A 72,089-nucleotide genomic window follows, 5' to 3' on the forward strand; every position below is an offset into this window, starting at 1 on the left:
TTCTAACAGGATTTCAAGTGTTTTTTGAACACTAATGTATAAGCAATCACATTGTATGGGGGGAATGCATGTTCCCATTATTTTCTGTAAAACCGGCCTATAGCTGTTTCTGCAATCTGCTTCTAATACTCAAGGTATGATGACAAGTTCTCAGTGTGAAATTCAAGGATTACACAAAGGGTGGTTGCACTTAAGTCAGCCCTAAGCCCCACGTAGAGAACATTTTTCGTACAGTCTGAACTGCTGCAGAACACTCCCTGGCCATGCAGGGTGGCAGCATGGTGTTTGCCAGGTGCCATGCTGTCCATGTCTCCATACTACGAGTGCACCAGTGTGCTGATCTGATCAACAGAGAGTCTGGGCCTTCTCTTAGGCAGCCTCTTCTTCACTCACTATTGGGCCTTGGAGAGTCCCCACATGTGTGGTTCCGGCAATGCCAGCACACCAGCAACTCTGACATAAGTTTTGTGCGGCAGCGGGATCAATGTCAAACAAGGCCGATCTGTGGATTGCTTAAGTGCACTTACTTATTCTAGAGGTTCAAGTCCTGTGGTGGGTGGACAACGTAGCATGTAACAGTATTATATCTATGCTGAGAACACTTCCAGGATGTTACGTCATTGTGGACAGGGCTAGAGCAATTGCATTATTAATTTACAACATCCTGGAGAAGGTGTAATGAGCCAATCACCCATTGTCAACTGTAGAAATAAAAGTCAAACTGCCCTGCAGAGCATGGAGAGAGATAACATGCTCAGCTTCTCTATTCTGCGTGGAGAGTGAGCCTAAAAAGCGTTAATTGAACACAAAATACATGGCACTTGGCAGAGCTGGGATCTGGGCACATCATGAAAAAAAGGCTGGAGCACTACAGCAGTTAAGGGCGCCAGGGTATGCTTCGCTGCCTGAGAGCCAAGCTTGACTTGTTGGCCCGTCCAACTGCTCTGATAATCCTGAGAGTCTGTGTGTGCCCAGTAATTTCCAGGCGACAAAAACAATGGTACGGTAACACTGATGTGTCATTTTCATGCTAGAGAGATCAATGTTTTCTCTAGTCAGTTTTATCTGCCATAAAGTAGTATGGAGGGTTAACATGGCTGCCACAAAACACAACTTGTAGGGTTGCCACTGTTCCCATGGAAACATTTTCACTTTTTAAGATTCTGCAGAGGGCCATGTGTGACAGCTACATTGAGCTCTGCATAAAATCCTATGGCTTTTTTGTCCTTTGACATACTAATTATCTGCCATGGATCATTAAGGCACTTTTACAACACATGTTAAAGTCCTTCCTAGTAATATTTACTGGTTAAAGTATGTACTGATGAGGGGAACATTTTCTGTCTTATATGTGACCATCACTTTGTGCGCTCTGCAAAGAGGCCTAAGAATGCATGTGCATTTAGTCTGAACAACTTAAAGACCCACTGGCAGGCACAGTGAGAAACTTGTACTGCTTTCAGCCTTAGGGCTTTCATTCATGCCCATCATAAATGACGACCCATCATGAGAAGTCACCCAGACACCAAGAGGCGAATATTCACAATTTGTTCTATACAAGTCGCATGTTGCATGTAAATAAAAATACAGAAACACAACATCGGGAAAAAACAAATATTCATATGAGTGAAGAAAAGCATTTGAAATGTAAACAGGGAATGCTTTGCTGACATAGATTCTCTTAGAGGTTTTCCAGTCTTCGTTGAGAAGTCAATCAATGCTTTTCCTCTTTAAAGTTAAGAACATGAATATAGGGGTCTATTTAAAATGCAAGTTACGGCCTGTCACACTTAAAGTCCAAAAAGGGGCTGCACAGACTCATGAGATTGCCCAAGCCAGTGATGGTATGATAGCAGGACAGTGCTAATGATGAAGTGGGATGGAACAAGAGGAGTGATGACAGTGTCAGCAGAGTTGAGGGAGAGTCACAATTGAAATGTTGGGAAGAGGGTTTTGACGTAAGTCCTGGGACGATGCATCTTTTTCCTTTCTGCTACACAAGCTGTATGTTGGAAATGGCCCTTTTTGCAGGGTTATCCCCAAACTTTTTCCTTCTTCCTCCTATTTTTTCCTAACCTGTTTGTGTTGGTTTTAGGATTCTGGGCACTTTACCACTACTGATCAGTGCTAAAGTGCATATGCTCTCCGTGTAGATTGTGTTATGGATTGGTGTTTCCATGATTGGCCTGGTTGATTTATGTGTCAGTCCCTAGTAAAGTGCACTGCGTGTTCCAGGGCCTGTAAATCAAATGCTGTTGGTGGGCTGCAGCACTGGATTGTGCCACCCACACACACAGCCCGTAAAAATTAACTCTGGCCTGCCATTGCAGAGCATCTGTGCAGTCTGGTACTGCCATGTCGACTTGGCAAGGGCACCCACTTGCCAGGCCCTAACCTGCCCTTTTCTTACATGTCAGTCACCCCTAAGGTAGGCCCAAGGTACCCCTGAGGGTAGGGTGCAGTGTATGTGAAAGGTAGGACATGCCCTGGTGTGTGTGGCATGTCCTGATAGTGAATTACTCCCAATTTAATTTTTCACTATTGCAAGGCTACCTGTTCCCCATCGGACAGAATGGGGAGTTTGTTTATAACATCTTATAAACATAACTGGCCCTCGGAACTAGGTAGGAAAATGAAGTTTAGTTTGCCTGAACTCAGAATCTAAAGATGCATCTTTTAGTGAAGGTGATTTTTACTTTCTGTGTTTGAAAATACTGCTTTTAGAAAGTAGGTATTTTCTTGCCTAACCATCCAGTGTGCCTCTGCTGGGTTTGTGGATTGACTGCCTGGGTTTTGGATGATAAGGGCTGGGGAGCAGGAGTGGCACCAGATAGTCTAGGTGGGTCAGGAAAGAGCTGATTAGACCTGGGTTGCCTTTAGAGTAGGGGGAGGAGATTTCTGTGCACCTGAATGGGCCTGGTCTGCTTCTGACAAAGCCGTCTCCACCTCCTGCCAGGAAGCCACACCAGAGAAGGCAGAACTGGTTTTGTCTGGGCACAGGCACTCTCTGCCTAAGAGATCAAATTATTTGGGGATATAAATATTGGGGCCCAGACCCCTGAATTTTAAAACTCTTTTGGACCAAGAAGACTACCAAGAAGAAGAGCTGGAGAAGCTGTGAGGAGGAACTACCACTTTGCTGTGTGCTTTGCTCTGCTGACCTGCAGTAGCTGCTTCTGTCTTGGGCAGTGAAAGGACTGGACTGAACTTTCTGCAAATTACTTTTGTGACTTTCTCCAAGGGCTTGAAGTAGAGCTTGCCCCCTGTTCCAGAAGTCTCAGGAACAGCAAAGACTTTAAGCTCTTCTGCCCGCAGCACTGGGGACTGTGTGTTTTGTGCTGCAACAGAAGAAAATGCAACTCAACGAAGTCGACAACGTCGCTGCCGACTCCGTGTCCTGAAGGCACTGCAGAGGGCACTGCCACAACACTGCACTGCGACCCTGGTCTCACTGATGACACCTGCTGAGGCCGCCACCGAGCCGCTGCTCGCACCGTGACCTGTGAGACCCGCACTTTGCACCGCCTCGCTTCACGACGACGCCTTGGTATCCCCGATGATGACGCTCCATGCCGAAATAGACGCCGCTGCTTGCACCATGGTTCGAGGGCACCGCTCGTGAAGTTACACGACGCACTGCTCTCATCCCACACCGCAACCGTGGCCTGCCGGCGCCATCAACTCCAGTTTGTCAGCTGACGACAGCGCTTCAGCAACACCGCTGCTGCTTGCACCGCGACCTGCCAGCACCAGGACGAGCACCGCATTCCCTTTGCACCGCAACCCTGGGCTCACTGACAATGCCATCTGATGCCGCTATCTTGCCGCTGCTCGCACTTCGACCTGAGGGCTCCGCATCGCTGCACATCGCACTGCAGCACCCGACGCCTGCTGACGCCAGCTCTCCTGACTTCAACAGAGAGTAGTTCTATCTGCAATGTGCGTGACTTCGAGGGCCTCGACGACTCCTGCACCAACCTCCGGAACCGACGCCTGCGGACGCTGTGCTTTCAGATGCTCAATGAGAGGTCGCCGGCGCCCTGCATTTCTAAAAGGTACTGTATTGTGGATTTTTATCGTTTTTGGTCTTGTCTGATGTATATAAAAATATTGGATATTTTTCTAAACTGGTGTGGTGTCCTTTTGTAGTGCTTTCACTGTATTACTGTTGGTTATGTGCAAATGCTTTCCACACTGCCTCTAAGATAAGCCTGACTGCTCATGCCAAGCTACCAAGGGGGTGAGTAGGGGTTATTTTAGGAGTGTAACTACCTTATCCTGACTAGAGTGGTGGTTTCTGCTTGGCTCCGGCGCATGACCTAGCCTACCAAAAATCCCATTTCTAACACCGTACCTTTATTTAGATTCAAAACAAACCCATCTGCTTCTTGCCAAGCCTGGAAACTTTAGTATAGTTTTTGCTGCAACTACAAAGGTTCTGTATAACTTTTATTGCTAGATTATGTGCTCATATTGATTATTGAAGGACTTCGGAGTGGAGGAGAGAAAAGGAAATTGATAACTTTCTTTTCTGGTCTCTTCATTATGTTTTAACTTTTACATGTGACCACGATTCTGTGTGTTCTGCAGAGAGGGCAAGGACTGGATGTACATGGCCTGGCGGCCCGTATTACTTTTTAGGTCTCACCTGAGCCAGCGCATGCGCTGCTCTGCGAGACATTTAGTTAGTGGATTTTTAAAGTGCTACCATAGGCTTTTCCTGGCCTCAAGCTTGCGTTCACGAGCGCGTGCACGCACGCAGCCACCATGTGGCTTTCATGGCTCATTAAGCCTTGCTCTCCCAAGCGCCTCGCTCTGACCCTCCCCCACCACAGAGCGCATCCCTGCCATCACTTTCACTTTCACAGCCAATGCTTGTTTTGTTTTGACTCAGCTTGCGGTACCGTCCCTCCACCACCTCCAGCCCGTAGCTGTGTTTCCTGCTCATGTTGGCGTCCGTTGATACTCATAATTTGCTTAATCCCTCAAAGAGCAGGCAGCGTGTGTGGCATGTTTGAATTGCACAAACTTTGTTTGTATGATTTGGGAGGCCACACGACTTTTATTTTAACAGCACGGTGCCCGTTTAAGGGACGCTGCGCTTCAGTTCGTCGTCTTCTTTCCTCACCGGCATGGCTATGTGCGTGCCTTTATCTTGTTTGGGATTCAGGGGTGTTTAGGACTCTACTAGCTTTCAGCAGGTTTTAGGCTTTTCTTCAAAGGGGTGCATGTTTGTGATACTCTTAGAATGCTAAACATATTATTGTTTAACTTTCCATTCCAGCCCGGTAATCCAAATGGCCAATGACAGCCTAGACTGCAGAATCGTTCATGTTTTGCTCATAACTTTTAATTACTATACTCCAGATCACTACTGAGCCGAGTTTGCTCTCTGTCCCCCCGGGGGCCTTTAAAGAGAACCTTTACGAAACCCGTGTCTGAACCCATTCATCTTTAAAGGACGTGGTGTACGTTCTGCTGAATTTACAGTGTTTTTATACATCTAGCATGGCTGTCCATTGAGGTGTGTGAATCATCTTGGAGGGCTGCTACACGCACACTTTTACCGGTGACACCTTAGTGATACTGGAAAACAAGGGCTCCGGGCGGAAGTGGACTATTGAAGGCAGAAGTTGCTGACATTTTTTCTCGATCTTCTTTATGATCACCATGAGGATGTCTCCTCATCTTATGTCTCCGTCCGTCCTCCTCATTGTTATTTTTTGTTTTGTTTATATTTGCAGTTTTTTAGGTAGTGTGAACTAGACCCATGGGCGCTAAGTCACTTTAAAAGAGCACCAAATTACAGTAAGACTCTTTTTGGCAGGATGTAGGGGCATTCAAGTGCCAGCACAGCCCTGGACATTACCAGGTGTTGTACCCACTCCAAACTCCCAGTAGTGTTTAGGCCTCTTGTTTGTCACAGCTGTACAAAGCTGCCATCTATACCAATGCAGTTCTGTCTCACAAAACAATGAGGATCTTTTTGAAGTGCAGAATCTATCCTTATCTGTCTTATGATGCTTTCCTCTTTTGGCTCGCCCCTCTACTCCCACTCAATTCTCACACCTCCTCACAGTCCCCGATTCTTATTTCCTTTGCCATTTACTCTCACCTCCCATTCTCCGCCATTCCATTTGTCTCATTTTCACTTCACTGTATGACATACCCATTGTCGCGCCATCCTGCACCTTCAATTCTTCCTCTCTTTCTCACCCTACTTTATTATGTCTCGCACCACCACATCCCCGGCCTCCACTCTCTTCCATTGACCAGCTGTTCCCCGTCCTTTCCCCTCCTCCTTTCACTCAGTCATTCCATTCTTACCCCACCTTCATTCACCTCTGCCTCTCACCCTTCTCTGTTATTTTCTTTCCTACTCTCGCCTTTCTCAGTTCTCTTCTTCTCCAGACCTTCTCCAGACCTTTCACTCTCTGCTACTCTCCTGCCATCTCCTCCATTCTCTTCAACCGTTCTTCCTCCGATGTCCCCTCTCAGTGCCAGGAGGTGCTATTTGCAGCTTTGTCGTTTATGTCCTGTGCTCAGATAAGATAGTTTTTGTATTCTATGCAAGATATGCACTGCACAGCCTCTTACAAAATTAGCTTTTTTCCCCTCCTGACATTCAGTTAGGGTTTCAGTACCATCCTTCCCAAAGGTGAAATATATCAAACAATGTAAGAACAGTAGATGTTGTAGCACCCAGGATAACGTGCTTCATGGCTAAATACTTATAAGGTACCAAATGCGAGAACTATTGGCTATGCCAATGCTTGTTGTATAGGGTCGAGGGGGCGGGGAGGTGACGAGGCGGGCTGTGGCTAAATGCCAGCAGGCCCTGGAGACTCGAGGAAAGCGTCTGACATTTGGCGGGCCCCGGAGGAAGCTAATGATGCAGCCGGGCGTGAGCAAGCCGCGGGGGAGGTAGCTTCAGCAGAGGAGAGTGGGTGGGCCATGGGGAACGACCACATGATAAGAAGGTGCCCTCAGGGCCAAGGGGATGCAGGAGGGGTGAGTTAGACAGCTGACCCAGTCCACGCTCTGACGACATCGAGAGCCATGAGTGAGGATGTTGGTGAGGCCAGGTAGAGGGGCACATGGAGGACACTGCATTCGTGGCCCCAGGGAATGATTTGACACAGGGCAGGGCTTTGGGTGCAGCCTTTGGACTCAAGGAGGTTTGGGGGAGGCTCTCACCGGCGGGTGAAGGGCTGGATCTCAAGGGGTGCACAATCGCGTGGCAGAATCGCAGACAGTGGGGTGGGGAGGGATGTCACACCCAGGATGGCAGGGGCTGAGATTCACCAGTTTTGTAATGAGGGGCCTGCACGCCCTGTCAGGAGAGGGCTGGGGGTCAGGGCCCGTGAGGGAGGTGAAGCACAGGGGGCCATTGGGATGAGGGGTTCCACTTTGAAGGACAGGGTTATGGCAAAGAGGGGGGCCCTTTGGGAGGGCTTAGCCGGGGGCGACAGGTGGCAAAAGAGTCAGGTGTTGGGCACTGAGGAGGGTGAAGACAGGCCGGTGGGGGATGCTATCATATGGAGATGGCTGGTGGTTTCGCTGGACAAGGATGGGTGGTTTGAAAGAGCACCTGCGGGACTACACTCAAGGTGATCGGTGAAGGGTGGGTAAGGGGGTGGGTCAGGGTAGTGCACTCGCGTGCCTGGAACCTTTGGCGAGGGCAGAAGCAAGCTGGACTGTGACGCAGGGCCCTCAAGGGGGATCGGAAAAGGGGCCGGCTTCAGTTCTGATGGCTGCATGCTTGGAGTGGAGTGATGGGGAAGAGGGGATGGGCAAAGGCTCCTAAATCTGTGATGGGTGGGAAGAGGGCTTGGGTCTCCTGCAGGAGGGGTTCAGCCAGCCACAGCAAAATGCCTACATCTGCAGAGAGGGACATAGTGGCGCGGCCCCTTCTAGAAGCGGTGGACATTCTGTGGTGGATGTACTGTATGGTTGGGTTTCAAAACAAAGTGATAGAATGCACACCTTTCTTTCTTTATGGTACTTAAACTTTTATGATCGCTCGTAGCAGATGAGGCATGCAGACTAGGTGTCGCGCTCTGTCCCAAAAGGCATGAGAGTATTATGTCCAGAAATATCTGGCACATCCTTGCGCCCCACCTACAACATCACACAGCCTTAGAACAAGAACTTTTTCTTAAATAAAAATCCAATGTTACTTCCAGTACTCCGATATGTCGTGGGGGTAGTCAGACCATAGGGCCACAACGCACAGAGGTGTCAGTGCAGGCAGAACAGTAACGCACACGGCAATAGCTTGTGTCAGCCGGAAGTCACGAGTGACCCCGGCCCCTATATTTATGCTCTCTGGCCAGGCCTGGCCAGAGAGTGATACAATGTGTGGAGGTGCTTCCGGGGCCTAGCCTACGCTAAGGCCCATGGAAATAGACTAGACCGCTACATCCCATCCCAAATCAGTTCTTCAACCAGAAAGACTTTATAACAGTTAGCACACAAAATCAGCAAGTCTTCGATTGGGTCTAGGATTTCGTCTGAGTTCGTATCGCTGGTTGCGACTGGATTGAGCTCTCTCAATACTGACCAGTTCCATGTTGTTAGCTAGGGTTCTGGAGCTGGACAAGGTGGGAGACATCAACGCCGCCGGGCTCTGAGCTACCTCCTCCCTGAAACTATATTCCATCGTTCCAGTCCCGGCTCCTTCACTCATGGGTTGCACTGACTCTTGCATTTCAACACTTGCATCAAGGACCCTTTTGAACCATGAAATGTTTCGCGTTATTATTTCTCCCTCTCGTTCAGCAGTGACAGCTGTTCCTCGAGCTGACCTTACAGTCCAGATCCCTGGCTCGTAGGGGGTGCAGAACTTCCCTCCGCTCAGACGGTTTCTTATTAAAACCGAGCATCCCGACGTCAGCACTCGGGCCCGTGCCCGCCTTCGGTGACTAGCCTTTTCGTTGGTCAGCCGCCTTCTCTCCTGGGTGTTCGCTGGATCATATGGCTCTTGCCTCCAATTGTCGGCCATGGGAAAGATGTCAAGTTGGGGCCCTGTCAGCATGAGTGAACACGGGATCTCTGTGTTGTGCAGTGGGGTGTACTGCGGTATTACTTCAGGAATTGCTCTAGAATGGCTTCCGGGTCTGCTTGCTCAGCCACTGCTATACGTAGAATTTTGTTCACTGTTCGCATGAAGCGTTCAACCTCCCCATTTGCCTGAGGCCACTGGGGAGTGATGCAGTGGTGCTTAACTCCCAGTCGTGATAAAAAGTCTTTGAAATCACTGCCCTGGAATGGGGGACCATTATCTGTCTTGATGACGTGTGGCAGCCCAAATAGCGCAAAAGTCTTTTCTAGGACTGGCTGTAGGTTGTTAAACGCAGTGGATTGTAGAACTTCCACGATGGGATACTTGGTGTAGCTGTCAATCAGAACAGCTGTGACTCTCCCGTCCGGGAAACTCCCAAAGTCAAGGCTTATCCATGACCAGGGTGACGGCGCTGGATCTTTGGTTATCACTGGAGCGGGAGCATCCTGATTTCCGGTGAGTTGAAAGGCTCTGCAGTTGCGCACAACGGTGTCCACCAATTCTTCTAATCCCGGGAACCACACATTCTCTGTCATTCTGGACTTCATCCTTACTGTGCCTTGATGGCCTTCATGTGCCAGCACGGTTGCTCGTTCTTGGAGGTTTTGTGGAATGACGATGCATGACCCTCTCAGTATTACCCCATTCTCAGCGGCACTAAGTTCATCTCAGACTTTCCAGACTTTTCCCAATCGGGTCCTGTCGGGTTCACTCCATCCGTGGACGTCTCGGAGAAATCCTTCCCAAGATCCTTTTCGTAGGGCTTCAGTCACTCGTTTGAGAATCACATCCGTGCTCATGTGGGCCTTGATCTCTTCAATGGAGAGCGCTCGTGGGCACGACCACTGGGAGACCATGTTGACAAATTCTTCTGTCTTCATTTCTTGGTCAGAGTTCCCCTCTGCTGGATGCGCGGGATGACGCGACAGAAAGTCGGCAGGGTTCTTCGCACCCGGCCTGTATATTAGTTCCATCTGGTAATGTTGAATTTGGATCGGCCACTGCTCGATCCTGAGTGGGGGGTGAGGTGCAGTCCCCTTGAATAGTGGGAGCAGGGGCTGATGGTCTGTTACTACCTTGAACGGATGTCCACTGACATACAGGTGGAAGTTGTTGTACACCCACTTGATAGCCAGAGCTTCTCATTCTATCTGGGAGTAGCGAGTTTCGGTTGCAGTGAGTGCTTTGCTTGCAAAGGCCAGCAGGACCCAGGTTCCTGGTTCTGTCTCTTGGGTGAGCAGGGCCCCTAGGCCTACCGGACTGGCGTCCACTATTAGCTCTGTTGGCCGGGTGGTGTTGAAGTACGCCATGGTCGTGCTCTCAAGTAGTGCCGATTTTACTTTGTCGAATGCTTCTTCTTCTTCCTGAGTCCATCGCCAGGTGGTTTCCTTCTTGATCAGGTTTCTTAGTGGCTCTGCGATGGTGGCAAGGTTCAGAATGAACCTTCCACAATATGTTGCCATGCCCAAGAAGCTTCTCACCTCTGATGCATTTGTGGGTGCGGGAGCGAGTTGGGATTTCCTGGGGTCTACCTTGACTCTGTCCTGACTGAACACGTAACCAAAGAACTCAATAGTCTTCTTGAAGAATTGGCATTTTTCTCTGTGGAGGGTCACCCCATGTTCTGCGAGGCGTTGGAGGGTTGCTTTGAGTTGTCAGTGGTGGTCTTCTATTGTTGCTGAGTGAATTTAGATGTCATCACTGATGTTGATGACACCTTGAAGCCCCGACAGGACTTCTCTTACGGCATTCTGGAATATTTCTGCTGCTGATGATATTCCGAAGTTTAGCCTCTTGTATCGACGAAGCCCTAGGTGTGTCGAAAATGTGGTGATGAACCTGCTTTCCTTTGCTAGTTTCAACTGGTGATATCCTGCATTTAGGTCCAGTTTCGAAAACCATTGGGAACCATTGAGGTCGGCTAGGATATCGTCAACTGTCTGTGTGAGATGTCGTTCTCTCCTTATTGCCTGGTTGGGCATCCTCATGTCAATGCAGATCCGTATCTTCCCTGGTTGTTTTGGTTTTTCTGCGATGACCATGGGCAACACCCAGGGAGTCGGTCCTGTCACTTTCTCGATCACACCTTGTTGTTCTAGTTTCAGGAGTTCCTGTTCTACTAGCGGTCTGAGGTGGAATAGAATGCGTCGATGTCGGAGGGCGACGGGTGCTCTCTTCATGCTTCCTAGACACTCAAATAGTTGTAGGAACATCTCCAGTATGTCGTCAATTTGAAGCGATTTCACCGCATTTGCAAATGCGACCAGATTCAGATCTTCAGCGGTGTGACTTCCAACCAATATGTCCGCTTCTCTGTCGACCACGTGGAACGTGGTCGCAACTTCGTGATCTTTGGACTTGACGTGGACGGACATTTTTCCTTTCAGGGGGAATTCTGACTTTCGATGGTGTGAGCGCTGGTCTGGGATTCAATTTCTTGTAGTGTTGGCACCCCATGACGTTCACTGATGCTCCAGTGTCAATGAGGGCTGTGACGGGTGAACCAGCGATCTCAATGGCGCATTTTGGTTGTGGTCGGCGTCTTTGCTTGAGGTCATTTGCGAACGATATGAGGTAGCACTCTTCCTCATCGTCTGTGGAGGAATCTTCCACACACTGTTTGCTGTGTGCTGCGATCACTGAAGACTTGGAGGTGGTGGGTTCTTCTTGCGTGAGGTGTCTCACTGTTCTTGATGGTGGTCTCCGCCCGAGAGACCCTCTGTTTCGCGTGCCTCCTCTGCACACGCTCGCAAAGTGATTGGGAATGCCGCACTTTGAACAAGTTTTTTCTCTTGCTGGGCATTCTTCCTGGGGGTGCTTTTCCTTCCCGCAGTATCCGCACTGCGATCACCACGCACCTCTAGTTGGCCATCTTCCTCGCCCACCACGGGTTGACGTGCGAATGGCATCTGCCCGCTCCGTTTTTACCGTGACTGCTTGTCCTGTCGATTGGTTGAGCGCAGCTTCCATGGCCATTGCTCTGACATCTGATAGGTCGTTTGAGCGGGCCAGGATCAGTATGTCTTTAAAAGAGATACGAGGCTGTCGAACAATGAGGGTCCGCAGGGTCTTATTGCAGCATCCTTGGATGGCTTATGTTCTTGCTTCTTTAGCTTGGTCGTCCTCGGTACACGTGCTGGCCAGCTCTCTTAGGCGCACATGAAACATGTCCATGGACTCCCCTTCCCTTTGACGGGCTTGTCGGACTTTAAATTGTTCTTAATCGGGATTGAGTTGGGGGTCAAAATGGGCGTTCAGGGTTCTAACTGCGGCGTCGTAATCTGTGTGTGCTCCTGTGTTCGGCAGATGCGCGAACAGCTTGTATATTTCATCTCCCGCGAAGTGCAGCAACAGCGATCTTTTAATAGCACCATCTGTTTCCCTCGTGGCTACGAACTAGTTATCGAGGCGACCAATCCACACTTTCCACCTGGGTGACGCTGTGGCGGGATCAATGAGTTCGCTAAAGGGAGGAAGTGCACTGACTTGAGAGTGTGCTTGATGTGGTGGAGCTACAGGAGCCACGGGTTGTTGGGCCGCGGGTGCATCTTGATCTCCCATTTTGAGTTTCTACTCTGTGGCTTTTGTTATACGTAGCTGGTACTGAGAAGGATCAGGATCAGTGGTCAGTGATGTGTCCGCGTTTGCTAGCTTTGGAGCTGACCTACTGATGTAATACTTAGTTTTGGCAGTGTTCGACCCCTCCCCTCCCCCCCCCCACTGTTAATGATTTGGTTTTGCCAGGGTTTGTTGGTTTGGTTTTGCCAAGGTTTGTTGACTTGGTTTTGCCAATGTTTGTTGATTTTTTCTTGATTCGCCCACTGCTTGTGATGGGCGCTAGCAGTGCGCTCCAGCCTTGGTGCTTGGGAGGTCTGGTGTTGCTTGGGCGTTACTGCGCATGCGCACGCCTCCCTCTGCAGTGTGGTCTCATCTGGGGCTCTGCCTAGAGTATCGGCGCGCTGCATGCAGGAGCCGGAGAGGCAGCGTTCTTGTGGGCGCTGGGGGTTGCTGTATATTGCTCACTGCCAGTAAGTCTTTCTGGTGTCTTTTCCGCTTGGCCGGTTTCCTTGTGCCGCTTCTGCGAGCTGCGCCGACTCGCCGGTCGCGCCTCGCTGTTCCGGTTTCTTCGCTTAGCATGACTGATGGGAGAGCATGCGCTCCTCCTTGGGGACACAGCATATTCCACCCTCGTCGCCAGTGTCGTGGGGGTAGTCAGACCTCTACATAGGGCCACAACGTACAGAGATGTCGGCGCAGGCAGAACAGTAACGCACACGGCAATAGCTAGTGTCAGCCGGAAATCACGAGCGACCCCGGCCCCTATATTTATGCTCTCTGGCCACGCCTGGCCAGAGAGTGAAACAATGTGTGGAGGTGCTTCCGGGGCCTAGCCTACGCTAAGGCCCATGAACATAGACTAGACCACTACACGTTATAATCCATGTTTTTATTTGAACCTTTTTCCATGTTTATTCCATTCACCTCAATGACAGCGGAATTCCACTGTTTCAAATGCCACAGTCGTGCCCATCCAGGCCTTCACTGTCGCAGGCCTTCACTGTCGCACGCGGTAATTCACAATTCAAACCGGGTAGCTTTAAATTTTCTCCACCCAATGCATTTCGGGCTCTCTATAGCCCTTTGTCAGGGGTAACTGAAAACATTAACAAAGAACCATGAGGGTTTGTAAATGTTCTACTTAGTTTCCCTCAAATTACATTTAAATTTATGCACCATAATTTAAATGTGCAACGTGATCTAACGTGAATACTTGACATTATATCTCCCAGTGACTCAATTCAAGAACCCATTCGCCCTACCCATCTTCCTGTGACCTCTTACGAAAGAAAACAAAATTCTAGTGCCAAACAACCCCACACAATTTTAAGTGTTCTCAAACTGCCTCAAACACCCCCATACAATTCCTTACCTGCTTGCTCATTGCATCTATAACCGGCAGCGCAACTACTTCCTCCACACTCCCTGAGACCACCAACGTCGTACGCGCGGACTACTTCTCCAAACCATTCTCATTCAAACTGCAACCCGTGAATACCATCTAATATACCCTCCCTCCCACGCATGTACAACCCAACCACGTGACTGAATATCAGCTCAACCTCCGTACCCTCGAACCTTAAAGGAAAATATATCCCGCCTCTCCACCACATGATATCTTACCCCTCCTGTGACTACTCAAACCTTTGCTGAAATATACAGCCCCTCAAATTATTATTCATAATCATAACCCCCCCCCCAACACTATTTAAAACAAGTTCAAATGTAAAAGCCGTCTGAACAAATACAGATGTGAATCATCCCAGTTATGCAAACTAAATTAAATGCAAGCAAATAATATATTATTCTATAATGTTAATCGTCCTTCGTAAAATGGATAACACCTTCTTTTCAACAGTCCTCGATTGACCATGTAGACTCCCTTTAATGAACCGGAGGTTCACATGCTGCCTTTGAAGTGATACTTCGTTTGTCGTTTTTAATGCGTTTGAAGAATCAGGGTGCAAACTGTCAGAGGGACAGCATAAGTTAAGTTTCAAAACAAAGTGATAGAATGCACACCTTTCTTTATTTATGATACTTAAACTTTTCTGATCGCTCGTAGCAGATGAGGCGTCCAGACTAGGTGTGGTGCTCTGTCCCAAAAAGCACGAGTGTGTTATGTCCAGAAATATGTGGCACATCCTTGCGCGCCACCTAAACATCGCACAGCAGTATCCCTTTGATTGTGCCCAAAGAGTGCAAGTGGAATGTTCCAATCTACTCTGACGCGACGGGGCGGGTTCATAACATAGCAGTGGTACATGTCATGAACAGACAGTCGACTATGAATGCCAAGGTAATGAAGCTTTTGTGGGTGTTCCTGATGAAATGTTTAAGATTTTTTAAAAAGTTCAAACCAAAGCATGTGCCCAGAGTGAACAATGACATTGCTAATGCTTTCTCTCATTCACAGGGGAGAGGTTCCATGTACAGACAACAGAGGCAAACATGGGCAAGACACTGCTCCCAGCGGATATGGGGAGTATAGGAGACAGAGAATGTTCCAGCTGGTGGTAGGGTCATTGGCGGAGTCCACAAGGAGATCATATGCACAGTTATGGGACACGTTCCTACAGAGCAGTGCACAGAGCAGGCTAGTGGGTTGGAGCAGGGACAAAGATGTTGTGCAGTCAGTTCATTTTGGATTTGACTGAGAAGGGATTGTCCAGGGTGACCATAATGGGAAAACTGGTTGGAATTCCCTTCATGGGCAAGCTCCTTTGTGGGTATGCCCATTGGCGGGGGAATTGGGAAAGCAAATTCTGGAGGGCAGTGCCTGGAAGTGGGGCAGTGAGGGATCACGACAGAGACCCCTGTCATGCCTGTTAGTCGGTAAAATGGCGGAATCCTTGCCAGTGGTTTGAGCTGGGGAAAGTGAGGTGTTAGTGTTTTTCACACTGATTTCATGGATTTTTTTCAGAGCTTTTTGGGTGTCGGAATTACTGGGGGGAGCAGTGTGGGGGTTTAACTTGGGATGATGTCCCATGGTCAGGGGACGGCATTGAGCTTTTTCTGACCAAGTCCAAAACAGATCAAAGGGTTCAGTGACTAAATATCGAGGGACATAATATAGAATGCCCAAAATATCGACTCCAAAATATAGAAGGACAGAATATAGACTCCCTATCTACAAACAGGTAAGCACTAAAATATCGATTCCAAAATATAGAATGTTAAAATATAGTTAGCTAAAAAATCGAATTTTTTAAATGTATTAAAATAATATAAAAGTAATTACATATTAAAAACAATTAAATAAAACATAACTAATATAATATATAAAAAAGCTTAAAATGTAAAAATAATAAAAGTAATGTAAAAAAAGGAGAGATTTTGTTGGACAGTGAGAGAGTAAAAATTACTATTCCCACTCCAGTGAGAACAAAAGTAGGGAAAACGTTGGATAGCGTAGGGGTAAAAATTACTATTCCCACTCCAAAGAGTGCAACAGTAGGGAAAGCGTTGGATAGCGGGAAGGTAAAAATTACTATTCCCACTCCAGTGAGTGCAACAGTAGAGAAAGCGTTGGATAGCGTAGGGGTAAAAATGACTATTCCCACTCCAGTGAGTGCAACAGTAGGGAAAATGTTGGATAGCGTAGGGGTAAAAATTACTATTCTGACTCCAAAGAGTGCAACAGTAGGGAAAGCATTGGATAACGGGAGAGTAAAAATTACTATTCCCACTCCAGAGAGTGCAACAGTAGGGAAAGCGTTAGATAGCGGGAAGGGAAAAATTATTATTCCCACTCCTGTGACTCCAACAGTAGGGAAAGCATTGGATAGCGTAGGGGTAAAAATTACTATTCCCACTCCAGAGAGTGCAACAGTAGGGAAAGCGTTGGATAGCGGTAAGGGAAAAATTACTATTCCCACTCCAATGAGTGCAACAATACGGAAAGCGTTGGATAGCGCAGGGGTAAAAATTACTATTCCCATTCCAGTGAGTGCAACAGTAGGGAAAATGTTGGATAGCGTAGGGGTAAAAATTACTATTCCGACTCCAAAGAGTGCAACAGTAGGGAAAGCATTGGATAGCGGGAGAGTAAAAATTACTATTCCCACTCCAGAGAGTGCAACAGTAGGGAAAGCGTTAGATAGCGGGAAGGGAAAAATTACTATTCCCACTCCAGTGACTCCAACAGTAGGGAAAGCATTGGATAGCGTAGGGGTAAAAATTACTATTCCCACTCCAGAGAGTGCAACAGTAGGGAAAGCGTTGGATAGCGGTAAGGGAAAAATTACTATTCCCACTCCAATGAGTGCAACAGTATGGAAAGCGTTGGATAGCGCAGGGGTAAAAAATTACTATTCCCATTCCAGTGAGTGCAACAGTAGGGAAAACGTTGGATAGCGTAGGGGTAAAAATTACTATTCCCACTCCACAGAGTGCAACAGTAGGGAAAGCGTTGGATAGCGGGAGGGTAAAAATTACTATTCACACTCCAGAGAGTGCAACAGTATGGAAAGCGTTGGATAGAGGGAAGGGAAACATTACTATTCCCACTCCAGTGAGTGCAACAGTAGGGAAAGCGTTGGATAGCGTAAGGGTAAAAATTACTATTCCCACTCCAGTGAGTGCAACAGTAGGGAAAGTGTTGGATAGCGCAAGGGTAAAAGTTACTATTCCCACTCCAGAGAGTGCAACAGTGGGGAAAGCATTGGATAGCGGGAAGGTAAAAATTACTATTCTCACTCCAGTGAGTGCAACAGTAGGGAAAGAGTTGGATAGCGGGAGGGTAAAAATTACTATTCCCACTCCAGTGAATGCAACAGTAGGGAAAACGTTGGATAGTGTAGGGGTAAAAATTACTATTCCCACTCCAAAGAGTGTAACAGTAGGGAAAAAGTTGGATAGCGGGAGGGTAAAAACTACTATTCACACTCCAGTGAGTGCAACAGTAGGGAAAGCGTTGGATAGCGGAAGGGTAAAAGTTACTATTCCCACTCCAGAGAGTGCAACAGTAGGGAAAGCATTGGATAGCGGGAAGGTAAAAATTACTATTCTCACTCCAGTGAGTGCAACAGTAGGGAAAGAGTTGGATAGCGGGAGGGTAAAAAATACTATTCCCACTCCTGAGAGTGCAACAGTAGGGAAAGTAATGATTTAATATTAAAATAAGATTACATTAATTATCAATACAAATAAAAAGTTAATTAAAAATAATGACCAATTAATAAAAATTAATTACCATTGAAAAAAAATAATGACCAATTAATAAAAATTAATTCCCAATTAATAATTAATTATCAATACATATAAATAAAAATTAATATTTACTTTATTACAATTAATTTACTTCCCACCCAATTCCCCTATAAACCCACAACCCGCTCCCAATAATAAAAAATACAATTAACATTATTATCAATTAATCAATTAATAAAAATGAATTAGCAATAATAAAAATGAATTAGCAATTCATACAAATTAATTACCAATCAATACAAATTAATTACCAATTAATAATTAATTATCAATTAATTATCAATACACATAAATAAAAAAATTAATATTTACTTTATTACAATTAAATTACTTCCCACCCAGTTCCCCTATAAACCCACAACCCGCTCCTAATAATAAAAAACACAATTAACATAATTATCAATTAATATAAATTAATTACCAATTAATAATTAATTATCAATCAATTATTTAGCAAAACATATAAATACAATTAATATTTAAGTTACCATAATTAAATTACTTCCCACCCTATACACCTATAAACCCACAACCCGCTACAGAATTAAATTACGCAAAAATTAAATTACATAACATTCATTAGTTTAAAAAAATTAAACATACATTACAAAAATAATACATAATTTTAACACATATTCTACCATACATAACACTAAAAAAAAATCGATATTATGGAAATCTATATTTTTAAATTCTATATTATGGAAATCGATATTTCATACCCCAATTTCGATATTCTGTCCTATCTATATTTTGATACTTCGATATTCTGTCCTATCTATATTTTAGAGTCGATATTCTGTCCTGTCTATATTTTGGATTCTATATTTTGGTTGTTCACCGATCAAAGCACTCAGGGGAAGAAAGTAATTAATCCGTACATGGTCTGTGCCCGGTTCAGGAAGGGGAAAGGTTGCGGGGTGTCACTGGGTGCCTCTGAGGGGAGGTTTTCCTTCATGATGGTGGGGCCAGGGGGCCTGGCGAAGGTAGCCAGCATGACAGGGGCAATCTAAGCGGGCTTGGCCGAACACTCCCTTTTATCACCACTTATCCTTCAGGGATCTGCCGCCCATATCAGGACCTGGACCCCGATGTGACCTTGAACAAAGCTGTATGTTCCGATGGAGTTGTTGATGACGAGACGGCTGTATGAGAATAAATGCGGAGGGCGACGGCGAGCATGGCCTAAATTTGCCACCCTGTTGTGGACACTGCTGCTCCAGGAAAGAAGAGGCTGTAGTGAAAAGAGGCAACTGGCCGCAGTTGGCTGCAGAAACTACACGTATGAGGTGAATTTATTGGGGCCTACAGTGAGAGCGGACCCGATGGGCAGGTGGTGAGTAGCTGGGGCGCTATAGAGAGGAGGACATGAGAGGAGCCACCCCACGGCACACCAAGCAGATGCCATGCTGTGAGGGACAAGGGCCACTGGCCAGTTTGACGGCCACGCTGGGCAGGATGTGGCTTAACTGGTCGTTGGTGCACCACCTGGAAGCTGCTACAGCGGTGGCGCAGTGCCTGTAAAGAATGAGGAGACACCTCACACTGCTTGAGACTTGAGGAACTACTATGGCCAATATTTGAGGATTGTACCCCCTGAATAACCACTGCCGTGACCAACTGCCCCACTCATCAAAGAGGTATTCGCAGTTGGAGGGGTAGCTGGAGAGTAAATGTGCAAATGTGATTGTGCATTAGATGGGACCCACACAATATTACCAGGTGGTTGACCCAGTGCACCCCCACCCTGATTAAGTGGACGTCTTCTGGGAGCAGCATGCACTGTCGATGCGGCCTGGTTGAGGCTTCAGGAACATATTAGACCACCTCTCCCAGAGTCCCAGTAGCAACATTTGTCACTGGTGACTGCAGGCTTACCTAAAGGCGCTCGCCTCCTTTAACTGGAGGAGTGAAACACACAAGCTCACTGACAAAGGAACTATGAGTCATGTGGCCACAGAGGACCCGTTTCCCCAAACTAACTGCAATATGAATTGGAGGTTTGAGCAAAGAGTGAGGCTGTTGTGGGCATTGGAGCTAGGGCCACAGCAACACTCAGAAACGAGCTGACTAGTTACCAGACTGGCATCACTGCTGCACAGGTCCGAAGTGTTGGGAGGCACTGAAATCATCTCGCTGCCCTGCTTGGGCCCACCCAATATAACCCACATACTTCTGGGTGTCCGGTTTAAGGAGGAGACCGTCATAATGGGCCACCAACAGGTGATGATCCAGCGCATTACTGTGCGACCCCCACTACTGCAGGACCAACCACAAGACGACATGGATGCCGGTGAACCTAATGCCCCTCCATCCTCCTTCGGAGATAAGATAGATTCAGTACTGGCAGTGGTAAAAAAAACCTGGCACGGCACTGGAGTCCACAAGGACCTCGCTCGAGACCAAAATTGATGCATTGTGAAGGACCTGGTGCTGCTCCATGCTGACCACCGCAAACTCGTGGACAAAGTTAACCACGCCGAATACGCTATTGCAGAGTTACAACCGAAAGCAAGCGAAATGGACACCTCCCTACGTTCACTAAAAGACTGAGTAGAGCTGCTGGAACGTAAAGTGGAACACACTGAGGTTTGGTAATGCCTCAATGATGTACGTGTAGTGGGCTTGCCAGAGGGAACTGAGTGGACGGATGCTGTTGCATGAGTGGAGCGCTGGATGCGGAAGCTTCTACCTCAAGATGCCCTCTCACCATATTTCACTGTGTAGAGGGTGCACCAAGTTCCTGCCCACCACCCCTTACAGGGGGCCAGCCCTAGACCATTCTTGTTTTGCGTGCTCCATTATAGGGACAGGGATGTGATCCTTAAAGACACCCAACAACTATCTGAGATCAAAATTGGCAATGCACCTATCATGCTATTCCCGTACTATACTGTGGATGTGCAACATTGACATAGCTCCTTTCTGGCAGTGAAACCCCAACTACACAAAATTGAAATTAATTATGCACTCTTAGTCCCCGCATGATATGTATTATGGTCGAAGGTAAAACCCATTTCTTTGACACCCCCGAAGATGTCTGGTATTGGCTGGAAAACTAAGGGCCACTCCACAACTGGCAGGATGCAGCTCACAGACACAATGGTGCAGGGGAGTGAGGGGGCGCTTCCAGTACAGATGCTGCAAGCTGAGACACCCTTCCTTATATCCTGTGCCAGGACTAGAGCAAATAATCCAGGAACGTCGACAAGTGTTGCAATCTGTGGGGGCACTGAGAGAACGAGATAGAAACTCTGGACTAGATGCAGAATCAGTACAATCGCTCAGCAATGATACCTCATCGACTACGTGCCCCTCCAGATCTGATTCGTCTGCTCCACCAGAGATAACTCCCCAAATGTCTAATTACATTATCTGACAACAGTTGTGGCACTTTAACTCATATTGCAAAATTTGTTCTCTAGCTGCGACCATTGCACCCACCTAAACATGTCTGGTTTGTCATATCATCAAGGTATGCAATGTACGCCTCTATTGATTGATGCATATGCCATTAATACGCACTAGCAGATGGTCATAAATACAGGGATCATTGCGGGCGGAATGTATTTACTGATGTCACAGGTCCCCGGTCACAACCTCCCACTTAAGCGGGGTTAATACCTACTGAACCTCTCGCTCCCCACCGTTTGTTTGGGTGGGCACCTGTTGTGTTACTGATCAATTGGTATTTGTGGTACAGTTTTATTGTTTACATGTGTTATATTATTTGATACTACTCACGTCCTTTGCAGACCTTCTCACGTGCTCACCATTGTTGTTCTCTAATACTCGAGACCCTTCACCCTCTTAAGCGGGGCAATGAGGTAGGGGAATGGAAAACTTACCACCACACTCATGGCGCACTACAACATACTTACATGGAATGCTCGGGGCATGCACACTCCACCACGATGCTATGCCGTATATGCCTATTTAAAGCTCCACTCAGTGAACATTGCATTGGCACAGGAAACTCACCTGACGCATATAGAGAGTAATAGATTGCAGAGGATATGGAGAGGGTAGGAACATGCCTGCTGATTTTTCTTGTTTTGCTCGTGGGACCCTTCTGTGGATTAGACCCGGTACTCCGTTTGTTATGGAGGATTCGATTATAGACACCCAGGGTCGTTATGTGCTAGTAAGACAGCAGCTGGGTGGATACCCTATACAGCTGGGATCGATCTATGCACTGAACACGGACCAAGCTCCTTATCTGCAAACACTATCACATAATCTATCTCAATGGAATGGGGTACTGTGGCTCTAGGGGGAGATTTTAACAGCGTGTTGGATACCACACTTGATCAATCCTTCCTTCCATTGCCACGTACACAAACCAGCTCCAATGCTAGCACACGGTCCAATTGGCTGCGACTGTGGCATCTTGTGGGTACATGGCACATTCGTAACCCTATGATGAGTGTCTACTCCTTCTATTCCGCTCTTCAACAGCTACATGTCCATTTAGACAGACTGTTGGCAATCCAGTTGCTGCTTCCATCCATCAAGTCAACAGACTATTTAGGACACACACATTCCAATCATGATCCTCAAATATTACAATCACTATAAGAGAACACCCCCCCTCCCCCTATTCGCACATGGCAGTTTCAAACAACACTACTAGAAGACCCGCTATTCCAAGCCTCGCGAGGATCAATGATAGAAGACTATTTCAAACACAGCGCGGGTACGGCTTCCAATAGGCTGATTGAATGGGACGCCTTCAAGGTTACATTACGGGGCCACTGTTTTGGTGTGCTGAGCAACATGAGAAGCGGAATCACCCGAGACATTACTAAATTTGATCGTAGGCACTTGGGGTTGGAGACTTGAGCAGCAGCTGACCTCGTCTGCATTAGCCAACCCCAGACACACAGCATGTGGCACTGTCAGAACACTTGCACTGTCTCAACGATCCTACACACTCAGCACGCACACACAAAACGTCGGACAAAATCGTACGATTGCTAGTGTGGCTGATCTGGCAAGACCATCCCACAGACCCATCACAGAGCTGCGCACGGGGCCGGCTCTTCCTTTACACACAAGCTGCTGTTCAGGATGAGCTCTCCCGCCACCACACTGAAATCTATAAATGTAGCACAGACCGGGACCCCTATAAATATAAGGTGCTTTGGTCCGACCTACCCCTACCCAATATTCCTGAAGATGCTTGGCTGGAATTGGGTGAATTGCTAACTTTAACTGAAGTTCGGAGCGCCATCAGAGCACTGGCCAATGGAAGGACTCATGGCCAAGATGGATTGCCCGCTGCCCTGTACAAAGCATACACATCACAACTTGCCCCACATTTGCTAAAGATATATGACAAGGCCTTATCATTAGGGATGCTTTCAGAGTCTCAGAAAGTGGCTATAGTTATATCTTTGCCCAAACCCCACATAAACCCTGATCTGTCCGAGATCATACCGCCCACTGGTGCTCCTGTATACAGATTACAAAATATTTGCAAAAATACTCGCAGATCAACTGGCACCACTGGTACAGACATTGGTGCATTCAGATCAGAATGGGTCCGTTCCCACATGTAACACCTCACTAAACTTGCACTGCTTTTCCAGGGTCCTTAAATATGCCCCTGCTGAGTGGCCTCGAGCTGGATGTTTAGTGTTGGGCCTTGAGAAAAGCATTTGACTCACTAGAATGGAACTACCTGTTTACAACACTCACCAGGTACGTAATTAGCACTCAATTCCTTAGAATGGTGAAATTACTATACACTAACCACTAATTAGAGTCAAAACAGGTCCTTTACTATCTGCAGATATCTGTATTCATAGAGGCATGCGTCAGGGCTGCCCATTGTTGCCATTATTGTTCTCACTGACCATCGAACCACTGGCCATAGTGCTATGTGAACAGGGAGCAGGATGGGATATAACTTAAGGGGATGGACTACATGTTGTCTCCCTCTACGCTGATGACATGCTGGTGTACTTATGGGACATACATGATGTCCCTACTATGATAAATTATACTTTGACGCAATTTGTAGACAAATCAAGACTGAGAGTCAATTGGGCAAAGTCTTGTGTGTTTTTCTTCCACCCAAGTACTGTCAACCCTGAACTAAGGATAGGAGAGGCACAACTGACCTGGCAACACTGCACATTCAAATATATGGTCATACAGGTATACCACAGTATGACGGATCTTTTCGAGGGCAACATCACATGGGCAGTCACTGCATTGCACACGTAGATGATGTTCTGGTTTACCTTGCCTCTGGCAGTCAAGTCAAGTCAAAACAGCTCTGTTCGGTGTAAGTAATATCCCCATAAAAGCATACTATTCAGAGAAAACAATTACAATTGCAAACTTAAAAAGAGTATCTAAAAATTCACAATCAAAAATTAAAAACAACTTTTCATTGGCATACGATATAACAAGTTACAGTTCAAATCATTAGATACAAAAATGGAAGAAGTTATATAATCAGAAGGAACGAGAAGCGGTTCTTAGACACTCGTGTACCTAAAGTACAGAGTGCTAAGTTCATTCGTAATGGATGATGAACTAACAATGACCATTATCATACAATATAAAGTGCTTAGTGCCGGTGTAGATATCGCGATTACATATTATCATCAGGTTTTTCATACAATAGTGTGTCCAGGTATGCATAGGCCTTTCCTCTCCTTATTGCCTGTTGTATGTACAAAATAACTGCATTCATGATTGTCTGCTTTTCCAGACTACAAATAAAGTTGAAACCATGTTTATAATAAAAAATCATTTTAGATAAGAACAAAGGTTTTAAAATGGATTTCCGGATATCTGTATAAAAGCTACAAAATAGTAAAAAGTGCAGCGTGGATTGAGGAGACTTTCCATCACATGGGCAATTCAGGAGTTTGTCGCACCGCTTTTCCTGTATGGGGAATGCTATTAAATAATGTAATGTGCCAAACCTGAGCATTGTCAAGTAAAATCTGTGTTGTGTATTTCGCACCTGTATTAGGTAGGTTTGTGTACCCCTTACCAAGGGTGATTCACAGTAAAATTTCACACTATGTTTTTGGTAGTTTTCAGCCCCTCTAACACCTTCCATAGCATGCATATACCTTGTATTCAGGTCTCTTTTACTAAAGTCTAAAATAGTTGCTGGATTCTGTTTATCTATTTGCACCTTGCAGCGTGCCAGGAGGGTGAATATATGCTCAAGCCAGGGAATTTTACTACTGTGATCAAGGGATAAACAGTCTAAAATTAGGCCCTTTGCAAATTTGGTCTTATCTTTGGCCCATATTCCTTGCCAAAGAGTGAGACCAGCCGTGTCCATTAGGTCGGTTAAGAATGGTACAGATAGCTCTCTATGTATAATATAGTTTGAGGAGGAACTGGGGACTGCTAACAGTCTTTTTAGAAATCTATTTTTTTTTTAAATTTGCAACGGGCGGTGTTAACTCTCCCTCGTAGTGCAGGCCTGTAGCAAACACCTGTAACACATTTGCTACGGTACAAGGTGAGAATTTCCCGTATGGGTTTATTTCCTATTTTAGCAGAAAACCTTAAAATGCTCTCAGAACTTCTTAAAAATTTCAATTTACACAGTTCCATATGTGTATTCCACCATTCTTATTAAAAGTCAAACCCAAGTATGTGAAGGTCGAGATTCTATTAATGGCTACCCCTCCCACATGATGTTGTCTGTTCTTTAATTTAGAGCCCCCACATGTCATGACAAAAGTCTTTTTTAAATTGATCTGGAGGTCTTTTTCAGACATGAACCGGGCGAAATTATCTATTGAACGTTGCAGACCGTTAGCTGTTCTTGATAGCAAGACAGCATTGTCTGCATACAGAAGAACAGAACTTTTGGTGCGTCTACGACTAGGTTTTGTAAAAAAGGATCTACATTATTAATATATAAGGAAAATAAAAGAGGGGCTAAAACACAACCTTGCCGGATTCCACGTGTTACTCTAAAATCCAGAGCACATTCCCCCATGGTACCGTACCACACTCTGGACGTTAAAAGAGAATAAATCTGAGCTAGATATGTTATTATATCAATAGGGGCACCTAGCGCCTTCAATGTCTGCCATAATTTAGCATGATTTACAAGGTTGAAGGCGCTAGTAAGGTCAACAAAACAGAGTTACAAGACCCCATCCTTAGCTAGGGTGTACTTCCCTATGAATAGCTCTGGATTAATACATTGTTCCACCGTCTCAATACCCTTTCTGAATCCATACTGGGCCTCTGGCAGTCATGGGGAGGGTGGCCCTACTCAAAACGGTGGTATTGCCCCGTCTCCTTTAAATCTTTATGAATCTACCCATATACATTCCAGCTATGTTTTGTCAGAAATAAAAAAAAACAGTTAAGATTATTTTTGGGAACAATTCGAGAAGCAGGGTTGCTCTGCACCCCCACCAACAACCGAGGCCTAGCAACCCCACAGTTTGTACACTATTATCTGGATACACAAATCCAATGGATAGCGAAGTGATTAGCGGAGTTGCACTTGTCAGACATAGCTACATCTCAACCGGAATGGTCCTCAATGGAAATAGTACATTTATTCCATTCCTGCACGAGGTCCGGCCCACCCGAATCACTCCAACTGGGAGTGGCACACAGATACTATTGCAGATGCTTACATATTACTAACCAGGTTCTCCCTTACGTACCGGGGTTGGCACTGTTGGACACCCCTAGGATAGGATTATCACACAATTGATGCTGCATGTCTCAGATGTTCATGTCTTGATGTAGACCTATTACATATGCAATGGGCCTGCCCATTGCTACACACTTATTGGTATGCCATCACAACAGCATTGTCTAAATGCACTAAGCGCCCCGACCTACACCATTGGGAGATATGCCTACGAGGGCTTTATTACAGGTCCAAAATACATAGAGTTACCTCACGTTTCCTATACCTGAGATTTATAGTCGCCAAATGTCTTACTACGAAAAGATGGAAATCTCCTACACTCCCAGTGTTTGCTGCTTGGCAGCATTAAATGGACAACTGGGCCTATGCTGAAAGTCTGGCACTTCATAGAGCGGACAAACTAGGATCGCGGAAATATCTCATTGCATCACACTGGGACACCATCCTTTTGGCTCTACATGCATGCCGAGCGGATGACGATGCCCTGAGAGCCCGTCCTAATAGGCCATGGTGCACTTCGAACACTTCCCATCCCCCACTTCATTTCTCACTCACATACTGGCAGGTTATTCCCAATGTCCAATGACCCCCCTACTAGACTTCCTTCCCTCCCCCCGACTCCTTTCATTCATCGTGTGTAACCATCACACATAGTTTGTGATTAACACTTAGGTTGATACATGGGTCTTTGTAACAACTGGACTTTGTAGCTCGCTAAGTTTTGGGTAAAATGTTTCCTTTTTCTTGTTACTCATGGGTATTGTTGTCAGAAAGGTGAAGATCTGTATTATGCCATCCCTGCATATTGAAATTGAGCCAGGACTCGCCTGGTTGTTAACACCTTATTAGAATATTAGTGAAGCTAAATGACTAGGTGCTCATTTACTATAATGTATGTTCTGTTGTGATCTGTTTCAGAGAGTATATTTCACCACGTGAGTTCCAGAAGTGTCTACAATATGGGTTATCCACAAAATATGAACCTGCCAGAAACGAAGGCATTAACAGGTACATGCATCAAAATCAGAATTAGCGATTCCTAAATAGCGATTAATAAGGAATCGCTATTTAGAAATCGCTATCCACAATGCATGAACCTGTTTGCGAAATTTAACCGATTTGGCAATAATCAAAAATGTGAATAGCGATTTCACAAAAGAGAAGCGCAAATTCCGAAAAACACCTTTTGCGATTTTGTTTTTTGCCAAATCGCAATTAGCGAAATCGCAAATTGCCAAATCGCAAAAAGCATGTCGCTTCGGAAGCATGCTGATGACATCACAACCAGGAAGTCATCCAGCCCATGCTTCATTCAGTGCCCAGAGGAAGTGAGAGGAGGAAGCAGAGTGCTGGAGCTGAGCTAATTCATCACCCAAGTTTGTTTGCTGTAACTTTCTGTGCACCAGAATGGATCAGACAACATCAGGGGAGAGTGCCACGCCCAGAAAGAGAAAACTGAAATTCAGTGAAAGAGAACTGGAAAACTCATTGAGGAGGTGTCCAAGAGCCATGACAAGCTTTTTGGAAAACTTTCACTTAAAGTTCCAGAGGCAGAAAAACACAGGATATGGCTGCGTATCAAGAGCAAGGTCAATGCTGTGGGTGTCACACACCGCAGTATAGATGATCTCAAGAAGAGGTGGTACAACCTGCGTAGCCGTGCCAAGGAGCGAATTGCAGAAAAGCTGAAGGATTCCAGGAGCACAGGAGGGGGCCCATCTACAGTTCCAGACAACACAGCCCTGGAGGACCTGGTGGAGGCCACAATCCAGCCTGAAGCAGTGGTGGGAGTGACCCAGCTGGACACATCCAGCGCGGCTAGTACCACACAAGGTAAGATGCATGCAACCATACACTTCAAAGTACTGTTCAATTGTGCACATACCCCCAGTCCAACCCCAGTGCACAGGTCAAACTCCAGTCCACGTTTTCCCTCATACACCCAATGCATTATGGGAGTTGTAGGCATGTTAGTCAAGTGGGTAGTCAAACACAGCAATGGCAAGTAAAACACACCAACACTGCGTCACAGTCAGTGATTGCAGTCTGTGATTAAATGTGAGCCAAGTATGCTTAATGTAACACAATAGTAACCTTAACACAAGTTGACATTGCACTGTTTCACATCACACATGCAGCTGAAGTAGACTCTGAAGACATGATTGTCTACACATCTCGGAGACTCCTGCAGAGACTGATGTGGAGACTCCAGTTGCCCCAGCAAGCACACACCCCACACCCACAAAATGCAGGGCCCAAGTTCCATCACTGCAGCCCATGGAATCAGAGCTGGCTCCTACACCCACTCCTGTGACCAGCCAGCCTCGTGTGAACACAACACGTACACCCCAGGCACTGGTCCAACGTGGACGGAGGCGCAGTTCAAGGGCCCGCGTTGCTGCTCAGGAAGACCAGACTCAAATCTGTGGGGTGGCGTGGAGTCCCAGATGTTGCAGGTGCAGCGCCTGCAAGAAAGACACATGGGGTCAATCCAGCTGCAAATATCAAAATTGGCCAAGAATATCAGCCTCATAACAGACAGTGTGCGGGAACTAACCACAGCGGTTGTGGAGGGAAATAGGCAGACCAACGCAAGCATGCAGGAGCTCACCAAGGCGATGCTTGAGGGACACAGCACACAGAGGAGAAGGCATCGGCAGAGCATGATGCACATGGCAGCCTATACCAGGTCCAACAATAAGCTCTGCAACACCACTGCACTGCTGTCATGTCGCTCCGTGGCCATGCAATATATGGGCCATTGTTGTGGGGATGTGGCCAGGGCCCTTGGACAAGTGACCCCTGCTGTGGAACAGATCCAGGCCGGTACTGTTGGTGGCAGCAACTTAACGGGGAAGGAGGGGAGTGAGGAGACATCCAGCCTTAGCAGCCTATCGGTGCCAGTGACCACTGCCAGGAGGCGCAGTTCCTGCAGCACAGCACCTTCTGTTGCACATCAGTGTGATGTAGCCGATGCAGGCGAAAGGCGTTTGGGAGTGCGTGGCAGGAAGCACTAGACAGACATATCCTCCTTCATATGCCCATGGTGACGTAACCATGGTCAAAACCATTATAGTGATTGATTTCCAGGTCCTGGAATGGTTTATTTTCCGGTATTCTTCTATGCAATCACGGTTCTATTTAGCACAAATCTCTGTGTGGCTACACAATACTAAATGGGCTCATGTTAGTAAATACTTTACTGTTCGACATTTAAGTGTCTTATCTCTTCATTACATACCTCAGAAATAATGTTGTGTGATGTCTGCACATCTCCTTTGTCCTTCTGCTGAGCTTGCCCCATGCGCTTGACGGAGTTGTGCGGGTGGTTGGTTGTCCCCCTCAGACTCACTGTCGGACACCTCGATGGGGATACCTCTCCTGGTGGCAATATTGTGCAACATGGCACATGCAGCCACGATCCGGCAGCAGGTCTCTGGACGGTACTGCAAGGCTCCATCAGTTTTGTGTAGGATGCAAAAGTGACTTTTCAGTAGTCCAAACGTGCGTTTAATCACATTCTGTGTGCTGATGTGTGCTGCATTGTACCTTTGCTCATGTGGTGTGGCTGGGTTGAGGTATGGCGTCAATATGTAGTTCCGCACGGTGTATGCGCTGTCACCTACAGGGTGGAAAGCAAAGGGTTAGCCACAGTTATGCTTTGACATTCGTTTGATTTATGTAGAGAATAAGTATATGTGTATACCAAGTAGATGTCCTTCGCCAAATTCACCCCTGAGCAGACATGTGTGGATGGCACTGTGTCAAAATATATAGGAGTCATGGGTGCTTCCAGGGTATTGCGCCACAATGCCTGTTATGATATGTTATGATATGTTTTGCATTGCACACTACTTGCACATTGGTTGAGTGATAGGATATCCTGTTCCTGAAAATATAATTATTTGCTACTGAGGGACAAATGGGGACATGTGTACAATCTATGCAGCCGATCACATGAGGGAACTGTGCTACCTGGTAGAAGTCCAGTTTTGTCTTGTTCAAATCCTGTTGGGTTGTGGGGAAGGTGATGTAGGTGTGGATCCTTGTCATCATGGCATCAAGGAAGGTTTTGAAGAAATGTGAAAGGGAGCTTTGTGACACCCCTCCAGCTACAGCTACTACCCCCTGGAAACTGCCTGAGGCAAGTAGGGGCAGGCAACATGGGACCTGTACATGTGCGGGATAGCATGGGTCCTACGGGTCTGGCGCTGCATTAGGGGTTCCAACTCAGCTATTAGGTGTAGGATTATTGCACCGTTCAGCCTGTACTTATAGTAGATTTCATCATCTGTTTGTCCCAGCAATGTGATGCGCACTCTGAAAATCCACTCCTGTATTTTCCTTCTGCGTTGGGCTGCTGCATGGATCCTGATCCACCTCGCCATCACACAGAGCGCTGCAATTGCGAAAAGCCTCAGGGGCCTTCTGAGTCAGTTTAAATAAGTTTCTGAGTGGTTGCACCTGTGCAATTTTTTTTCTACACTTTACCACCTGATTGTGATTCCCCTTATTCTGCACTTGCAAAGTAGCGATTTTCCAGAAATTCACTAATTGCGAGTCTACATGCATTGGATTGCGACTTTTTATTAGCTAATTGTTATTTGCGGACGGTGATAAGGGACTCTCTAATAAGGATTTGCATTATTGGTTCTCGCAAATTTTGCGAGTCCTTATTGTAGCGATTCTGTTTGTTTTTCTGTAAATGGGTTTCTGCATTGGAAAGGGCTGAATTGTGCTCGTAAACAGCCTTTTTTTGCGAATCAGTGGGCGGAAAAGCACGAAGTGCAGAAGAGTCACAGATCTAACCTGGGGTTCGACGACAGTTTGTTTACTGTATTATGGTACATTGAAGGGGATAGGTGATGGAGGCAGCTGTTGCCCTACTTAAATACATGGATACCTAATAACTGCTGTCCCGATCTTCTGGTCTTGCATTTTGGCGTGAACTACAGGGTCGTCAAGAAGGGGTTGGCGTTGTTGAAATAAATGAAATGGTATTTGAGAGAAATAAGACAGCAATGGCCAGGATGTTACTTCATTTGGACAGAATTAATTCTGAGGAGAGCATGGACGAGGGCAAGGAGGCCCACAGACATGGACAAAGCAAGGCGGAAAATCAAAAGGGAGATGAGATCTTTCAGTAGGGAGGAGTTCTTAGGCAGGGTAGAACGTCTGGACCTAAACTATGCCACTGTGGAATTTTTCCGGTGACGAGGTGCATTTGTCCTGCCACAGGATAAAAACTTTAAATCATGCAACTAAAGAAGGCCCTGGCTCGACCATTGAACACGTGCAGGAGAAGTGGTTAGCCCTAGTTGGGGGGGGGGGGGGGGACAGAAAAAGTCAGGGTCTGGGGTCTTTTTCTGAATGGCAATTGGCCTATAAATTGTCAGAGTTTTGAATTTAAAGTTGATTGTTGCTGTGCAGGATATCTAAAAAGGGCACCTGGAAAAGGCAGGAAAATAAAAGGTATGTTTTAAGAATTGCAGATAGATGAATGTTAAGAGATATAATGTTAAGTGCTAGGGGAAGTTAAAGGTTACCATTTTCGATTGTGCATTAGGGGTGGTGAGGGTTAGCAATCATAGGTGGTGTTTTGTATAGTGAGATTAATAGTTTGTAAGGTATAAGGCCTAGGGTTACATGTGATGTGCACTTGTTTTCATTAAAGCAGCCTTTTTCACTCAAAAATATGTCTCCATGGCATGTGCTGCTCCCTTCTTGCCCAATGGGTTTTGGGGGGAGCTGACCCACGGGAGTGCTTCCCTCCAGGAGTATTGGGTGATTTGGTGTAGCCCAGACATTGTATGGGCTGTTTTTGGGCTATGCCTGCAACGTGGGACACCCCAACATAAAAACAGGTAACTTGCACTGTTAAACACCATTTCAAGAGGTGACTCGGTAGCCGATTATATATACGAATGTGTTACCCACCCTCCCTTCCTATTAGATATAAGGGGATTTCATCAACTTTGATAGGCTTCCAATTTCCTGGAATTTTGGCTGCCTTTCATTGGATTCATGTGCTCAGGTTGTTTTTTCTATGTACATTGGTTGTTGCTTGATGCAGGTGTAAGGTGGTTGGCCTATAAGTTGTCAACGTTTTGAAATAAATTTGATTGCTGTTGCCTATGCAGAATATAGGGAAGGTGTCAAGAAAGGACACCTGGAAGAGGCAGGAAAATAAAAGTTATGTTTTAAGAATTGTAGATAGATGTTAAGAGGTATAGGTTAAGCGTTAGGGGAAGTGAAAGGTTACCATTTTCAGTTGTGCATTAGAGTAGAATTTAGATATTAGTAAGATAGGAATGCCAGAGACAGAACTTTTAGTGGTGGGGAGGGTTAACATCGTAGGTGATTTGTTATATAGTCCCATGTCATGTGCACCTGTTTTCAATAAAGCTGCCCTTTTCACACCCAAAAATATGTCTCTGTGGTATGTGCTGCTCCCCTCTCGCCCAAAGCTTCTCACAGCATTATTAAGGGTTGACTTCAAGATCGAAGCCTTGGGGTCTACAATGAAAGATGGTTAGGGGTAGACCGGAAGCAAACATTGCCTGTTATAAAGTGTCTAAAGGCACTCCCCCTGAGATGTTATCTCACTACAGGGATTATACATCAAGGGGTAGAGAGTTTATTATTTTTTTTCTTGCATTGGGCCACTACAAAGGAGCTGATGGATTGAAGTAATTATCTTGGAGAGGAGGGTGAGGAATCGTTAGAAACAGCATGACAAAAGATAGTCTACTGACATTAGGGCAAAAACTGAGCCAGTAAATACATCACTTAAAAGTCGTCTCAGGGGCCTCAGTGTGCGGTAAATCTTAATTTTTTGCTAAACGTTTTTATTCTTTCCGTGAACATGTATGTGCTCTATGGAGATATGACGGGAGCGCAAAAGATGCGCTGCAAACATGCGGCTTTGGAAATTGCGCCTCAGCATTCAGCATGAGGAGTGTGATGATGGCGTGTAGAAAGAGAGTGGGAAGTAGGACTCAGAGCAACGATGGGTCGTGTGCTTTAATAATAACTTTATTCAATGGAATTGTATAGGTTGAAATTTACAGAACATTGTAATAGGGTTGTGATATTCATTTTTCTACAATAAATAGAATAAGTAGATAATGAATACAGAAGTAGCCCGAGATTTTGTACTCAAATACATTATTTAGAAAAATCCTATTCATTCTATTATCTTAAAGCATTTGGTATGTATATGAAAGTTTATTGGAAGAATGCTGGTGCCTTGAGGGTTTCCTTTGTATTTACCCTACAATTGTTTTTAGGTCTCTGGTACAGACCTATAACGGAGTGTTTACAATGCATAACATATACTTAGGGTGGCTTTGGATGAATCCCTTGCCAATTATTTCATTTGATTTGCTTTTCTCAGGTCTCTGCTCTTGACTTGATGGCTCTCCTCCTTTTCCCGATTTTCCCGCTTAGAAGCATTTCAGTCTCACGTTTTTTCATTAAATGAGCTGTATCCTTCCTATACTGACTTGAGGGGTTCTTTTAGCGCTCCACGGTAGAGCATGTCTTTGCTTGGTCTCTCATATGCTTGTTCCTCCTAAAATAATCATAGCTAAAATGGCTGTTTGCCATGTTGTAATGGAAAGATAAAAATGTCACATTGACCACTGGTTGTTCTTGATGCATTCAAACACACGCATCACCACCTATGCAAAAGCATGCCTATTCAGCAGCGGGCTTCTCAGAGTGGCTTCATCACATGTTTGCTTCATGAAGAATGCAGACACATCTGTGGCCATCATGGAATAGATTCCTGTGCATGCACATGGCATGATGCAGTCGGCACGACACATATGTATATAGTCTGACACATATGTATACACCAGCTGCCGTCTGGGAATGGTGTTTTATATTATTTGTATAGCACACTAATCACCCAAGAGAGCATCTAGGCGCTTGGGCAATGTGTGTAGGTGTGTGGTCCCAAGGTGCTTATATGAAGAGACAGGTATTCAAGTTCTTGCGGCGCTCAAGAAGTGAGGAGGAGGCTCTGATTTGCTGAGGGAGGTCGTTCCATGTCTTGGGTAAGTAATAGGAGAATGAGCGACCTCCAGTTTTGTTTATGCCGATCTAGGGAGTGTGTGTGAGTGAGAATGATGCAGAGCATAGGTGTCTGGTGGGTTGTTGAAAGTATATGTGGCGGATGTATGATGGAACCACGTGTGAGATTATCATGCATACCTTTACAATGCGTTCCTAACAACACATCTGCCTTTTCAACACATACCTTTACCTCGAAAAATGTACAATGTGTCCTTAACAACACGTGTGTGTGTGTATATTACCTACTGGCGGTCACCAGTAGGTAGATAAAGTTAGGACCCAGTTTCCAAAAGAAAAGGGTTGTTTGTTTGCTAATACCTTTGGTGCCGATGGACGAATCTTCACAACATTTTCAAAACTAGTTTGCCACTCACTTCAGCTGCTGTCTGGAAAGTTTTGGGGTGAATCGGTAAGTGGGAGCCAAGCAAAAGGGAGGTCTAAAAATGCATTCCCCCATTGATGATTCCCATAGGGATTTTAGACACGACTACAGGCCGAACCATTAATTGGAATTACACCAAATTTGGCAGAAAGCTAGATCTTGGTTCATCCAGAAAGATCTCTTTCTGTAATTTGGTGTAAATCCGTTCAGTAGTTTTGGAGTTATTAAAGAAAAAAATATTTATGCATATCTAGGGACGCGGAGGGTCCGCTGATCTGACAGATCTCATGCTGAGATCTGACTAGCTGCCACTACTTCAACCAGGAATTGGTGGCAGCCATCTTGGGATTCAGGACTCGGGTCGAGTCCCAAAAAAATGCAAAAAAAGAACACAGGGGGCAGGGTAGGATGGTGGGGTCTCAGGCCAAAAAAGTCTTCTTTTTGTTAATTTTTTGCCGCACATTTATGGAAGATCCGTGGCAAGATTAACAAAAAGAACAAACAAATGAGATCTCCTTGCTTGTTTTTTTTTATGCCCTCTGAGTCGACCTGGTCCCGGGGGAATTAATGAATATATTTGGGGAGAGTAGGGCACACGTGGCCCTCCCTAGACCAAATTTGGCCCCGGGGACTCCATCCCCCCGGATCCGGCCTTTAAAATTGACAGGAGGGCATCCCAAAATGAGAAGAGGAGGTGGCCACGGGTCCCCTCCCCGGGCCAAATTCAGACCCGGGGAACCCATTCCCCGAGGATCGGCCTTAAAATAAAGTTGGAGGGGGCACAGGCTTCCCTCTTGGTCCGATTCCGACTGAAGGTTACCCATCCCCCGAGGCCTGGCCAAAGTTAAAAAAAGGAGGAGAGGGGCATGCTCCAGGGATTGATCCTGCCATGTCTTGCGGTGCCCAGCCCAAGGATGTAGCGCTTTCCCTGCCTGCACTAGTAGGGACAGTGAAACCTGTTTTTGCTCTAGCTTGGTGGAAGCAATATCAAATCTCCCGCTAAGCAAGAAATACGTGAAGTCTACTCTCAGCTAGCGGGAGTTTTAAAATGCTCCTGCCAGCCGGTAGCTAACTTCAGATCTGTCAGATCTGAATATTGCTCCAGCTCGCATGAGGAACCATTTTTAGCTGCTTGAAGGTGGCAGCAATGTCGGCTCATGAACGAGGCGGGGTGTCGGTTGGCGCCACATAGGCCTTAGGGCTTCCCCATTTCCCCCAACCATAGTGTTGTGGGTGTCCTGGGTGGGTACCAACCCTTTGTTGGCCAGGACCACCCGGGGGATGGGGTCCCTGGGCCAAACTGCATCCAGGGAGGGTCGCAATGTAGACCCTCCCCTAAAAAATACACGGGACCCTGGGAGATAGAGTTCCTGGGGCCAAATTCAGCCCAGGCAGGGGGACACATGGACCCTCCCCCACAAAATGTTCCAGACCCCGGGGGATGGGCCCCAGGGCTAAAATTGGCATGTGGAGGTGTGCTACGTGTCCCCCTTCCCATTGAATATAAATGTGCAGATATTTATATAGCGCAAATCACCAACCGGTCTCTAAGCGCTTGCTTAGGGAACCCGTCCTGGTATTCCCCTGTGAGATAACCCAGCAGGGTATCCACAAGGTGAAAGCCAGGCATCCAGCCGCGAGGGGCCATTGTGGAGATTAAGCAAGCTATTGCCCAGAGTCGCAGAGTGTGAACCCATGAATCAAGTATACACTGGAGCGAGAATTATCAAGTCCATGGACAATTTATGGACTCAAGACCCAGCCGAGCCGGGAATTGAACCCTGGTCCCGGGCTGACCTCTGCTTCCAGGTCTGCCTACTCTAACCAGTGAGCCACACTTCTCCATATAGTGCTGGGTCCTGGGAGATAAGGGCCCCGGGGTTAAAATCAGCCTGGGGAGGGGGCTGTGTGCCCCCACTCCGAAATATGTTGCTGGGCCCTGATGAGGAGGCCTTCGGGTTGACTGTCTTTGGGGGTCGACCACATGGCCATGCATGGAATGGGGTTGGCTGCATGCGGGGGGGGGTTGGTCACACCCTCACCATGCACTGCTAATAACCCCCATATTACATCACTCATAACATTTTTTATGACATCATTACGATTACGATGTCGGTCGTAAAGCCTCTGACCTTTGACAAAGACCATGTAGGTCGAAACGCATCAGCCAGTGCAATAAAGCCAACGGTGTAATTGTTCATGGAGTGCCGGCTTTTCTTTGGTAGGATCTCAACAAGAAATTTGTGTTTATTTGAAACACGGGTCCTGCTTCTGACGCCGTGCAACAGCCCAGACTATATATTACATTATCGACCCCCAATACCTAAACCCTACTCATCCTAAACCCTAAAAATACCCTTGCTACCCAAATACCACTACTCACTCTAAACCCTACAATTACCCTTGCAACCCAAATACCCTCACCCCCTCAAACCCTAAAAATCCCCTTGCCTCCCAAATAGCCTTACCTGCCCCAAACCCAAAAAAAACCCTGCAAGTCAAATAAGCGAACCCACCCTAAACCTTAAAAATACCCTACCCATACTCTTACCCACCCTAAACCCGAAAAACAGCCTAGCCTCTCACCCACCCCTAAAGCCTAAAAACACCCTTGCACTAATATATATAATATAGGGATCTAACCCATTGAAATGGTCTGCCATCTGTTTCACTCATGAGGCCTAACTTGTCAAAGTTTAGTTGGCATTACAAGCCAAATAAGAAGATTTTTTCTATGTTTAGGATATTTTTAGAAATCATGGCGTAATATTGGGAATAGGGGTTGATGCACCTTAATTACGTTTGATTATTGTCATTATCTTACAGTGGTCGATTATAGGATTTGTATGCAGTGGTGCACTGAGGATAATGGTGAAATATGGACTCATAGAAACACACAATATCTCTCCAGTGTCTACCATGTTGTATTATTATTTAATCTTCATGGGAAATGGGTCTTGTTCACCTTGACAAAGGCTGTTTACAACCGAAACACGTCAGAGTAGGTGAGATCCAATAAATAAAAAAGAACGTATTTTGTACACACATCCTGGAGTGCCCGCTTTTTATTCGGCAACGGTCGGTCGGATATTATATATATATATATATTCACTTAAAAAACCATAGGTTTCACACATGTTATAGTTAGGTGGATATTTCACTCGTAAAAAACCAATGAAATTCCCCCGTTATAGTTAGTTCAGATAACTATAACTCGCGCGCCCGCAATCCTCTGCTCATGACGTCACATATTACATCATTCATGACATGGTCAGTGGCATCACTCTTGACATCACTGATGACATCATCCTTGTGATAGAGTGGCGGTCGCGCGAGATATAGTTATCTGAACTAACTATAACGGGGGAATTTCATTGGTTTTTTACGAGTGAAATATCCACCTAACTATAACATGTGTGAAACCTATGGTTTTTTAAGTGAATTTGCAAGGTTTTTTTTTTTTTTTTTTTTTTTTTAAACTGTTTATCACAAAATTAAAAAAATATACAGAGATGGGCCTACAACCTTCAGGCCGGCCGCTAGCAAGCAAGAGGAGCATTGGATACAAACAATAGCGCCCATGCCGCGGCGAAGGGAAATGCACAGGAGTTAGAAGCGGTGGTAGCCACACCATCCGAGCACACATAACGGTTTCATTTTAATATAAATAACAACACAAGAACAAATCCACAAGGCAACCCACAATCGGAAACAGCAGCATGTGCTCCCCTAGCGGGGGGGACCCTACCAATCCATAGGAGTAGCAAGGGGGGGAAAAAGGGCAAGACTGGGATTAGGTGGACTCAGTGCCCGGGACCGGGGAGATAGACTGGCTAAGGGGATGGGGCCGGTGACGGATCGGGCAATAACGGCGGGGTACAGATTCCCCCGCGGTAGGCGTTCCAGGGGCCCCATACGTTCACCCATGTCCCAGGCTTACCTCTCGCAACATACACCACTTTTTCCCGAAACATGCACCAATCCATGTTATCCTTCCATGCCGAGACAGTCGGGGACCTCTGGGAACCCCACAGTTGAGCTATGTCGCGTTTGGCCACCATATATCCCAGAGTCACCCACCGCGTCTGTGGTACCGAGTAGTCGGTTGGCTCCCACACATTCAACAGGCATCTCCTCGCTTCGGGCAGCAGCGACACACGCGTAACCACCCGCAGGACCTCATGCACACCACGCCAGAATCGCTCCACCTCCGGGCATTCCCACAAAATATGGAAAAAGGTCCCCAAAGAACCACACTCACGCTTACACAGCCCGTCTACAGCATATCCCATACGCAGTAGCCTTGGCCCCGTGACATAGACCCTATGGAGTACCTTGAGCTGGACGAAGCGAAGGCGGGCCGGTATGGCCACCTCTTTCGGGGAGGCCACCGCCGATACCCAGTCCTCGTCATCCAGCTCCAATCCATCGGCCACCCACGCCTCACGAAGGTTAGTCAGCAGTCCCGAGCGGTCATTGATAAGTTTTTTATAGATCAATGAAATCGTGCTGTCCGGTACATGTCCATCTAGCACTCTATCCTCCAGAGGGGAATACTCCGGGATGGAGGCAACGTCCGGGAATACGGAGCATAGCGCATGATGGATCTGCATATACCGAAAGTACTCCCTGTCCTGCAACTGGAATTCTGTCCGTAGCATCTCGAACGTTTTGAATCCCCCCCTCGTCCAGAGATCACCCACCCTGCTGATGCCTATCATGTCCCACTTTTCAAAGCCCTTCGAGGTCCACAGGGAGCCCAATTGCTCAGATGCGTATAGTGGCGACGCCCGGGTCAAACGACCTTTCCACCCCATCGCCACATTAGCCGCGTGCCACACTCGTACCATGACACGAGTGGGGCCCGTCAGACGTGCATCAAGCGAGCCGGAGTACAGCGCTCGGTTATAATCACCACCCGGCAGTAAAATCTTATCCATTTCAAAAGCCGGGTTTAGAGCGGGCCCGTACAGGCCGTGATTAATCGCAGCCAGCTGGGAGGCCCAATAATACCGTTTGATATCCGGGAGGGCGATCCCCCCGTCATACCACGGGAGCGTCAGCTTCGCCAAGGCGATACGCGGTCTACCCTCCCAGAGCAGTCGGCGCTGCAAACTCTCCACCTCGCGAAATTAGCGCGCCGGGACGACGTCCATTGTGTTCTGCAGAGCGTACAGGAAACGCGGCAGCGACATCATCTTAAACAATGCCGCCCGGCTGAGCGGCGAGAGCGGCAAGCGCCTCCAACGCGCAACATCCTCCTTCAGGCGCTGGAGGGGGGGAAGCAAGTTCTGACTATATCGGGCCTCCGCGTCCAGGGTAATGAAGACACCCAGGTACCGAAATCCCTGCGGGGCGATCTGGATAGGACAGCACCGCGGAAGGATAGGGTCCTCCCCAGAGAGAACATAGACGCACGATTTAGCCCAGTTGATGATAAGGCCGGAGTTAAGGCCAAATGAATGCAATACATCAACCAGCACTATCAGTGATTTACGTGGGGAAGCCAGGTACAAGAGGATATCGTCAGCATATAGAGATACGCGGTCCTCATACTCGGGGGTCCAGCGGAGACCACGAATAGAAGGTTCCCACCGCAGCCACTCCGCCAGGGGCTCCAAAGCGAGCGCGAAAAGGAGCGGCGATAACGGGCAGCCCTGCCGCGTGCCCCTGCCCAGCTCGAACGAGGCCGACACTCTACCGTTGACCACGACTTGTGCCAGCGGGCCAGAGTACAACAATTTTACCCAACTGATGAATCCTGGGCCAAACCCAAACTTCGCGAGCGTCGCCCAAATATAGGGCCATTCAAGCGTGTCAAACGCCATAGTGGCGTCCAAGGACGCCAAAATGGCCGGCTCTCGTATGAACGGGACACGTGCGAGCACCCCATGCAAACGCCGCAGGTTAAGCGCTGTATTGCGATGAGGGATGAAGCCGGACTGATCCTGGTGAATCAAGTCACACACTACGCCGACCAGCCGATTGGCCAACACCTTGGCGAGGATTTTGGGCTCTGCATTCAATAACGAAATAGGCCGATAGGATGTGACCCGGTCCCGTGGCCTCCCCTCCTTATGGATAACCACGATAGTAGCTAGACGCTGGTCTAGCGGGAGGGAACCCGCCGAGTGGGCCGCGAGGAACATAGCACGGAGATGTGGCGCCAGCGTATCCGGTCGCAACTTATACAACTCGATGGGAAGACCATTAGGGCCCATGGCCTTGCCGGAAGCGACCGATCGTATGGCGAGGGCAATTTCTTCGGAAGTTGGAGCAGCGTCCAACGACACTCTGTCCTCCTCCGAAAGGGAAGGCAGCGCGATATCCCTGAGCAGGGCGTGGGAATCCTCTTCAGAGCGGGAGGACACCGGGGAATACACCCCACGAAAATAGTCTGCAAAGCAGGCGACAATTTCTTCTGGTTCAGTGACACACACACCATTCTGTTTCTCAATCAACGGGACAAATCGACTCGCTCTCTCCTTTTGTCCAACCATGCAATCAATTTACCAGCCTTGTCACCCACATCATACAATCTCCCCTGTTGCTCTCTACTGAGGCCCCTGGCCGCCTCCGTGACGAGGGCCTTATAAGCCGATTGCTTGAGTCGAAGAACATGTAAATTGTCATCCGTCACCCCATATTCTAGATCACCCTCTAACTCGGTTATCTCCGCTTCAATACGAGTCACCTCCTCCCGCTCGCGCCTCCGGGAATGGGAAATAAGGGACAAGGCCTCTCCCCTGAGTACCGTCTTGAACGCCTCCCACAATGAGATCGCTGATGACACAGACCCCACATTCTCGTCAAAGTAGCGCTTAAGGGATTTAACCAGCTCTGCGCGAATGGTGGGGTCACGCAGGTACCAGGGATTAATCGGGACCACCCTACCCTCTCCCCTCGGAAGAATATCAAAGTGCAACAAGAGTGGAGAGTGGTCCGAAATACCCCGTGCCAAATGGCGCACCTCCCCTATCCTCCCAACGTGCGCCGCCGGAACCAGGACATAATCTAGCCGTGAGAGACTACCATGAGCCCCTGAATGGAAGGTGTACTGCAGCTGCGTGGGATGTTTCAAACGCCAACAATCCACCAGCCCCAAGGTATCAAAGAGGCCCGACAACCAGGCCTGGGCACGGGGGAGATCCCTAGGGGGGTGACGATCCACAGTTCCGGAAACCACAGCATTAAAGTCCCCCCCCCACCACTAGAATCCCCTCCGGAAGGCCAAGGAGGAGGCGCCCCAGATCCGCAAAGGTGGTCGTCTGCAGCCCCGGCGGGACATAGACAGACACAAAAACGACCACTCTGCCCTCCATTCTACCCACCAAAACCGTGTAACGTCCCCTGTCGTCATGGTGCACCTCATCAATCTCCAACGGGAGCGAGTTCTTAACCATAATGCCCACACCCCTTGAACCAGACGTGAAGCCCGAATGGGCCACAAGGCGGTAGCCCCGTCTATTCATGGCACAAAAGGAGTTGCCAATGAGGTGTGTCTCCTGCAGAAAAACTATATCGGGCGAGATTCGCTTCAAGAACTGCAGGACCACACCTCGTTTTATCCTGTCCCCCAATCCATTAACATTCCAGGACAACAAGCTCAGTCCCCTACCCCCCATCGTAAACAGAAGCCATCACTCGTCCCCCAGAGAGCACTTTAGAAATGATACAACGATGTTTTTGCCTTGTGGTAGAAACGAACAACACCCCACCCCAACCCACCCACCCCAACAAAACTCCCCCCTCCCTGCACCCCTGCATGAGCCCAGACAGCCCCCCCAACTTGCAGTGTGCCTGTCGCCCCTATATAGTGAAACTAGCTAGACCCCCTAGAGGAGGAAAGAGCACCCCTTCTAGACCCCACACAACCTCCAAAAGAGGGGAAAGAACAAAGACAGAAGCTTTGGTCGAAAGTGGCATCATAATCGTCCAGAGTGAGGTCCAATATCCACCCCTCAGTCCCGATCCAGTGGGCCGTCTCCTCCCGCCGCCCCCCCCCCACCATCCCGAGCACTACCCCCAGACAGAGTGTCCAGCCAGTCCCCGGCCGCCTCGGGACGATCAAAAAAGTGCGTGCGACCATCCACCTCTACCCGCAGCTTGGCCGGGAAGAGCATGGCGTATTTTAAGTTTATGTCCCGGAGCCGGCGCTTAACACCCAGGAAACTCAGTCTCTGTTTCTGGACCGCTTGAGTGAAATCGGGATAAAAGTTCACCTCCATATTTTCCAGCTTCATCGGCCCTTGCAGTCTGGAGGCTTGCAAGATCGCGTCCCTGTCCCGAAAGTTAAAAATCCGGGCAATGAGAGGCCGCGGAGGGGCTCCAACCTTCGGTCTTCCCCCGGGAACTCTGTGGGCCCTCTCCACTGCAAAGAATTTACTCAGTCCCCTAGGCTGGAGATGGGTAACGATCAGGTCCTCCACAAAAAGATCCGCCGCCGCTTCCTCCCGTCCCTCGGGTACTCCAATGATGCGGATGTTATTCCTCCGGGCCCGACTCTCGGAATCTTCCAGGCGCCGATCCATAAGCCCACTCGCCTGACGAAGTCGGCGCACCTCCGTTTGGAGGGCCGCCACCTCAGTCGTGAGGCCCGACGCGGTGTGGGCCAAAGAATCGACCCGGTCGTTGGTTTTGGCGAGATCAGCCCTCACCAGGTTGACATCCACTAGGATCGCGTCAATTTTATGGGCTAAGGTGTCAAACTGCTGGCCCACCGAGGCCTTCATCTCAGCAATGGCGCCCATGACGTCTTGCAGAGTCAACTCTGTGGGCAAATCCGGTGCATCCGGAGGGCACTCAGAGGACTTGTGCGGTCCACCGGGAGATCCCTTCGGGAGGGTGTAGCGGTCCATGATGTTGGCCTGATGTGCGGCGCCACGCCGGGTCGACTTGGCCTTCAACCGATCGCCATCTTGTTTCGTGGCCATCGTCGCGGGTCTCACCCCCTCACCAGCCACGCAGTAAAAGGCAAGCAGTCAAGGCCACGGGGTCCGGGGGGTCACCCCAGGACGGCGGAGCGGGCCACAGCAGGCAGGCAGGCTGGGTCACCCAGCGAGGCCACCCCAACACCAAGAGCGCCGCGATCCCACTTGCAAAGACGGCAAGGGGGCGCGAAAGTGAAAGTGAAAGTGCGGGGTACGCGACTCGCCAGGTCCAGCCCGCCGTTGTTGTTCACTTTGCCACCGGGTCGCCCCCAAACGCGAGTCCGGGGTAAGGAGCGAAGGAGGCCGCAAACTTCAATCGGTGCTCACTCCGGCACCCGAGGTCCGATTAGAGAACGGGAAACGGGTACCACCTCGGCTCAGGCTCACCGACACAGTCCCCTCAACCGATGCAGGATGAAGACAGGATAAACGTAGGAGGTCGCGGAGGTCCTCGGGAGCCTCGCACCTACGCGGCCATCTTGGTTGCGCGCTAGGCTCCTCCTGCAAGGTTTTTTAAATGCTAATTCCTAACTATAACGTGTGTGAATCCTATGGTTTTTTCAGTGAATTTGTACGGTTTTTTAAATGCTAAGTTATGTATGTATTATTATTTTTTTTATATATTTATTTTACAATAAACTACGTATTAAATTTTTTTTAGGGTTTTTCACCCGCGATTTAAAAAAAAAAAATGTAATGTTTTTTTCTGCCTTCGGGGTCCTTCAGGGACCCCCTGACAAAGGCTAGGGGGTCAGGAACTCTGTACCCTGCCCCCTTTTCACGTTCGCCACCTTCCTTTTCCACTCTCGCACTGAAAACAAACAAAATGGCGGCCGACACTTCCTGATTTCGACCGATTCGAACGTTGACTGACATGTAACAACCAATCAGAATTACGCTCACGCACGTTAAGGTGCACGCACGGTGCGCGGCTATAGATATGTATGTGCTTTTAACTGCAATTTTCTCAGGAACTACTGAACAGATTGACTCCGTATATGCAAAAGGCACATCCCTGACTTGAGGACTACCTCTCTGCCAAATTTCAAGTAATTCTGTTCAGCCGTTCGGGCTGTACCTTCGACTAAAGGCCCTATGGGAAAATGCATGGGGAAAACGCGTTTTGGGACCCCCCTTTTTTCTCGGCCCCCGCTTGACAAATCCCCCTGAGACTTTCAGGGTAGGAGCTGAGCGGAGCGCCCCATTAGTTTTGAAAATTTCGCGAAGATTAATCAACAGGCGCCAAAGTTATTCAAAATAGAATTTTGAGATTTCCGATGGAAACACGGTCCTAACTATAACTATCTACTGGCGACCGCCAGTAGATAATATATATATATATATATATATATATAAAGGTTGCCCTCAATGAAGTTGCCTCCCAGATGGATAGACGTGTCACAGATAAGAATGTGTAGCGCAGCCAGCATCAGGCATCAAATCCCTTCGGTCGACCTTATGCGTTTCGGGCTCTGCCGCCCTTGATCACAGGCCAGGAAAGCACCAAACCACACTGTTGCAGTACACCTGTTTTTAAACTTTTCAAATAATCCCACCCCCAACGGGAGTCATGTGATTGCTGAGGATTCTGGTAAAAGTAGTCCTGCATAAATTAATCAACAGTGGGCGTGTCGTTTGACTGTTTTAATAATCCACATAATAATACCAAGTGGCATGACTCAAATGTCCGTACTGTGCAGGCTACACCTCTCAATTCTCACCCTTGTCCCATCTGCTCCTTAGGTGGCTTCCGTTAAAGCCATCCCAGATCCGCTGTTTCGTGCGGCGGGCAACTTCGTGGCCGGACCAGCTGCTCAAATTCCACAAAGAAAGGTTGCCCTCAATGAAGTTGCCTCCCAGATGGATAGACGTATCACATGTAAGAATGTGTAGCGAAGCCAGCATCAGACATCAAATCCCTTCGATCGTCCTTACGCATTTCGGGCTCTGCCGCCCTTGATCACAGGCCAGGAAAGCACCAAACCACACTGTTGCAGTACACCTGTTTTTAAACTTTTCAAATAATCCCGCCCCCAACGGGAGTCATGTGATTACTGAGGATTCTAGTAAAAGTAGTCCTGCATACATTAAACGACAGTGGGCGTGTCATTTGACTGCTTTAATAATCCACATAATAATACCAAGTGGCATGACTCAAATATCCGTACTGTGCAGGCTACACCTCTCAATTCTCACCCTTGTCCCATCTGCTCCTTAGGTGGCTTCCGCTAAAGCCATCCCAGCTATATATATATATATATATATATATTCACTTTAAAAACCATAGGTTTCACACATGTTATAGTTAGCTGGACATTTCACTCGTGAAAAACCATTGAAATTCCCCCGTTATAGTTAGTGCAGGCAACTATAACTCACGCGACCGCAATCCTCTGCTGATGACATTACATCACTGTATTTAGACACTTATTTACCCATGTCTTCTTCCATTAATCTTTAGCTATACATATATTACAAATATTTATTTTTCAGAAAGACACATATGTCATCAGTGATGTAATATCTGACGTCATCAGCAGAGGATTGCGGTCGCGTGAGTTATAGTTGCCTGCACTAACTATAACGGGGGAATTTCAATGGTTTTTCACGAGTGAAATGTCCAGCTAACTATAACATGTGTGAAACCTATGGTTTTTTTAAGTGAATTTGGAAGGTTTTTTAAATGCTAATTCCTAACTATAACGTGTGTGAAATCTATGGTTTTTTCAGTGAATTTGTATGTTTTTTTAAATGCTATGTTATGGTTTTTTTTTAAAGGTTTTTCACCGTGCGCGTACCTTCCGCGCACGGTGCGCTTCGCGCACCGTGCGCGCGCTGTGGGCGCGCGGTGCGCTTCGGGCACCGCGCGCCCACGTTACGCAGTTCGCAGTTACGCAGTTCGCCAGTAGATAATATATGTATGTATGTATGTATGTATGTATGTATATATATATATATTATCTACTGGCGGTCGCCAGTAGATAGTTATAGTTAGGACCGTGTTTCCATAGGAAATCCGCAACATTCTATTTGGAATAACTTTGGCGCCGGTTGACGAATCCTCGCGAAATTTTCAAAATAGGTGGGGCGCTCCACTCTGCTCCTACCATGAAAGTCTCGGGGGGATTCATCAAGCGGGGGCTGAGAAAAAAGGGGGGTCCCAAAACGCGTTATCCCCATGCAATTTTCCATAGGGACCTTTAGTCCAAGGTACAACCCGAACGGCTGAACTGAATTACTTGAAATTTGGCAGAGAGGTGGACCTCAGCTCAGGGAAGTGCCTTTTGCAGGTCTGGTGTCAATCTGTTCAGTAGTTCCTGAGAAAATCAAAAGTAAAATCATATATATATGTGGGCGGAGCCTAACCACACATCTCATCCTGAGATCTGATTGGCTGGCAGCACTTCATCCAAGAAATGTTGGCAGCCATCTTGGGACCAATATACATGATAGCACCTCATTAAAAAGTATTGCAGTTAATAGAAGGTTTTAAGACTTTAGTTACATTATAAATCATTTGTTGATGGTACCATACTCATTTTAGGAATTGTGGTATGTTCTAAGGTGATTTCACCATGTGAAAAAGCCTTCTGCTGGGATATCATGATTGAGAGAAAAATATTTTCTCATGCTTTTCCCACAGAGGTTTGGAAGGTGATCTATAAGCTAAACTGAGAGCTTATTTTCTGTAAATTCACATTATCTTTCTCAGTCATGTGAGAATGAAGTCTGACATTCTCAGTAAAACATGTACATCCAACAAGGGCAGAGACTGTCAGTTGATTCCTTTGTGTTCTACTGCAGCTTCCCAGAGTGTGCCAAAGAACAACTAGAGCGCTAACAGTCCTACTTATGATAAACGTATGGCACACCTGAAGCCATCTTGCTTGGATTAAAGTGGTAACTCTTAAAACATTTAATTTAAAAAGGAACAACATGAGGGGGTTCATTTTTCCATAAAGAGTATGATTAGTGCTGCAGAAAGAAAAATTAGGGCACATTTTGAGTGACTTTTCAAATCCTCTTCTATTTCATAAAAAAATTCTGACATGCAGACTGAAACATGCACTTTCAATACCAGCAGCAGTTTTCCCTGGTGAGCAGTAGCTTTACTACAGTGATCTAATGAGCAAAAAGAGTGCTAACATTCTGAATTTATGGCAAATGTGTGACACATCTGAATGCCTTCTTGATGGAATCAAAGTACAAAACTGAAAGCATTTCCTACTGAGGAGACTGCAGTACATGAGGAAATTAGGAAACTTCATAACAAATAAATCTCCCAAGATGGCCACCGGAGACAAAAGAGCCCAAATGTAGCCCAAAATCACCCAGATGTAGCCCAAATATAGCCCAGTTATATAGTGCAGACTTGTCAGGTATTGGAGTGCTTTACATGAGCATTGGTTACATCACACAAGAACAAATTCATTTTGGTTGTAGACATGGGGAGACTAAGTGATTTGACCAGAATCACAGAATGTCGAGCTGAAGCAGAAACTCCAACCTGGTTCCCCAGTTGCAAAGTCTGCAGTTTTGGAAGTAACACCACATCCTCTCCCCTAAGTGCAACATTTAATCAAGTGGTCAACTGGATAAAAAAACATAAAGATAACAAATAATTTGTTTGCTTGTCGCTATTTGAAAACTCAGAAAATATGTCCTTATTTTAGTCTTTTAGAGCACTAACCATAATTTTGATGCAAATAAGACCCTCTCATATATGTAATTTCTAAAGGAAATGCTCTAGGTATTACAGTTTTGATTACATCAAGATGACGTCAGGCGTTCCACACTTTTGTAATAAATATAGAATGTTAGCAATCTAGTTGTTCATTGGGATACTGTTTAGAGGTAGAGGCCAGGGGCACGGACTCTGAAAATTGAAGGCAGGTAGGAGGGTGCAAAGGCAACAATTTAACCACACTGAGCAGGCAGGAAGGGCCGTGGCATCACAACAGACTATGGAGGGCAGTGGAAAGGGGGGCAGGGGCAACAAACCAACAATACAGGACTTGCAAGAGAGGCTGTGGCAATGTAATAGACCATTGTGGGCAGAAGGAAGAGGCAATGGTAGTACAACCATACATGCCAACAGACCCGATTCAGCCAGGAAACGTCCAATGTTTTTAAGCTCAAATGGGCTTTATTTGATCTGTCTCCTGTCTACAATCTCCTCTTTTTCAATGTAACTCAAAGGGGAAAATCAATACCCCAGTTTTTTTTCAAAATCTGCCTCTTACCAAGTTCAAAATGTTCGCAAGTATGGTACATTGGATCATGGAAGGAAATGGGGTAGGGACATGGACTTGGATAACAGAGGACAGGAGGGACATGGAGAGGTGCACCAAACTCACCCTGCAGGGCAGGCATCAGGGTTTGCAGCAGCACAATACACCACACAGGGCATGCGGGACGGGAGTGCAGCACGACAATCCATAGAAAGCAAGAGGGAGGGGACAGGACCATGCACATGGACAACAGAGAACCGAGGGGCAAGAGGCAATGGTACCTAGCTGACCATAATGGACAGACAGGAGAGAAAGCTGCAGCATAACAGACCATAAAGGGCAGGAGGGATGGATCAGGGGCATTACAATGGAACAGACAAGCCAGGAGGGAGGGAGTAGGGGTCTGCACATGTAAACAGAGGGCTGGGGGCAAGGGGGCAGGGCAAGAGCAGCAAGATAGCCATGGAGGTCAGGCAGGATGGGCACTAGAAGCAAGACACACCATGAAGAGCAACAGTGAGACTGTGATGGCATACACACAGACCATGGAGGGAAGGTGGGAGGGGGTCAGGGGCAGCTAACTGACCACACAGGGAAGGTGGGAGGGGCCATGGAAGCACAGAAGACCATGCAGGGCAAGTGGGAGGGTTAGTGGCAGCACAATGGCTATGATGGGCAAGAAGGAGGGTGCAGGGGCATGCACAAAGGACAATGGAGGATAGAAGGGAGGGTCAGGACCTGTGCACAGACAAGAAAGTTCAGGGGAAGGGGCCTCACAACAGACTGCACGGGGCAGGCAGGAGGAGCAGTTGCAGCACAACAGACCAGGGAGGGCAGAAGGGTGTGGCAGTACAATGGACCATGTAGGACAGGAGGAAGAGGATAGGGGCATGGCATGTGGACAGGCAGGGTGGAGGTGGCAGGGACAGGTTACAGTCATCTGACAATGCTAGGCAGGTGGGAGGGGAGTGGCAGCTCAACAGAACACTCAGAGTAGATAGGAGTGGCAGGTCCATGGAACATGGTGGGCAAAAAGGATGGAGAAGGGGCATGCACAAAGACATCGGAGGCCAGGGGGAAGGAGAATAGGGGCAGCAAGCTAAGCACAGAGTTTAAGCAGGAGGTCAATGATGGGGCATAGAATTGGGCAATGGAGGGCAGGAGGAGTGGACTGGTACATCATACTAAATTGAGGGCAGTGGCAGCACATCAAACCATGCATGGCAGGAGGGAGGAGGCAGGTCCATGGATTCACACAACAGAGGATAGAGAGGAGGGGGATGGGGCAGCAAGCTAACTGTTCAGAGAAGGCGGGTATTAGGAACTTTATTGTTTTTAAAACGTGTGTCTGTGCGAACTACTTAAAATATGAACAAGTATGCAGCATAATCTCACTTTTATTCAGGAAGAAGAGGACGTTTGTGACTGTGACTCCGGGCTCACTTGGCAGAAACACCCCCTGACCCTCCACCCCCTATCGCAAAATGTAATGCCCGTGAAAAGGGTAGGTGAACACAGTGTTATATAGAACATAGTCCTGAGAGCACGATTGAAAATGAAAACTAGATATAGTGTATGGTATAAACTATGCACCAAAAAGTGTGATATAAGATGAACCGGGCATGAAATATAATATGCAATACATTGTGCGCAATGACAGATTCATTGGAGAGCGCGAGATAGCACAGGCACTAGCGCGCGCTATGCGATATGCGCCTTGGAGTGTAATATGCACAGGGCAGTGTTGTGTAACCTAACTAGTCTCTAAAGTTGTAATATAAAATATGTGCTGGGGAGTGTAACGTTGCATATGCACTGTGACAAAGATATGGATCCCAGATTGTAATATGTATGGCATAGCGCTGTGCGTTATAACATAGGCATCGAGGAAGGCACGTTAGATGGGGCAATATAACCCATGCGAAGACAAGTGTGGCATGACATATTCACGGGGTGGTGTTACAGTGCACATGGGCTAGAGAGTGTCATAGCATATGCACTAGCTGGTGGAATACAACACAGAGGTGTGTGGCACCCGGCAGGCAATGGTGGGTGTAACACACCATTGGGCTCTGCCAGGACCGCGCTGTGACTCAAGTGATGTTCGTCCCCTTTCCAGAGAGTAAAATAAAAAGTATTACACATCCGGCAGTGGATGTGTGTTTTATTAACCGTGAGGGGGGTTTCTTGCATGTTTTTTTTCGAATTTTTGTCGAATCCCCTTTGAATGGCTTGGTGTGCATGTGTATTAAATGTGCCCATCACTAGCTACCCATGTTTGTATAAATAAACAACAAGGGTGTCTACCGGGATTAGGCACGGTAGGGCATCAGACATGTCAGAGCTTCACTAGGGGTGTAAATACATTCCACGTGGATTCATTGTATGCATAGTCGCCTTTTAATGAATATCACGCAAATCGTCATGGTGATAGGTATGTACGGTTTGTCCAGCATGTCCTAGGTGTGTCTATAAATATATATTTTTTAAAAATAATAAAAAACAGTGGCCGGCCCTGGGGATTGGGGTCAAAAAATATAATTAGGAGACAGGCCCTGGGGGATGGGGTCATCAGGGCCAATAAATTAGAATAAGAAGGGGAACCACACTGCCCCCCTTCTTAAAAAATTAAAATAAATAAAAGACTGGCATCGTGCCGGAGGCCACGCCCCCTCCTTGCAGCACTCTGCAAACACGCCCCCTGGCGAGTTGTAAGTTGGGGAATTAATTCCTCTTCAATACTGAGGGTCCCTGAGGGCCAACTAGCCCAACAGGCATCTCCAGTATGCGCCAGGGAGCTGCGCTGCAGACAGGTGTTCTGAGGCCAAGCCCCTTTTTACACCTCTCTGCAACGCAGCTCTGTGGCGCTTACTGGAGGTACCTAGTGGTCTAGTTTGACCCTAGGGACCCTTAGGATTCAAGGGGACTTAATCTCTCAACTTAGAACAGCCACAGGGCGCGTTTACACAGTGGTGAAGGGAGGGGACGGGGCCTGAGTTAACGTGTGCAAAAACGCCCTGTGGCCTGTTTTAAGAGGTAGTTTTAATCCCCCTGCCCTATTATATACTAGGGGCTTACAGAGGAGGTCATGCTAATCCCAGGGGGACCCAAACGCATAATGTTCCGTAGTGTATGTAGGTGTTTTCACTGTATTCTAAGTGTCTTTTAACATAGCACTGGCTCTAGGACTGGTTAGTCAGACTCAGTTACCACCAGTATCCGTCTGAAAAAGTTGAGGGTACAGGATGATTTTGCAACAAGGATTCTTTCTGCTCTTCTTTTTGTTCTTTCTGCACGTTATCCTTCTTCCTGCACTTTTCTTCGTGTTTGAGGACTTCTGTTGCTTCTTTCTGCACTTCTTTTTTTTCTTTCTGTGCATTTTGTCTTCTTTCTTCACATGTCCTATCTCTGTAGGCATAGTTAGAAATTAGCATTTAAAAAACCTTTGAAATTCACAGAAAAAACATAGGTTTCAGGCATGTTATAATTAGGAATTAGCATTTAAAAAACCTCAGAAATTCACTGACAAAACCATAGGTTTCAGGGGTGTTATAGTTAGCTGGACTTTTCACTTATACAAAACCATTGAAATTCCCCCGTTATAGTTAGTTCAGCTAACTATAACTCGCACGCCCGCAATGCACTGCTGATGACGTCACATATTACATCACTCATGACATGGTCAGTGACATCACTCATGACATCACTGATGACATCTCAAATGACATCACTGATGACATCACTGATGACATCATCCTTGTGATAGAGTGGCAGACCTCCTCTCACCCTTATATAACCTTTGATACACACATTCAAAAATAGAGACTAACATTTTCAAAACAATGGACATACCAATACCAGTTACAACAACCTCTTCAGTAATTCTAAGATCCACATACACATCCACTCATTCACCAACAGTCCTAAACAGTCACTCATACATGTTCTCACTCATCATATGTACTCATACACCTATACATCCTGTTACACAATGCCACTCATCCATAGAGTTACTCACACACATAGTCACTCATGCTAATAAAGAATCAAACATACATTTACTTGCATATACAGTTATACACACACCACCACACTTACTTCTACGGAAACTTACACATACTTAGTCTTTTAAACAATCACTTATAGAAACACATACTTATTCATACAGGAACTCTTTCAATCTCTCACTCTCACATATACTCACTTATATACACCAATAGTCACATATACTAGTTTAAAACATATGTAGTTACTCATAGAGACACTATTGAGACAGTCATTCACTCACTAACACACCCATACACACACTCATCCACCCATACAGTCCTGCACACATGCTGTCTTCAACACATACAAACAGTGAGTCACTCATTCATGCACCTATGCACTACGTAATACCCCCACTGAACCATGCAGACACTCAGACACTCATACTGATACTCAAAAAAACAACTAATAACCTATATAGACACCCATGTAGCTACTCACCAACCCATGCAGCCACTTATACACAAAGTGAGAGACTGATACAGATATTTACATATTTAAACATTACTCACTAAGCCATGTATTCACTATGATACACTTAATCAGTCAGTTACACAATCAATTTTTTCAAAAACAAATCATCCATTTAGACACTTATATACCCATTTATTCTTCCATCGACGTTGAGATATACATATATAAAACATATTTAATTTTCAGAAAAACAGACATTCACTGGATGATGTCATCAGTGATGTCATCAGTGATGTCATTTGAGATGTCATCAGTGATGTCATGAGTGATGTCACTGACCATGTCATGAGTGATGTAATATGTGACGTCATCAGCAGTGCATTGCGGGCGCGCGAGTTATAGTTAGCTGAACTAACTATAACGGGGGAATTTCATTGGTTTTGTACAAGTGAAAAGTCCAGCTAACTATAACCCCCCTGAAACCTATGGTTTTTTCAGTGAATATATATATATATATATATATATATATATATTCACTGAAAAAGCCATAGGTTTGAGGGACGTTATGGTTGGCTGGACATTTCACTCTTACAAAACCATAGAAATTCGTCCGTTATAGTTAGTTCAGCTAACTATAACTCACGCACCCGCAATGCACTGCTCATGACGTCACATATTACATCATTCATGACATGGTCAGTGACATCACTAATGACATCACTGGTGACATCTCAAATGACATCACTGATGACATCATCCAGTGACTGTGTGTTTCTGTAAAGTTTAAATATCTTTTATATATATTCCAAGTTGTATTGAAGAATGAGTGGGTGTATAAGTTTCTGGATGGAGGATTTAGTAGGTGCATGACTGACTGTATAAGTGAGTGATTAAATGTGTCTTACTGAATGCATGGGTTAGTAACTCAACTGTGTGAATGTCTGTATCCGTCTGTCTGTTGTTGTGCAAGCTGCTGCATGGGTTGGTCAGTAGCAACATGAGTGTCTATATAGGCTATTGATTGGTTGAGTATTTTTTGGGGAGATGGAGTGTGTGTTGGTGGGTGGGAGGTGTGTGACTCTGTGCATAGATGTTTGAGTGGTTAATTCACTGGGTGTATGGGTTCAAGAGTGCATGTGGAAACCGCTGTATGGGTGCGTGAGTGTGTGTATGGGTTTGTTGGTGAGTGAATGGATGTCTCAGTGGAACATGTCCAAGTAACTACACATGTAAAAGGCAGTGTATGTGAGAGTTGAAGTATATAAATGACTCCACATGATAGACAGTGATTGTGAGACTGGCTGTATGGATGAGAGTGTACTTGTGTCACTGATTATATAAGAGAGTAAGTATGCATTAGTATCTGTATGAATAAGTGAGGTGGTGTGTGTATAAATGTATAGGTGAGTAAATGGGAGTGTGATTGATTCTTATCATGACTGACTAGGTGTGTGAGTAACTGCATGGGTGAGTGGCGGTGTGTGAGTGTCTGTATAGGTGTATGAGTGCAAATGATAGTGTTGTATTGATGAGTGACTGCATGAATGAGTGATTGTATGGATGAATGAGTGGATGTGTGTGTAGACCTAGGAATCAGTGAGTGCATATGTAGTAACTGGTATTGGTATGTCAATGATTTAGAAAATGGTAGTCTGTATTTTAGAGTGGCTGTATCAAAGGTTATATTAGAATGTGAGGAGGTGCATCAGATTTTCACGTGGATGATGTCTTCAGTAATATCATCAGTGATGTCGTTTGAGATGTCATCAGTGATGTCATCAGTGATGTCACAGACCATGTCATGAATGATGTAATATGTGACGTCATGAGCAGTGCATTGCGGGTGCGCGAGTAATAGTTAGCTGCATTAACAATAACGGCTGAATTTCTATGGTTTTGTAAGAGTGAAATGTCCAGCAAACTATAATGTCTCTAAAACCTACATTTTTTTCAGGGAATTTCTAAGGGTTTTTAAATGCTAATTTCTAACTATAACGTATCTAAAACCTATGGTTTTTTCAGTGAATTTCAAAGTTTTTTTAAATCCTAATTTCTAACTATGACATCCCTATTAAGTCCCCTTGAATTCTGAAGGTCCCTGGTGGCCAAGTAGCCCACCAGGAACATCCAGTAAGCACCACAGACCTGCATTTCAGAGAGGTGTTCTGAGGCCACGCCCCTTTTTACACCACGCTGCAAACACGGCTTCTGGCGCACTGCTGCTCAGAGGATGAAGTCCACTTGTGTCTTGAGGGCCTCATGACACAAGAGGTCCTCATCGCCCCACCAGCAGTGCACCAGAAGTCGCATTTGCAGAGTGGTGTAAAAAGGGGCGTGGCCTCGGAGCACCTCTCTGCAACACAGCCCTGTTGCATTTACAAGAGGTACCTGGTGGACTAGTTGGCCCCCAGGGACCCTCAGGATTCAAGGGGAATTAATCCCCCAACTTAAAACGCGCCACACGGTGCGTTTGCACTGTCGTGCAGGGAGGGGGGCAGGGCCTGATGTGACAAGTGTGCAAACGCGCCCTGTGGTACGTTTTAAGTTGGGTGATTAAGTCTCCTTGAATCCTGAGGTCCAACTAGCCTACCAGCTACCTCCAATAAATTCCACAGAGCTGTGTTGCAAAGTGGTATAAAAAGAGGACGTGGCCTTGGACCACCACTCTGCAACGCAGCTCCCTTGAACTTACTGGAGGTACCTGGTGGGCTAGTTGGCCCCTAAGGACCCTTAGGATTGAAGGGGACTTAATCCTCCAACTTAAAACGCGCCACAGGGCGCGTTTGCACACTTCTCAAATGAGGCAACGCACCCTCCCAGCACCACTGTGCAAACACGCCCCCTGGTGCATTGTAAATTGGGGGATTAAATCCCCTTGAGTTCTGATGGTCCCTGGGATCCAACTAGCCTGCCAGGTACCTCCTCTAAGCGCCACAGAGCTGCGTTGCAGAGAGGTGTAAAAAAGGGCGGGCCTCGGACCACCACTCTGCAAGTGAGCCCTGTGACGCATACTGGAGGTGCCTGGTGGTCTATTTGGTCCCCAGGGACCCCCAGTATTTAAGGGGAATTAATTTCCCAACTTAAAACGCGCCACAGGGCGTGTTTGCAGTTTGTTGCTGGGAGGGGGCGGGGCCTCCGGCACAATGCGGGGCTTTTTAAAAAAAATAAAAATTTAGAAGGAAGGCTGTGTGGCCCCCCTTCTTTTTCCTTTTTTTTAGGCCCTGGGGACCCCATCCCCCATGACTTGACCACTTTAAAAAAAAAAAAATCTGAACAGGAAGGGGGCAGCATGGCCCGCTCCCGTGACCAATTTCGGCCCCGGGGACCCCATCCCCCAGGGCATGGCCACATATATTTAATTTTTTAATGAGGGGGCTGCGTGGCCCCCCTCCTGAGGCCTCTATTGGCCCCAGGGACCCCATCCCCCGGTCCCGGCCTTTATTTGTTTTTTTATTTTTTGGGGTAGGGGGTCCGCGTGGCCCCCCTCCCGGGCCACTTCTAGCCCCGGGGATCCCAGTCCCAATGCCCCCACTTTCCCGCCGGCTCCCCGCATCCTGCGGGAGCCGGCATTGCTTTTCCACACGGGGAGCTACTGACATGCAGCTCCCGTGTGGAAAAGCAATCTGCTTTAGATTTTTGAAGAGAGAGCAGGTTTCCCTGCTCTCGCTTCCAAAACCCAAAGCAAGTTTGCTATGACAGGGCGGGAGCCGCAGGGCTCCCGCCCTGCCATAGCAAACAGCAGTGTCCAGGGTGGGAACCCTGGGATACTGCAGGAGCCGGCCCTGGGGGGTTGCGGTACCCAGGGCCATCGAGGGCTCCTGGAGGGGTCCGTGCGCCCCCTCCCTTCATGAAAATAGCCCCAGGGAAGTGGTGCTCCCCGGGGCTTGGGGGTCCATAACGGACCCCCCATTTTACATTTTTAGTGCCCCGGGAAGGTGGCCGCCCTGGGGCGTGTGGGGGGGCTCGAGCACCCCACACAGGTTTAATTAATTAAAAAAAAAAAAAGCCCCTGTGGGTGGCGGTCCCTGGGGCTGTGGGGGGGCTGTGTGCCCCCATTAATATTTCAGAAAAGCCCCGGGGGGTGGTGGTCCCCGGGGTTTGGGGGGGCCTTGGAGACCCCCCACAAATAAGCCCCAGGGGTGGCGGTCCCCAGGACTGTGGGAGGGCCACGTGCCCTAACGCATATTACACACATAGCCCCGGGGAGGTGGTGGTCCCCGGGGATGCAGAGGCCCCCGTGGGACCCGCTATTATTTGTTGGCAATGCCCTCGTGACCTGGCCCACCTGGGGGCCTCAATTCAATGAAGTTCAGGAGCCCGCGCATCTTTTTTAAAAACATTTTTGGCGGGATTCGCGACCCCAGCGTGAATTTCCCTGAAATAAAAAAAAAATGCTTTTCTTGGCCCTGGGGGTCCTTGTGGGACCCACTGAGCGGGCCTATGGGGTCAAGGTGTTTCTACCCTGCCCCCTTTTCTTTTTTTTCATCTTTCTTTTACTGTTTTCTTGTGACTCGGTTCTACCGAGTCACAAGATGGCTGCCAACACTTCCTGGTTTGGAGTGTTGGTAGCCAATCACAGTGAAGCTCGTGTTCGGGAGGGGTCACGACTCCACTGCGTCCCTAGATATTGAATTTCTTTTTCAAATTTCTCAGTAACTACTGAACGGATTTACACCATTTAACAAAAAGGGCTCTTTCTGAAACAAGACCTACCTTTTTGCCAAATTTGGTGTAATTCCGTTCAGCAGTTTGGGCTGTAGCTGTGTCTAAAGTTTACTATGGGAAAATTACATGGGGAAAACATGTTTTGGGACCCCCCCTTTTTTCTCAGCCCCCGCTTGTCGAATCACCCCGAAACTTTCACGACAGGAGCGGACCGGAGCGGTCCACTAGTTTCGAAAATTTTGCAAAGATTCGTCAACCGGTGCCAAAGATATTGAGAAAACAAAAAACGCTTTTCCTATGGAAACTAGGTCCTAACTATAACTACCTACTGGTGACCGCTAGTAGGTAATATAGATAGATAGATAGATAGATAGATAGATAGATAGATAGATAGATAGATAGATAGATAGATAGATAGATAGATAGATAGATAGATAGATAGATAGATAGATAGATAGATAGATAGATAGATAGATAGATAGATAGATAGATAGATAGATAGATAGATAGATAGATAGATATTGTTGTAAAGTCATGTGTGGTAAAGGTATATGCATTGTAAAATATTGCCTGGTAAAGGCATATGCGTTGTAATGAATGTGTGGTAATGGTATTGCGTTGTAAAGGCTGTTTCCCGAATGTGACTATTCAGGTAATCTGGTCCTATGTTGTGCAGGCCTTTGTATGTGTGCGAGAGAAGTTTGATTTGGCTACGATTGTGAATGGGGAGCCAGAGAAGCTTCCTGTGGTGCAGTGTGATGTGGATGTATGAGTTGGATAATTACGGCTGCATTCTGGATGGTCTAGAGTCTGTGTAGGAGTTGTTTGAAGATTTCAACGCAGAGAGTGAATCCATAGTCCTGCCTGCTGGTGATGAGTGCTTGGGTGACGGTTCATCTGGTGTTCTGAGGCACCCATCTAAAGATCTTTTGCAGCATGCCTAGTATGTGGAAGTAAGAGGTATACACTGCATTGAGTTGAGCCGCCATGTTGAGCTTGTCATTTGGATGATCTCTAGATTTCTTGCATGGTCTGTGGTTGTTGATCCTAGCTCCAACGGCCACCTGGTAGAATCCCATGGGTAGACAAGTACTTCTGTCTTGTCAGAGTTAAGCTTCAGGCAGTTGGTTCACTTCCCATCTGATACCACGTTCATGCAGTTGGTGAAGTGGTCCTGCTGTTGTTTGTCTTGTCCACCAGGGAGAGGATGAGTTGGGTGTCATCTGCAGAGGAGATGACAGTGATGTCTTGTGATCGAATTATTTTAGCAGGTGGTGTCATGTAAATGTTGAAAAGAGTAGAGCTGAGGGATGATTCCTGTGGGACACCAGATATCAGTTTCTTGATCTCTAATGTGAAGACTGGCAGCCAGACCCTTTGGGTTCTTCCCATGAGGGAGCTACAGATCCATTTGTGAGCCGATCATTGTATGCCAATCCCGTGGAGTGTTCGTATGAGGGTGACGTGTGTGAGTGTCGATGGCTGTGAAGTGCTGTGGTTCTTTCTGAATCCTGATTGTGTGTTGTCTAGTAGATGTTGAAGCTCTAGGTGGGTTGTGAGTTGCTTGTTAATGGTCCTTTAAATCACTTCAGCTGGATAGGGAAGCACACTTCTAAAGCCCACAGGACCTTGGGTTAGGATGGAAGGTTGAGGCCAGAGCAGGGTCTAGTCCTTGTAGCTTTAGCAGAAGGTCAGTCTTATCACAAATGGAGTCCTTTACACACTTGCCTTGAAGATAAGCCTGGCTGCTCGTGCCAAGCTACCGAGGGCATGAGCAGGGGCTATCTGAGAAGGTGTCCTTCCTTTACCTGACTTAGAAGCAAGGGTCCCTATTTGGCCTAAGGTACCTACCTCAGCCAACTAGGGAATCCCAGTTCTAACAAAAGACAACAAAAGAGCCCTGCCCAAATGTCAGCTAACATTTGTTTGTGGCAGGAGATGCCTCTCTGAAGTGTGCCCCAAGTGTCATTTGAAAAGCCCCAGCAGAACTGTCAAGGTGGATGTGACATTCAAGCAGGACTCAGCACTTTAGTGCCAAAAGAAAAAGATCCTCTCAGCCCTCCTTGCATATTCTGTCAGGCGAGTGGTCATCTCTGCCCATTCTTGTCAGCCTGTAGTTTTGCTCCTGGGAGCCAAAAGCATTTATTACCACATTTGGTGCAAAGTGGTAAAAACTAGGCCTGGGCAGAGCTTGCAGAGTTTTACTCTGCGGAGTTCCAGAGAAACTCCACCAAATTCCACCGAGTTCCCAAGCTGGCGGAGTATTGCTCATCCACCCATAGTTGGAATGTGGCTGGTTGTATGCAGACCAGCATAAAGTGCAGGGCTGTGGAAGGATGCACTAACAAGAAACAGAACCTAAAGTACTGCCTGCTCAATCAGTGAAATGGCTGCTGCACCCTGCTTTATGTACAAAGTCCATAGATCTGATAGGGAGAGCGGGCATGAACAGTGCCCTGCAAAGGTGTGGGCACAAGTGGAGCGTGCACAGTTTGGAGCAGGTACACCCAGTGCTCACAGTCTACCACAGCATGCATGCCGGGGCAGCATCTGCACATTGAGTGCAGCCGGGCGCACTGCTCACCCACACCCCTGTTCATTGTTCCCTCCCATGCAGCAACCGGACATTCCTGCACGGGATGATCACCCCAGCTCCTCAGCGGCCAGCCTTCACATCTGCATTCTGCACGGCCAGGACCTGTGCCTCGTTGAGAATAGAGAACTCAGCGTTGGTGCTCTTGTGCCGGAGCAGCACCACAACACCCACATAGGCGGAGCAGCAGCGGGAGTGTCCAGCCGCAACAGTAGGGAAATTGTTGGACTTCAGAGACGTAAATTTTACAATTCCCACTTCAGTCTGTGCAACACTAGGTAAAGCGTTGGACTTCAGAGAGGTAAAATGTACTATTCCCACTGCAGTTTATGCAACAGTAGGGAAAGAGTTAGACTTCGGAGAGGTAAAATTTACGATTCCCACTCCATGCAACATTTAGACTTCCCACTCCAATCTGTACAACAGTATGGAAAGCGTTGGACTTTGAAGAGGTAAAATTTACTATTCCAACTCCAGTCGGTGTAACAGTAGGGAAAGCGCTGGACATCAGAAGGGCTAAATTCACTATTCCCACTCCAGTCTGTGCAAAAGTAGTGAAAATGTTTAACTCCAGAGGGGTAATATTTACTATCCCCACTCCAGTCTGTGCAGCAGTAGGGACAATACTTCACTTCAAATACATAACATTTTTTTAAAATCCTATTAGTTGACCATATTTAATTGTCAGCCCACACTTAAAATATAACAAAAAAGAAGTATAACACAATCAAAATATTCAAAAATCAATTAAATATTTTTTAATAAATGAATAGGTAATTTTTAGCTAATTATTATTTAAATAACTTGCCAACTTTGCCCCTAGAAAAACAACAGCCTGCAAGTAATATATAATGTAAAAACATAATTATTATAGAATTTTCATAACTAATAATCAATTAAATAATGTATAATCCATTCAATTCAATAACTTTATTTCGGCCACTAGGGCCCTAAAAGTACATGATTAAAAATCACAGCAACAATAAAACACATGAGAAGTGTAAGCATTTGCACTAATATGTTCCATATATCAAGATTGCCTTCTAGAGACGGGATTCTCCAGCTTCTGCAAAGATATTACAATTAAAAAGCAAGCGTCCTCATACACTTTTAGAATCCGATAAAAGCACCCATTTGATAAAAACACAAGTTAAAATATTTACAAGGTTGTAAAAATAAAAAAAGACAAAAGAGAAAAAATATAACCTGAGACAGAGAACCCTTTTTGTGTTTGCACTAATGTGGATCTTTGCAGTTCCTACACGTAGATCTACCCAGAGTGGTTCTCAATCAACCCCCGCCTGTAGATGCCACATATGATTTAAGAAGCGTGACACAGCAAACACTAATGGCGGGTGCGTGTCATATTTTAGAATTCTGTACGCCTCTATATGGCGCACAAAGCCTACATTTCTGCATATTTGAATTAACCAGCGTTGGCAGGGCAATTGATATGCAGGGTAAAAAAAACAATACATGTACTTCGGACTCAAGCTCGTAGTTACAAGCAGGACACTCAGCCGTATTCTCTTTGGCCTATTTACTTATGTGTGCAATTAGTGGAAGGTTCCCTAATCTTAACTGCACATACAGTTTCCTGGCCAATGGGGGATGTATCACATCCAAGAAGTGTTCCTTACTATATACATCTTTTACTTGTAGGAACTCTATTGTCATCCGACCGCCAGTGGGACTTTCCTGTATGGACAGTATATTAGAATGTCTATAAATTTGCACTAGTTCCAGCTTAGATATCGTTGGGCATGAAGTCTCCGGGGTTTTCCAATGGTCCAGCCTACCTAACCTTAAGGAGTGATCCATAAAATCAATTAATTGTTAATGAATCATTACTTAATTAACTTTCCACACTATACCCCTACAAACCGAACAATCTGCACCTAAAATATAACATAAATAATACAATATTTACACAATTTACTAGTTAATAATCAATTAAATAATTATTATAAACTAATTATGAATCGATTATTACTAAATAAACTTCCCACCCTCTACCCCTAGAAGCCCAACAACCTGAATCTAAGATACAACTTAAAAAATATATTAATTGCACAATTTACATAATTAACAATCAATTGAATAATTAATAGTTAATTCATAATTAATTATTAATCAATTATTACTTAATTAACTTCTCACTACAAAGCCAACAACCTGCATCTAAAATATTACTTAAAAAATATAATAATTACACAATTTAAACAATTAATTATAAATCAAATAATTAATAATAAAATAAAAATGAATTAATAATCAATATATTTAATTAACTTCCCACCCTGTTTCCCTACAAAACTCACAGCCCGCTATGATACTCTAAATTACTATTAAAAATGAAATTAAAGATAACTCTCTTAAAATTACAAACTATATTTAAAAATATTATCAACAATTATGCAAACAATATTTGACATTTAAAATTAATAAATGAATTAAAACACATAAAAATAATTTCAAAACGATATTTTTTACAACTGTTATTGAAAACAATATTAACAACACAGATATTCTTGAAAACAATATTGCTTACCAAAAAAATAAATATTCTCATCAATAATATTTCTGCATCATGATATTTATGTCACCATATTTAGAATTCAATATTTTCATAGCTCAATATTTCTAAACTAATATTTTGTCCAAATAACAGACAGACATAACTAAATTAACCTGTGCGCAAGCACCTGATAGCTCAGCACAAAGCAGTCAGGCTTAAATTAAAGGCAAAGTGTAAATTATTTATGTAGCACACACACAGTAATAACGTGTAAACACAATACAATACAAATACCAAATCATTTTTAAAAAAAGGATAAAATTAAATAAATAACCAAACCAACAAAAACCCATTCAGTAGACTGTAGATATGCAATTTAAAGGTTTTTGTAAAATAGTGCCAAGAAGCGGAAGGCGATCACTTTGGGTATCTGGTCACATCAGACTGGGAAAAAGTCACAAGTTCAGGCCGACTGCGATGGAGTGTGGGACAGATACAGGGTCCAGGTTAGTCCTGCTAAAAAAGTTCAAAACTTCAGGATTTCACAGGAAGAGCTCAACTGATGTCTGCCAAGGGTGCATGACCAGGGAAGGCATCTCTTGGGGATCAGGAACTCACACTGGTTGAAGCCAGCAAGGCTCAGGCAGGATCAGATGCAGGTCTAGGTAAGTCCAGTTGCAGGTCTAGGCAGACCCAGTTGAAGAATGTCAGCTGGGCAGTTGCTGTGAGGCTACTGGAGTTTTTGCGTCCATGTGACTCACAACAGGAGGACAGCCAACTGACCATTGAAGGCACTCTGGTAATCTTGGGTTCAATTAAATGGTCCTCTCCGTGTCAAGCAGCAAACGGGCCTTAAGCACCAGTGCAGTGCTCTGAAGTACAAGGCAAACCTCAAGCAGCAGGTTAGTCCTCTGAAGAACAAGGCAGGTCTCAAGCAGCAGGGCAGTCCTCTAGTAGTGGCAGGGCAGTCCTCTGACAAATAAGGCAGGTCTCAAGCAGCAGGGCAGTCCAAGGATAAACAAGTCAGGCCTCAGCAGCAGGGCAGCCCTCTGAAGAACAAGACAGTCCTTCTTTAGTCTTCCACGTGTCCAGGAGTGTACTGAAGAGTTTGTCTGAGGGTCCACTATTTAATCCTGGTGCCAGCTTTGGAGTGGAAGAAACGTCTGGAGTTTTCTCGCCACAGATCGTTCTGGAATTTCTTTCCTCATTGCCCAGGTCCCAAGACGTTGGGGATGACAAAAGCCTGGTGTCAAGTTCTTATTGTGAGTGTACTGAGGGAGTTCCTTTGAAATGCAAGTGGGGCAGGGAACAGCTCAGCCTCTCCCAATTTGGCAGCATGGCCTTTACCCAGCTACGTATAATCAAAAGGGGGACAACAGAGCTAGTTATTTATCGAGGTCCTGTTTCCATGCTCCAAGGCAAGTAGATTAATATCAAAAAGGGGGAACAGTTCCTCTCTATGGGCCTGGGTAGAGGGTTACAATGACCTACTACACTATTACAAATGGTATCCGGGGGGATCTGCAAATCCAGATCGTAATGCCCTCACACACCTGTTAGGGTGTCATGCTTCATCATTGGGCGCTCCTCGTCGGACCGGCGCTGCAATGTCCGACGGGCCTGGTGGCATCTTTATCGGAGATCTTTTGATCTGTGAACGCCATATGGTGAGTGCGGTGTGTGGGGCTATAAGAAAAACATTGTTTGGTGAAGGTGTAGATTGTGATTGTTAAAAAAGGCCCCTAACCTTTTTAGTTCACTTTATTAAATGGTCAAGGATGGGACTTTGTTAAAAACAGTGAGGCTACGTATGATAATTAAGGTATTCTAGTAGCCATTGGTGGACTAAGTCAGGTCAACATGTTTCGTGTCATGTGCTTCAAAGTCAAGCGACACTTCTTCAGGACCGGAATACCATGACCGCTTAGTTAACAGTCATGGGTGGTAGGTACCCTTTCAGAAGGATAGAATCCTCAACTTGGGGTTATCCTAAGGGTATTCTTCCTCCTCAAGGTAGGATGTGGAGCCTCATAGATGAGGGAAGACGACCCGACCAATTGAGCGGGTGTACTCCTCAAGGTAGGATGTGGAGCCTCATAGATGAGGGAAGACGACCCGACCAATTGAGCGGGTGTACCTGAACGAGACGTCGGCTCGTCTTAGAACCTGCTCGTCTCCATCTCACCTTGGTGTACCCAGCTACACCCAGGTCCTATTGTTCACTGTCTGGGCCCAATAAGCATTCCTGATGGAGGAGCAATTAACAGGCCCAGACAGCTGGAAACTCCTAGAAGGCCTAAAAAAGTTCAGGGCAGGAGAATGACAACTTTCTAAAAGTGGAATTTTCTGAATAGTAATCTAAAATGTGACTCTACCATTAAAGAAGATTTTAAATTACAATTCATTTGAGTCCAAACAGGATATTTTTACCTGCTCTTGATCAAAAGTTAGTACTTATTAAATATAATATGGTATACCAATGACATTATATGGGAGAGGTAGGCCTTATGGTAGTGAAAAATGAATTTAGGAGACTTTTTACTACCAGGACATGTAAAACTTAAAAACACGTGTCCTACTTTGTAAATAATGCGCACCCTGCCCTATGGGCATTTGTTTCGGCCCTACCGTAAGGGTGCCTTGTATGTATTAAAAGGGAAGTGTTAGGGGTGGCAAGAGGTTTATTTTGCCAGGTCAAATTGGCAGTTTAAACAGCACACAGGTTGCAATGGTAGGAATGAGACATATTTTAAAGGGGTATTTAAATGGGTGGCATAATAAGGGCTGCAAGTCCACTAGTAGCATTTTATTTATAGGCCCTGGGTATATGTAGTACCACTGTAATATGGCCTTATAAGTAAATTAAATGTGCCAATTGGGTGTAAGCCACGTTTACTATGTTTTAAGGAGTGAAAACAAGCACTATACCACTAGTTACCAGTGGCAAAGCACACAGAGTCTTTGAAGCCAAGAAAACAGGTTCAGAAAACAGGGGGGTGAAGGCAAAACATTTGGGGGTGACCCTGCAGAGAAGGCCAAGTCCAACAGCTGTAAAGATTGAAGAGTCCGCAGATTTCTATCAGTCCTGAAAATGTTTTTATCCTATCCTTTATCATGGGAAAATGCCATACAAGTGAGTCACTGAGCAAAAAAGATCTGAACTAACTGACATTACACTAGAACAGCTGCAGTAGACAAGCAGCCTGCTCTGAAACGTGACAGGTGCGTTTGCTGCCCAGAAAGTGTTGAGACTTATCCACACCCCTTCGTACCTGAAAGTAGGGGAATGAGAAATCCATTATCACACAATGGAACTGTGGAGCTTTTACATCCGCAGGCCCCCCTTGCTGTGTGTACTGAATGATAGAATGTGAGCAGCACATAATCGGTGTAACATCTCCTCCATCAAGCCATTTCCCTGCAACTCACACATCAAATTCTGACATTTACAGTGACTATCTTCAGCAAGGACGGTGGCAGCCTACTACAATAAGACCCTTAGCTTAGTTTGATAACCAAAAGGAAGAGGTAAACCTACGCTGACCGAGAAATGTAAAATACTACATAATAAGGTACAGAAGGGCATAAAAGTCGATTTAAAGAAAAGTCTGAGGCTATGGCAAAAAGAACCCATCAATAGCAATCTGGACAAATAAATACATATATTATAGGAGAGGCATTAAGACAAATGTAATATTTTAAGCTAAGATTGGATAATCAAGAAAATCAACCAAATAATTATTCAGAACCATGAAAATATTACTGCTTGTTTAGCAATATTGTTGCCAATTAAGGAGTATTTATTTATTTATTTATTTATTTCGCGATTTTTATTGCGCAAACAAATACCCGAAGGTGTCTCGGCGCATGTGACAAAAACGAGAGCCCGAACCGCAGGATTACTGATTGAACAGCCATGTCTTTAAGAGCCTACGAAAGCTTATCAAATTGGGGGCAGTTTTTATGGTGAGTGGCAAAAGGTTCCAGAGTTTAGGTGTGGCAACCAGGAAGCGCCTGTCTCCCCAGGTTGCCGTTCTCGTGCGAGGTACCGGAAGCAGGCAGGAGTTGGCGGATCTCAGCTGTCTCTTGGGGCTATACAACTGGAATGCTTCAATCAGAAACTTTGGACCGACGCCATGCACTGCCTTATAGGCAATGCAGAGGGCCTTGAATTTAATGCGGCCCTCTACTCTTAGCCAATGCAGGTGACAAATGGCTGGAGTAGTTGGCTGGCGGCGGGGGATGTCAAGAAGAATTCTTGCAGCAGCATTTTGTATGGACTGCAACTTAGATATAACAAGTTTCTGAGTATTAACCCCTTCCATGCGGGGCGGATTCCCCCGCTGTGCTGACCGTTACCTGTGCGGGCGTGGTCATGACGGAACGGTTCCGTCATGAGCACAGCTCAACCGACGCTCATGACGGAACCGTTCCGTCATGAGCGTCGAAGGGGTTAAGGAAGAGGGCGTTCCCATAGTCGATTTTGGAAAACACTAGGGTAGAGACCAGGATCTTCCCAGCTGAGATGGGAAGGTAAGGCAGTATTTTCCTAATTTTCTTTAGAATAAAGAACGCAGATGACACAACCTTGTTGACATGAAGGTTGAATGACAGTTTGCTGTCAAAAATGACTCCCAGGTTTCTGGCCTTATCAACTGGGACAGGAGGGGAGCCCAGCTGGTCAGGCCACCAGGCAGAAGACCAAACCGGGGAGAGATTACCAAAGGTCATGACCTCGGTTTTGTCCGAGTTAAGCCTCAGACAGTTGGAGGACATCCAGGTACTGACAGCAAGCATGGCGCTTTGGAAATTAGCTGCCACCGCTGGGCCGCCCTTGTGTATTGCCAGAACCAGTTGGGTGTCATCTGCGTAGGATGTAAGTCGCAGCCCATGGGCCTTTATTACCCTCGCTAAGTCTGCTACATAGATATTAAATAGCGTTGGACTTAGCGAGGAGCCCTGTGGGACTCCACAAGGGAGTGCAGAGACAGGAGAATAAAAGTTACCCAACTTCACTGTCTGGGTACGGTAGGCAAGAAAAGATGAGATGAGATTTCTAACCATACCGTTTATCCCCAGGGCTGTGAGACGGTCGACCAGAATATCATGGTCGACCGTGTCAAAGGCTGCAGACAAATCCAGCAGAATCAGGACAGCCGCACCTCCCCGGTCCATAATGGCTCTAATCTCATCTGAAGCTTTTATTAAAGCGGTCTCAGTTCCGTGACCTTTCCTAAAGCCAAACTGCGTTTCGTCGAGAAGTTGGTGAGTATCGATGAACTCTGAGAGTTGTTTATTCATCAGAGATTCGCATATTTTGGCAGGAAAGGGGAGACACGCTATTGGTCTATAGCTGGCCAGAGCTGTGGGGTCCAGGGAGGGTTTCTTCAGGAGAGGTTTGATCACGGCCTTCTTCCAAAGATCTGGATAGTGACCAGTTTGAAATGCGGTGTCACAGATTTTCATAAGTGGATAAGAGATCACCTCGCTAAGGTTAGCCATCACTGAAGGAGGGCAGGGGTCTAAGGGGGAGCCAGACTTGGTAGTAAAGATAAGTCTGCTGATTTGGTCTTGCGTAATGGGAGCAAAGGAAGAAAAGGGATCATGATCGGTGGCAGGTTCTACACCACTGCAGACTCTGGATCTTGTCTCTGCGTTCCCTGCAAAGGATGAGTATATATCTGCTACCTTAGTGGTGAAAAAGCTAGACAGAGCATTACAGAGAGACTGAGAGGGTTCGACCCCAGATCCCGTAGAGGGGGTGGACAGAGTGGTGACCACTGAAAACAGTTCTCTAGCAGAGTTGCTGGCATTCTCGATTTGAGCCGAGAAAAATGCACTTTTTCGGGCAATGATAGCCTTTTTGTATATTGTCAGGGCGTCTTTGTAGGAATGCTTGGCTATGGGGCAGTAAAATTCCTCCAGCGCCTTTCTAAGTTCCTGCAATGTTGTCGGTGGAGCCTAAGCTCTTCGGTATACCAAACCGCCGAAGGGGATAATCTGTTAGGTCGCGTAAACTTCTCCGGCGCCACCTGATCAGCAGCATTCCGAATCCAGTCTTGGAAGTCGGAGGCTGAGAAGACAGGATTGGCTATCCCCATAGGAAAGGATAGTGTCAGGATATCTGCCATCTGATGGATATCCGCATTTTTCCAAGCACGGGTCCCTAACCTAGTTCGTGGCCTGGAATGGGGAGGGTTAGCGTGCCGTGTATGGATCCCAAAGATAATGGCCCTGTGATCTGACCAGGTGAGAGGAAGAATATCCTGTACAAAGATGTCTGAGTTGTTGGTAAACAGACCATCTAGTATATGCCCCGCCTGGTGTGTAGTTCCCTTCACCAATTGTTGAAGTCCTAAGGTTAGGAGATCATTAGTGAGTTGAGTGGTTTCGTGGTTGCCCTGTTCTTCCAGAGGGAAGTTAAAGTCTCCTAAGATCATATATTCCGACGAACTTATGATAAAGTCATTAAAATCAGAGAGTGTGGCAAGGAAAGAATTTCGGGGCCCAGGAGGTCGGTATAGCAAAATTCCCTTGAGGGCTTGTTTGTGATTAATATTAATAGCAAAGGTGGCTGCTTCACAGTTAATGGACTGTATGGGATCGAGTGTAGTGCGATAGAGATTCTTGTAAATGATAGCAAGTCCGCCACCTCTTCCTATATGTCTATCATGCCTAGCGACACTATAGCCCTCCGGGGTTGCCAGGCAAAAGTCCGGTCCTGAACCAGCATCTCCCCAGGTTTCAGTGGCAAAAAGGAAGTCAAGATCATGGGCGAGAATAAACTCGCTGATCTGTAAGCTGTGACAGGGAAGGGAGCGCGTATTAAAAAAGACCGAAATCCGGTTGGTGAACTAGCAGCAACAAAGGAAATATTAGTATCAGCAAATGTCCCTGAGTAAGCAGCAGCAAGTACCCATGGAACAGATAGTGGCCCTGTAACAACTCACTCCTGCGGCTGAGGCTAAGCGTGATGTCAAAAACAGCTGCGCGCTTGCATGACTCTGTGTTTTATAGTCTCCCCGTCTGAGAGCGTAAATGCACGTTGCAAGATGGCGCTCAAAGTTTAGGATCTAGACCGATCCAAGATGGCGCTCGTGACTAGGAAGAGAGAGAGAGAAAGATCCTGCTCAAGCGGCAGGTGAGTGAATTCTGATTTTAAATGAGGGCATGCGGTTCAGAGTGCAGATAAAAACACAGTAAACACAGTAAAAGACACAATAAACACAGTAGGAGCGTAATGACACTGTCTGCCACCGCACCTAGTACAGCGCCTCAGCAACGTCGGAATCCAGGACAAGGCTCTGGAATGGATCATCTCCTTCCTCGACGGAAGAACACAGAGAGTCCGCCTACCACCGTACAAGTCAGAGGCCACCGAAGTCATCTGCGGCGTCCCCCAAGGATCCTCGCTGAGCCCCACCCTCTTCAACGTCTACATGAGCCCCCTCGCGGCCATCGCACGCCAACACAACCTCAGCATAATCTCCTACGCCGACGACACCCAGCTGATCCTCTCCCTGACCAACGACCCCGCCGCCGGAAGAGCCAACCTGCACGAAGGGATGAAAGAGGTAGCCGAGTGGATGACGACCAGCCGCCTGAAACTGAACTCAGACAAGACGGAGGTCCTCATCCTGGGCTCTTCACCCTCCGCCTGGGACGACTCCTGGTGGCCTCCCGCCCTGGGCACCGCACCCAAACCGACAGACCATGCACGCAACCTGGGCTTCGTCCTGGACTCCTCCCTCTCCATGACCAGACAAGTCAACAACGTCTCCTCGGCGTGCTTCAACATCCTACGCATGCTACGGAAGATCTTCTGGTGGATCCCCACCGAGACCAGGAAGACAGTCACCCAGGCCCTCGTCACTAGCCGACTGGACTACGGCAACGCCCTCTACGCCGGTACCACCGCCAAGCTCCAGAAGAGACTCCAGCGGATCCAGAACGCCTCAGCCAGACTCATCCTCGACATCCCACGAACCAGCCACATCTCCGGACATCTGAGAGACCTACACTGGCTCCCCGTCAACAAAAGAATCACCTTCCGCCTCCTCACCCACGCACACAAAGCCCTACACGACCAAGGCCCGAGCTACCTCAACAGCCGAATCAACTTCTACGCTCCCAAACGCCACCTCCGTTCAGCCAACCACGCCCTCGCCGCGGTCCCCCGCATCCGAAGAGCGACTACAGGAGGAAGGTCCTTCTCCTACCTGGCCGCCAAGACCTGGAACTCCCTCCCGACCGACCTGCGCCTGACCCAAGACCACCTCTCCTTCAGGAAGAAGCTGAAGACCTGGCTGTTCGAGCAGTAGCGGCACCCCCCCTACCCCCAGCGCCTTGAGACCCTACGGGTATGTAGTGCGCTTTAGAAATGTCTCTGATTGATTGTCTTTGATTGATTGATGTCATCAAATGGATTATGAAACAATTCAATGAGGATTTGGTCCCTCAACCAGTGAAGTGTGACTAAATGTCTAAGACTAATATAAACAAGCATTTGCAATGCAATAGGTCTCGCAATTGCGAGATTTTGAGCTATTGGCATTGTAAATGACAATGCCTTTTATTTATGTGTTTTAAAAACCTGCAATAATAGAAGGCATTGGCTCGTACTGTCTTTGAGATGTGCTATAATTTCTGAATATGATAATGTGAAGACAGCTGTTAATCTTTCTCTGGCTCGTGTAGAATGCTTAATGTTAAGGCTATACTTTTCTCTGATGTTATGTTTT

This window comes from Triturus cristatus, chromosome 7 (assembly GCF_964204655.1).
Source record: "Triturus cristatus chromosome 7, aTriCri1.1, whole genome shotgun sequence".
Lineage (NCBI taxonomy): Eukaryota > Metazoa > Chordata > Amphibia > Caudata > Salamandridae > Triturus > Triturus cristatus.